This window comes from Bombina bombina, chromosome 4 (assembly GCF_027579735.1).
Source record: "Bombina bombina isolate aBomBom1 chromosome 4, aBomBom1.pri, whole genome shotgun sequence".
NCBI classification, from domain to species: domain Eukaryota; kingdom Metazoa; phylum Chordata; class Amphibia; order Anura; family Bombinatoridae; genus Bombina; species Bombina bombina.
In genome coordinates, this window is record NC_069502.1 from 1,061,191,342 (window position 1) to 1,061,263,430 (window position 72,089).

The 72,089-nt window shown below is 36.4% G+C and overlaps 1 non-coding gene and 1 pseudogene across 1 annotated transcript; one reads left to right on the forward strand and one right to left on the reverse strand.

Annotated features, from left to right (window-relative positions):
• Window positions 1–43,510: 43,510 nt before the first annotated feature.
• Window positions 43,511–43,629, reverse strand: LOC128658306 (5S ribosomal RNA). The gene has a single exon (XR_008402151.1). It is a non-coding gene; the product is annotated as a 5S ribosomal RNA (ribosomal RNA).
• A 3,115-nt stretch (window positions 43,630–46,744) lies between these two features.
• LOC128658344 (uncharacterized) lies at window positions 46,745–46,863 on the forward strand (annotated as a pseudogene).
• Window positions 46,864–72,089: the final 25,226 nt, after the last annotated feature.

Below are 72,089 nucleotides of genomic sequence, written 5' to 3' on the forward strand. Positions count from 1 at the left end.
TATATGGAACTATTTATCTCTGGACCCATATATGTAGACAGAAGTATAAGGCTTCCCAGAGCCTACCGTTATATGTAATACCTAGGTTAGATACATTGGAGCCCCAAGATACACAATTGGTAGTCTTGAGAAAACTAAGAAAAGCCAAAAACATTCTTATGGGAACCAACAGCATAAACTTCAGAATAAAATAGGCGGGTTGTAGCACACATTACCTAACTGAGAGGTATGGCTATAATATATGTATGGTTGTATGGTCCTTAAACACGGTCGGCTAGATTTAGAGTTCTGCGGGCCAAAGGAGTGCGTTAGCTACGCATGCTTTTTTTTCCCCGCACCTTTTAAATACCGCTGGTATTTAGAGTTCACAGAAGGGCTGCGTTAGGCTCCAAAAAAGGGAGCGTATAGCATATTTACCGCCACTTCAACTCTCAATACCAGCGGTGCTTATGGACGCGGCCAGCTTCAAAAACGTGCTCGTGCACGATTCCCCCATAGGAAACAATGGGACAGTTTGAGCTGAAAAAAAACCTAACACCTGCAAAAAAGCAGCGTGTTAATGTTTGTAAATATTTTTTTATTTTTTGTAACTTAGTTCTATTTTTATTTTTTGTACTTTAGTTTATTTCATTGTATTTATTTGTAGGTATTGTATTTAATTAATTTATTGATAGTGTAGTGTTAGGTTTAATTGTAGATAATTTTAGGTATTTTATTTAATTAATTTATTGATAGTGTAGTGTTAGGTTTAATTGTAACTTAGGTTAGGATTTATTTTACAGGTAATTTTGTAAGTATTTTAACTAGGTAGCTATTAAATAGTTATTAACTATTTAATAGCTATTGTACCTGGTTAAAATAATTACAAAGTTGCCTGTAAAATAAATATTAATCCTAAAATAGCTACAATATAATTATAATTTATATTGTAGCTATATTAGGATTTATTTTACAGGTAAGTATTTAGCTTTAGATAGGAATAATTTATTTAATAATAGTTAATTTATTTTGTTAGATTTAAATTATTTTTAAGTTAGGGGGGTGTTAGGGTTAGGGTTAGACTTAGCTTTAGGGGTTAATACATTTATTATAGTAGCGGTGTGGTCCGGTCGGCAGATTAGGGGTTAATAATTGTAGGTAGGTGGAGGCGACATTGGGGGCGGCAGATTAGGGGTTAATAAATATAATATAGGAGTCAGCTGTGTTAGGGGCAGCAGATTAGGGGTACATAGGTATAATGTAGGTTGCGGCGGTGTACGGAGGGGCAGATTAGGGGTTAAAAAAAATATGCAGGTGTCAGCGATAGCGGGGGTGGCAGATTAGGGGTTAATAAATATTATGTAGGTGTCTGCGGTATTAGGGGCAGCAGATTAGGGGTACATAGGGATAACGTAGGTGGCGGCGGTGTACGGAGCAGCAGATTAGGGGTTAAATTTTTTTAATAGAGTGGCGGCGATGTGGGGGGTCTCGGTTTAGGGGTACATAGGTAGTTTATGGTTGTTAGTGTACTTTAGAGCACAGTAGTTTAAAGCTTTATAAACCGGCGTTAGCCCAGAAAGCTCTTAACTACTGACTTTTTTCTGCGGCTTCAGCTACGACTCTAAATACCGGCGTTAGGAAGATCCCATTGAAAAGATAGGATACGCAAATGGCGTAGAGGGATCTGCGGTATGGAAAAGTCGCGGCTGCAAAGTGAGCGTTAGACCCTTTCCTGACTGACTCTAAATACCAGCGGTAGCCCAAAACCAGCGTTAGGAGCCTCTAACGCTGGTTTTGACGGCTACCGCCAAACTCTAAATCTAGCCGGGTATAAATAAAGGGAATAAACATAATATATATAACAGTAGATAAGTCACTGTTGTGCGCAGTGAAGAATAGCAGATTCCATTGGCTATTAGTTAGGACATACATCATAGGAAATGTAAAATAGTTCTCCTGCATAAGTCAATGAACATTTTTCACAAAGGCATCCATAATTTAGCCAAAATATGTATGGCAAAAAGGACCGGGCTAAAAAGTATCCTAGGTCCTAGTGTAAAGTTCTCAGACTAACCCACTCCTGCTCGCCTGGTTTTACAGACACAGTGGTGTTAGATAAACTGGATCTGATAAGTCTTCCCCGGAATCCAAAATAAGGTAGATAAGTACATGAGGGAGCCGTCCGCTCTCCCTGATGCGATCCCAAGAAACAAGATCTCAGCGGTCTCCTGGTTATACTCACACAAGCAGGCATTGACACTTTTACTCCTCTCCTGAATATTAGTGAGGTACCTTCTGTTGATAGTAGCTTGCCTGTCGAGAATGAAAAAGCTACAGTCCTGCATGGGAGTTGGTTTACAGACAGCTCTTATTGTATTTTCCTGCATGGCGCTGGTTTGCAGTAGCTCTATCTGAAATGAACACACTAGCAGTGCACTAACAGGAGGATCTATTGTGGTAGCTCTGGTGTTGAGGCCCCATATTTGCTTGAAACTTGTGTATAGTGGGGGGAAGTTCATCCTTAGTGCAGGGAGCCACATATTCCATGTTATGTGCAATACTCTTTTGTTTTTCCGTACTTGTCTCCCTTTTCGTGGACTCATGGATCCATGAATGATTATCCTCAGTGATAACACAACGCTCTTTTAGCTGAGTGACACTATGCTGCAAGCTGGAGCCTATCTCCCCCACTATAGTGGGCTTAGTAGTCTCTTCCTCTGTACTCTGAGCCCCTGCAATTACCATGAGCCGGTCAAATCTTATTTATATCTGTTGCTTAAATTCATCAAATAGGGCTAGCACCTTTAGATGTAATTTCTCCTCCATTCTCATTTTTCTTTTTGTTGTTTACCCGGATCCCGGGGGGGGGGGGGGTGCTGAGATCACTCTCCCGGGAGGCCGCCAAAGGGTCTCAGTGGTCCGGTCTGGGAAATCCTGGGATCTTCAAAAAATAAATATATGTTCTGATTCAGCACATACAACTGCTACAATGGAAGACACAATATCAGCCTGGATGGATGCACAATATCCAAATTACAGGCGGATTGTGAATCTGCTTTACAGAGCTCTCAGTTTATCGACCATCTTGGGATCCAGCCCGGACACGCCCACTAGTAAAGATTTTTACACAGATTATTCACGAGTGTATAGTCCCAATTTACTGGGGATCCCCAGAACTGTTTTAATTAAGAAAGAAATCCTTGGAAAGCCGATTTTGGGTGTCTGGATTACTCTCCCATAACCAGACAATTATAAAGGCTTTAAAGTTATAGTGCACTTTCTTATTTCTTTCACAATATTTGTATCACTTTTAACAGTTCAGGCCTCTAATTAGTTTCCCCCATAAAAGGATGTGGGTATTTTATAGGCTGTAGGATCAAAGTCCCCTTTACTTCTAGCAAGTGATTTTCTTGTGTCCCATAGAAAGTAATAGAAGCCGATAATCGATAAATTATACCAGGTTTCCAATGAAAGAGCTTACCGTTAATACACTGTCGGAGGCTGTCGATACAATGAGAAATATAACACCCGATCACCTAGATGTAAAGGAGAAAAAAGGAGCTTTTTGAGGCCTGTTTCTCATTGAAATTGCAAATCCTAAAAACATTTATGAGTGTTTCAATGTAGAAATAACATTATATGTGCTACATTTATTGGTCCTATGTATAGGAATATTTTCACCTATGTTTTCATTGAAATATAAATATGTATGTACATAGAAAAATAGATGCACGCATATATCACCTATTCCAAATGCAACATTTGCCCAGGGTTGCTATATATATTCTCAATACATATATAAATACAGGTGGCCCTCGGTTTACGACGGTTCAATTTGCGCCATTTCAGAATAACGCCCTTTTTTTTGCTATTGAAAAGCATTGACTGCTATTGAAAGCATTAGCACATGCATACATTAAAATAGCCAGTAGGTGGAGCTGTCCGCTTGTGTTGCAGCAAACACATGCAAAGAAAAGCAAGCCAGACATGATCAATGGATCAGCTTTCAAATGAACAAGATCTAGCAGCCACTTCCCTTAGATGCAGACTCAATGCAGAGAATTGTTTGCAGAAAAAAGGCAAGTAAAAAACGTTTTTGTTCATTAAACTTAGTTTGATGATAATCCAGTCTGTTGTTTGATTAAACACAGGCAGGCTAATCAGTGTATAAACAGACCTGAGAATGGATCTGTTTTAAAGGAACAAGATCTAGTAGCCACTTCCCTTAGCTGCAGAAAAATGCAACAGTAAAAAAACGTTTTTCTTCATTAAACTTAGTTTGATGATGATACAGTCTGTTGTGTGATTATTTTGTTTTTGTTCATTAAACTTAGATTGATGATGATGATACAGTCTGTGTCTGTGTGATAATTTTATTAGGTGCGGTTTAGCAAATGTTTTTGTTTATTGAACTTAGTTTGATGATGATACAATCTACAGTATATTTTCAGGTTTATAATGCTGTTTACTATTTAAAGTCTTCATTTCAAAGCTTTAAAAATAATGTATTAGGTGTTACTTATGTCAATTTTGAGAGGGGACTGGAACCTAACTCCCTCACATCCCATCGACTTACATTATAAACTGGGTTTCAATTTACAACAATTTCGATTTACAACCATTCCTTCTGGAACCTAACCCCGGCGTAAACTGAGGGCTACCTGTATAATTATAGCTAATAATAATCTTTGCCTACAGGTATATATGTATGATAATGGTATATACATCTTTGACCTATATAAACCATATAATTATATTAGATTTATTTGTATATATATGTATATATGTTCTAACAAAATAATGGAATCAAATAGTTGTGTTATGTCACTTTAAATTAAAGGGATAGTGTTTTCACAATTAAACATTCAGGAATCAGATAAAGCATTAAATTCCAATCAACTTACATATGTACTCATAATCAATGTAATTATCTTTCTTATTTTAATTATGTATTTAAGTTTAGGAAGCATTCCATTTAATGTTCAGCACTTGTGTTGCACTTGCTGCTTGTTGGCTACATTTATTCAACAATTATTAAGTGCTACCCATGTGCAGAATCAAATTGGGTAGATTCCTAAGCTTACATTCCTACAATTTTACAAAATTACAGATGATAATGAAGTTAAATAGATAATAGGAGTACATATTTAAGCATATTAATACTGCATGCTCTGATTCATGAATATAATTTTGAATAGATTATTCCTTTAAGAAATATGTCAAAACTTCTGTAAGGTGTTGTTTTCAGGGGGACTATAGGACATGTATATAGGGATAACTTCAACACAGATGAGACTCACTCATCACAACACAGCGATGCCAACTTGCACGGGGGACTGATAACCTCCTGTCAAATGGATGCTAACTTTTATCTTGCGTGCTTCACCAGACAGGACTACAATACCTGTCCAAACCAGCACAGGACTTTAACCCGCCTGGAGGGGATTATCACAACTGCCCGCAGGTCTGAAAACCTCCGCAAAACCCTGCTTCTACTGCAGGATCCCCCTGTAACTCTTTATCATATATAACCAACACCTATTACAAAAATAAAACCAACTAAATTTAGGTTCAGATTCACATTCACAGAGGGAAAGACAGAGGTGCGTCCTCTCCAATACTCTCCGTCTACCTCCCAGGATCCTCAAACTACTGGTCTATCTGCACAAAGACCCAACCAGACCCCATCTACCCCAAAACAATGCTGCATCTTTTATTTCTCCACCTGCATTGCTAGCACATCCCAATATGTCCAACAGTTCTTTGCTCTGTACACTCCCCACAGTGAAGCATAACATGGGAACAGCACAAATGTCTCTAGGTGGCCTCTGATCACTTTAAGAACAGTCTTTTTCCTCTTAGTGCGCTCCACCTTCCTCAGACACTTTGCTTTAATACAGTTCATTTGCAGTAGGGGTGCTTATCCAGTGTTCTTCCGCAGGTAGATGCTTGAAGTCTGATGGTCTGTTCATGGGGTAGACAAGGTAGCCAGTGGATCCCCATAGCAAGCAGACACTCAAGTCAGAAGGAGTCTAAGAAGGAAACAAAACAGCACAAGATGAGTACACACCCCGATACAATCACAATTATGTCCAAATAAAACTTATTTAATCTTTTTTAAGCATCACAATTCCCTTAGCTTAACTCATCCTATGTCATTTAAAACCAAGAAAACATTGTTGATATATAATACAAACTAAATACATTGATACTTTTACAGAGAATAATTCACAGCTTCTCTATACAATTTAAATGATACTTCATGAATACTAAGCAAGTGAAAACTGCTAGACTTCATCAAGAGGCTTAATGTCTATGCTAAAACTTATGCTAAGGCCTGCCCTGTAACAAAAATGAAAAAAATAAATAAAACAGTCAATAAAAATATTTTCTTTAAAATGAATCTCTTCACACTGTCACTTGGAACTACTAAAAATAAAAGAACCTAGTGTTGTTTTATTCTGCACAGCTACTATCTGTAATGTTTATAATTCTCCAACTATGATCCTAATAGTCAGCAATCTCATCTGATATAAACGCTACTAGTTTACTAATTATTTTATGCAACCTAAATTCTCTCACACTCCTGTATGAGGAAAGCATACAATCATAACATCATTTAACGCTCCAAAATCTTTTAAAGGTAAACACATCTTTATGGTAAGATAATTCCTTTCATTGACAAACCTCTGGAATTACAAAATTCAAATTGCAGATACCATACCAATTATAAAAGGGGACAATACATTTACTTTCATAACACAGCTCCAATAAGAGCCATGGTAGGTAGAAAATATACTATCAATATAACTATGATTATGCTACTCCCTAAACAAATATTCCTTTGTATGATTAATATAAATTTCTATCTGAGACGTGTCCTCACTATATTCCATAGGGTGAAGGGTCTAAAATATTCTGATATATTGCAGCATTTTCTCTAAAATATAAAGGTGAAAACATATTTTCTATACTCAGTGGACCTTTCAATAGGTTACAATACTGTAAGGTTTAGAGTTATGATTATCTAAAGGGATACTTTGTTTAAGTACATAAACTACAATGTGCACTAATACCAATAAGGCATACTTTTCTGTGGACAAGACTATATGACTTCTTATAACTAATATGATCAACAAAAATAACACAAATACAAGAGCATACAAAACAAGAAATATAAGTAAACACGTTAAAACAATACTCCCCTAATTTAATTGGTTGACTCTGTAACAGCGTAACAGGTCCTCAATATCAACCGGCAAGGCACAGTCCAGAGAAGGATAGTCTTAATGTTTTGAAGACACACATCATAGGAAACAGTCATAGATTACCCAGAGTCCAGTTCTGGGGCTGGTACCAGCATGCAAAGCACAGAATGGATCCAAAGATAGTACAGCAACTTTTACTGCAGTATGGTGGTTAAAACATGCTTGACAAAAGGTCTTTTATCTTAATTTTTCGTTCTTTAAAAGGTTTACTTGCATTCAATCTTCAATCTTTTGGAGAGTGCACTATGGAATTTTTATCTGTACAGATTTTACCTAAATATGAAAAACTCAAAAATAATTCAGTTAGTGTCTTTAATCTCTGGATACAGCTTCACAATATAAAAAGAGAGAGAGACTGATATGCTACAGGATATTTTTTCTCTGTGAAGGGGCATAGTGTGCTAAAAGAGTATGCACCCTGAGTGGCACCCTAAAATGAACATGGCACGGAAGTTTTTCCAGCTTTTGTTCTATCTCAGCTGAGTGCATCTCTCTCTCTTTTTATATTTATGCAAATTGCTCTTGGGTCTCCCTAAGAGTAAAAGGGGAAACCAGACGTGGACTCCTTGCACACATGCCCTTAGAGAGATGCAACTGCACCTCACTGACGAGGCCCACAATAGGCGGAAATGATCAGCTGAGGTTGCTTCTCAGGCCTTTGGCTTGGATCAAGTGCAGTTTTCTGTGCTTGGTCTTGGCTGAAAGTTTTGCTGCCTGGAGACCTGCTCCTTCGGCCTGGGGTCCTTTCCCTTTGGGGTTTGGGCTCCTGCTGCTATTGGGGGGGTGGCTACTCCTTAGGCGTAGAGCAACTGGGTAGTAGGGCCGTCCCCTTGGCCTTGTGGCATCGTCCCTGGACTTCAGCCACATGCTGCTTTTCGGGGGGCGCTCTGAAATCCAGCCTAAAGAGGCAATAGGGCAAATATGGCTACCAATGGGCCAAATGTTCCCCATACACTTCGGGTGTTGATTTCTGAGGACTTTTGAGAGAAGATTGGTTTGGCTCATATCCAGCAGGTGGTTGTGGAGGGTGTTTTGAAGATGCCAAGAGCAAGTTTGCATTGTGTTCAGTCATTCCCTTCAAGAGGGATTTTTGATGTGGCTTTTACCGATGAGCATTAGTTACAGATCTGCTATCAATGGACTATTGATATGGCTGCTGCTCCAGAGTTGGTTGGCATGAAATTTGTTGCCTGTGTGCAGAGGGAGAGAAGAATCCCGGTGACAGTACATATGTACAACCCTTGGGTCACTGATGTGGAAATTCTTCTGTTTCTTTGTCGCTACTTTGATGATGTTCAAGGAGGTAGCAAGCTGAAGAATCAGTTTGGGACTTTCAATGGAAAGCGCAGGTTCTGGGTGCGGTTTGTGCCAGATGAATTAGGTATTGATGGAAAGAAACACCCTCCACAGACTTTCGCCATCTGTGGAAATAGAGGTTTCCTATACTATGATGACATGCCTCTTTTTTGCCGTAGATGCAACCTGTTTGGTCACATTGCTGAAAATTGCTCAGGTGCCAGATGTCGAAATTGTGGTGAGGAGGATCATCTTGTTGCCCACTGTGGTAAACGCCGGACCTGTGACCTGTGTGGTTCTTCAAGTCATCTGTGCAGGATGTGTCCTTTGAAGATGTTTCAGGGGTTTGATAGAGTGAAGCCTTCCTATGCTGATGTTGCAAAAAAAACATCTTCAGTTGCAGTTGAGCCATCTGTGAATGAGGAGGAGGTCTCTGATGAGGCATTGAACTCTATATTACCTCTTTTGTATAAGAAATCTGCAGTTGGTGTATGATGTTCCTGTGGTGGTTCCTGTGGCTGAGAAGGTAGAGGATGCCCAATCTCATCTTTGGGAGGTAGATCTTGCTACATCTAATGTGATAGCTGCTTCAGGTGTTCTTGAAGCCCTGTTGCCCAATTCTGTGGATGATACTGTTGCTGTTCCTGGGACAGATCATTTTTCCTTCACTGAGTCATCTTGTGATGCTGCTCCTGATGCTGTTCTTGGTGAAGGGGAGAACATTGATTGGTCTGCTGTTGTGTCCTCTAGTTCTGAGGAGGATATGGACACTGAAGGGAAAAAATCTGCCTCCAAGCAAAAAATAGATGCGGATTCTGATGGATGGGAGAGTCCTGATTTGAATATTCCAGTAGTTAAGGGTGCAGATCCAGATACTACAAGTGATGCTGACTCTTTAATTTCAGAGTTTCCTTCTGTCTCTACTAAAGACGTTCCTTCTGACTCAAGCCAGTGTATAGGTGACTTTTCTAATGCCTCTTCTGTTGGTTATCTAGATAAAAGAGATGTGAACCAACTTGCTGAAGTTACTGGTTATGAGGCTGGCAAGGGGGAGCCTAGGAGGTTTGAACGTCCCAGAGGCAGATTTAAAGAATCTCATTTGAGTCCTAAGAAAAAGAAAGGAAAGAAGAAGTCCTGATGTTATTTCTTTTTTTTGTTTTTCTTTAATTTATTTTTGTGATGTTTCTGACCATTTCTTCCATTAATGTCAGGTGTATGACAACTATAGCAAGGAGAGCTGCAATTTTTAAATTATTAACTGTATGTTCTGCTAATATTTTTTGTTTGCAGGAATGTGGTCTCTCTGAGCATCCTAAATGTGCTGACTGGGAATATGGTCCTAAAGTATGGTCTTGTTCTTCTGATAGGAATGGGGGGGGGAGTTTTGTTTAAGGGGTTTAGTTTTTCTATCCTTAATGTAGTTCATATTGTCCCAGGTCGGGTACTTTTGGTTAGTTTTAGTTTTTGTGGGACTGTTTTTCGTTTGTTTAATGTATATGCTTCTCCTAAATAGGGTAGAACGTTTGCTTACTTTTGAAACTTTAAAGTTTTTTCTGCCAGGTCGAGAGCCAACTTTTTTGGTTGGGGATTTTAATTGTATTATTAAGAATGGGGACAGAGAGGATGGGAGTGATTGTAGGGTGGATAGCTTAGGGAAGTTTTTACTTGATTTGCTTAAATCTTTCGGTTTGAAGGATGCCTTCGGGTCTGTTTCTTTTTCAGGGGAGGGTTTTACTTTCTTTAGTGATAGTGGTGGGATAAAATCTCGAATTGATTTTTGTTTTTTATCTAAATTTTTATGTGTTGATGATTTTTCTTTAAAGCGGATGCCCTTTACGGATCATGCCCTTTTGATGTGTAAGGTGAATTGTGATTTGAAGATCAAGTATGGTAAGGGTGTTTGGAAACTGAATGTGGATTTGATAGAAGATGAGAAGTTTAAGCGTCAGTTTGTTTGGATGTATGAAAGGTGGTGTGAAAGAAAATGTGATTTTAGTAATGTGCTTATGTGGTGGGAATGGTTGAAGGTGGAAATAAAGAGGTTTTTTTATTAAGAAAGGCTGTGAGAAAGCTAGAATGGAAAGGGAGTTGTATGATAAATGGTATCTGAGGTTGTTGTATTTGTATGAATTGAGAAATTGTGGTATTGATGCACATGAGGAAATTGCTGAAGCAAGAAAGATAATTAAAAAGTGTATGCATGAAAAAGGAAATAAAATTGTTTTTATGGCAAGATTGGAGAAAATGGAAAAGGATGAGTCTTGTAGTAAATATTTTTTTAAGAAAGCTTTTGAAGGAAAGACTGGTTTTGTTAGTGTTTTTGATAAGGTTGAGTGTGAATTTAATGGTACGGATGGTGTTTCATGAGTTTTACAGTGAGCTGTATAAAGAAAAATCAAGAGATGTTTTATTGGAAAATGAGTTGTTGGAAAACATTGAGGTTAAGTTGGAAAAATATGATAATGATTTGTTAGAAAGGGATCTAAGTTTGGATGAGATTGCAGAGGTTGTTAGGAGTTTTAAGAATGGGAAGGTACCTGGTTGTGATGGTTTGCCTGTTGAATTTTATACTTGTTTTTGGAATTTGATTGGGGTTGATATGTTGGATGTTTGTAAGTTTGTTTTTAGAATGAATGTTTTGCCTGTTTCAATGAGGAAAGGTTTGATTGTTTTGTTATTTAAAAAGGGTGATAAGAGAGATTTGAGGAATTGGAGGCCGATTACGTTGTTGAATGTTGACTATAAGGTTATTGCAAAGGTGCTGGCAAATAGAATGCGTGGAGTGATTGGTAAGGTTGTGGGTGAAGAGCAAGTGTGTGCTGTTCCTGGGTGTCAGATTTCGGAAAGTTTGTTGTTACTACGTGATGTACTGTGGTATGTGAGGGAGAGGATGAGGTCTGTTGCTGTTGCTATTGTGGATTTTGAAAAAGCTTATGATAGGGTAGTGCATGATTTTATGTTTCCTGTTTTAGAATGTTTAGGTTTTTCTGGTAAGATTTTTGGATGGTTTAAATGTTTGTATAGTGATATTGTAAGTCAAGTCCAGGTTAATGGTTTTTTGACTGAGGAATTTTGTATTAAATCTGGAGTGCGTCAAGGATGTCCTTTGTCTCCTGTGTTATTTGTATGTGTCATTGAGCCATTTTTAACTAGTTTGAGGAAGGATAAATTAGTTAGAGGTGTGAGTGTTCCTGGTAGTAATGGAAGGTGTTTAAAAGTAATTGGGTATATGGATGATGTGAGTGTGGTATGTGAGACTCAGGCTGGTTTGAGGAGGGTGAAAACTTTAGTTGGATGTTTTTGTATGGCAAGTGGTTTCAGAGTTAATTGGAATAAGTGTAAAGTTAAAGTTTTTGGTAATGATAGGGAGATTGATTCCTGTGAATGGCCTGTGACTGAAGGTGCAATTGAGGTGTTGGGTGTGAAATTTGATGTGGATTTGAAAGGCTTGGAAAGTTGGGAGAATGTTTTTGATAAAGTGAGTAGAAAACTTCAGTTTTGGTCTTTAAGGACTTTATCTTTGGAAGGAAAAATGTTAGTTATTAAATCAGTTTTGATCCCTATTATGTTATATTTGGCGTTAGTTTTTCCGCCACCTGAGAGGATTTTTCAGAGAATTTTGAGAGTGTTGTTTTCTTTTTTCTGGAGTTCTGGTATGGAGCGTTTGAAAAGAGATGTTGTTGTTAAGAGTAAGAATGTTGGTGGTAAGGGTTTTCCAAATGTGGAGAGATTTTTGGCTGTGAAATATGTTAGTAGGTGTGTAGTTCTGAGTGGTAAGGATAGCATGGCTGGTTGTATGGTAAAGTATGCTTGTGGAAATGTTTTAAGACAACATGGTTTATTTGAGATTGATAGAAAGAAACCGGTATGTTTTGCTGTTCCGTGGTTTTATGTAAGGGTGGAATGTTGGATTAAAAAATATGGTTTGGAGAATGTTAGTAGGGAGATGTGGTGTGCAAACAGAATGGTGTTGAAAATGTTGGAGAAGAAGGAAGGTCTTGAGTTGATTGGGGGTTTGAATGAAAATGAATGTGTGTTGGTATGGAAAAATGTGTGTAATAAGTATTTGATGAATAGGCAGAAAGATATTAGTTGGATGAGTGTGCATAAGTGTTTGGCAACAAGGGATTTTCAGAGAATGCGTCGTTTAGTGGCTTCAGAAGTGTGTCCTAGAGATGGTTGTTTTCAAAGCGAGAGTGTTATTCATTTGTTTTGGAATTGTGAGTATGCTAGGGATGTTTGGAGAAGTTTGAAAAGGATGATTAATGGTTTGACTGGAGTGCAGTTTTTTTAATTTTAATATGATGATGTATGGTTTGTGTGGAAGTGGTGTGGAAAAGGAGAAAGCAAGATTGATATGGTTGTTGGCATGTTGTGTGAAGGAGGTGTTGTGGGATGAGCGTAATATTTTGATTTTTAAGAAAGAGGTAGTTACTGTAGGTAATTGTGTGGGTATGATCCGTGGGAAGTTGTTTTTGTATTTTTCTTTTGATAGGAGGCAATATGGGGAATTAGATTCTGAAGGCATCTGGAAGACAAAGAAGTGGAAGGATTGGATTATTTAGGTTTTTTTTTTTTTTTGTTTTTTCTCCAGTTTGTTTTTCTCTGTATTTGAAATATGTTTAATTTTATTTTGTGTGATTATTTAAGTTTAATGTTTGCATTTTAATTTTTTTCTGATGACAAAAATTTGGGTCAATATTTCAATTTTGTGACAAGAGATATTTTGTTTGCATTTGTTATTATGATTTTATTTTGTATATATGCATATATGATTATTTTCTAATAAAAGAATTACGAAACAATCGTCTGGGGTTGTTGTTTCTCTTGTTCAGAGAAGAATTGCCTGGTATTTCGGTGCTGCACTGTCATTCGGCAGGGTCAGACTGATATGCTACAGGATATTTTTTCTCTGTGAAGGGGCATAGTGTGCTAAAAGAGTATGCACCCTGAGTGGCACCCTAAAATGAACATGGCACAGAAGTTTTTCCAGCTTTTGTTCTGTCTCAGCTGAGTGCATCTCTCTCTCTTTTTCTATTTATGCAAATTGCTCTTGGGTCTCCCTAAGAGTAAAAGGGGAAACCAGACATGGACTCCTTGCACACATGTCCTTAGAGAGATGTGACTGCACCTCACTGACGAGGCCCACAAAAGGGTGAAACGATCGTCTGGGGTTGTTGTTTCTCTTGTTCAGAGAAGAATTGCCTGGTATTTCGGTGCTGGACTGTCATTCGGCAGGGTCAGACTGATATGCTACAGGATATTTTTTCTCTGTGAAGGGGCATAGTGTGCTAAAAGAGTATGCACCCTGAGTGGAACCCTAAAATGAACATGGCACGGACGTTTTTCCAGCTTTTGTTCTGTCTCAGCTGAGTGCATCTCTCTCTCTTTTTCTTTTTATGCAAATTGCTCTTGGGTCTCCCTAAGAGTAAAAGGGGAAACCAGACGTGGACTCCTTGCACACATGCCCTTAGAGAGATGCGACTGCACCTCACTGACGAGGCCCACAAAAGGCCGAAACGATCGTCTGGGGTTGTTGTTTATCTTGTTCAGAGAAGAATTGCCTGGTATTTCGCTGCTGGACTGTCATTCGGCAGGGTCAGACTGATATGCTACAGGATATTTTTTCTCTGTGAAGGGGCATAGTGTGCTAAAAGAGTATGCACCCTGGGTGGCACCCTAAAATGAACATGGCACGGAAGTTTTTCCAGCTTTTGTTCTGTCTCAGCTGAGTGCATCTCTCTCTCTTTTTATATTTATGCAAATTGCTCTTGGGTCTCCCTAAGAGTAAAAGGGGAAACCAGACGTGGACTCCTTGCACACATGCCCTTAGAGAGATGCGACTGCACCTCACTGACGAGGCCCACAAAAGGCCGAAACGATCATCTGGGGTTGTTGTTTCTCTTGTTCAGAGAAGAATTGCCTGGTATTTCGGTGCTGGACTGTCATTCGGCAGGGTCAGACTGATATGCTACAGGATATTTTTTCTCTGTGAAGGGGCATAGTGTGCTAAAAGAGTATGCACCCTGAGTGGCACCCTAAAATGAAGATGGCACTGAAGTTTTTCCAGCTTTTGTTCTGTCTCAGCTGAGTGCATCTCTCTCTCTTTTTATATTTATACAGCTTCACAATCTCATCCTGCAAATACAAATATTGTGTTAAGAACAAAATAGAAAAATAAAAACATTTTAGGTTCACTTTCTTACTTAAAATAATAATCACTCAAATCACATAAAGATACTCATCAATACTCATCAATATTTCCCCCTTGTTTGCGTGAAACATCCCATGTGGCACACAAACACAATATAACACGAAACTAAAAGACAAATCATGCACTCCACTCATGCATGCAGAATATTATTCTTAATAGCTAGCAAAATCAAATACACCTCACTATTCAATATGCCATTCATACAGCACGCTTCCACATGCAGTCACGAAAGAGAAAAACATAACAATCCCTTAGAAAACATTTACAACGACTTGTCCATTCCACAAATCAAAACATTAACAGCTGACACAAACTTTAAACAACCACAATTAACCTGAAATTCAACACATATACTTACATTCACTGAAACACAGCACTCGCAAAACACTACAAATAATTAAAATCCTATAACAACCATCTATACCCTGGTTCTGCAAAGTCTACCATGCACAATACTATGAGATCATACTAATAAGGCAATCACTGCAGATGATCACCAAACTCCAGTTGCATATTTACAAATAAAATCCTGAACCATAAATTTACAAAGGAACACACAAACACCTAAGTACCCTCTTTTGGGAAAGATCAGATAATAATGGCACAGCCACTATTCTATATGCACAAATAATTTGTGAAAAGCTCTGGTATCCAGTCTATACTTTTATATAACCAAAATTTTAATAAATACACAATTATTTGATTCAACTTTGTTTTATAATTTGATATTCACCATTTTGCAGCTCTCTAGCCAAATATAACAACTGCATATAACAAAAAATAAGCTTTCTACAAAAGAATAATAATAATAATAATAATTTACACTAATAGATTAAAAAGGATATGCTTGTCTCTGTGTTCAGCCTTATATGTATTTTATACATTTTTTCTATTAAAGTTTTTCCATTTTATAATATTTTTTTGCGCTCGTTTGGTTATTGCAGTGCCTGCCACTTGCCCTCCTGTTCAGATTAAAAAGAATAGTTTGTCTAAAAAAATCCCCTTTAACTTGTTCCCAATGATCCATTGGCCTTACTTATAATAAAAAATGTATACTGACATTCATTAAATAGCCTAAGCAAACACAGCCAGCATAAAAAACACACTCACAGTGGAGTGCAGGCTAGTTAAAGGGACATTTTACCCAAATTTTAAAAAAAATATCTTTAATTGAAACTGCTGACCGTTAAATATACTAGTGTTAGGCTTACAGTAAACCTCATTGTCTCTCTCTGTAAATATTTCTTTAAAATCTCATATTTTATATCAGTTTGCCTGTATCCCTTTAAATATTTTCTCTCCTTCTTTTTCCCTTCTTTTTTCGCTAGTCTCACAGATCGCAACACCGAGATTGCAGGCAATTTATCAGTTCAGAAATAAATGGGTTGGGGGATTGCAGAGTCTAATATTAATTCTCAGGTATCTCTTGTATATTTATATAAATGACTCAACCTTTGAGTTATCGTGAAGAGATATCTGATGCAGTAAACTGGTTAAAGCAAACATACAACAACTAGTTAAACTAATTGTAATAGAGGATACAATCCAGTTTAAAAAAGAAAACCAGTGCTGCAATGGTATAATACTAATTAGCTCTGCTGGAGCAAAGGTGTACACAAGTTAAAAGTGTTCCATTTCATTCATACTATTAAACTTTATTAAATCAACAAGGAACTCACACACATTCAGTGACAGGGCTGAGAAATTAAAAACACTTAAACTCAGTTGACTGCGCTGTCGCAATTAAGTATAGAGAAAATTATTCAAAGTATCCACCAGTCCTCAGTCTGAAATATAATAAAAATAGACTAAGCCCTTACAATCCAAGGGCTAATTATTATTACCATTACACTATTAAAGACAAGAGGCTGGGAAGGATATAGTTAAGTTAATGAGGCATATTTTTGTCAACAAGAGTAAGCTAGTTAAAAAACGAGCAGGAGTGACTGAGCTGCCCCTGTCGGACCCCTGACGCGCGTTTCACAAACGCTTCCTCAGAGGGGGTGCGGGCCGCTGTTACTTGCCGTGATTTATGCCGACTTTAGACCCACCTACTAAACACTATTGGTCTCAGTAGTAGGCGTTGTCCACCTGTGATAGGATGCGTCTACTGTCAATCATTAATATACGCAACAATGACACAGTATAATAAGTGGTTAAAAATCCTTATAACATCGATCATGACTTACTATATGCATATATATTGTAAATGACTCATGTAACATGTTTATTAAATAATCATATGCAGTGTATACAAATAAATAAGTTTGAGATCGGTCATCGCTAGTCTGTTTACATATTTTTGCGATCAGCCAATGATTTATCCAGGATATCACACACCTAGTTGCTCCAACCATTCTATAGCCACGGATTGGTCTCTAATACAATGAGTCAGCAATAGGTATACACCCACTTGTTGACGAACACTATGAGATACGTCGGCCATTAATCTCTAACTGACGACCGATTGATCCAATAACAGGCTGATACCTTCTCTCGTTAGAACCAATGACATACAGAAGGATGATCCAGTCTAATTCAGACGCAACACACCCACTATGCGTAAATGATAGATGCAATGATTGACAGTAGACGCATCCTATCACAACGCCTACTACTGAGACCAATAGTGTTTAGTAGGTGGGTCTAAAGTCGGCATAAATCACGGCAAGTAACAGCGGCCCGCACCCCCTCTGAGGAAGCGCTTGTGAAACGCGTGTCAGGGGTCCGACAGGGGCAGCTCAGTCACTCCTGCTCGTTTTTAACTAGCTTACTCTTGTTGACAAAAATATGCCTCATTAACTTAACTATATCCTTCCAAGCCTCTGGTCTTTAATAGTGTAATGGTAATAATAATTAGCCCTCGGATTGTAAGGGCTTAGCCTATTTTTATTATATTTCAGACTGAGGACTGGTGGATACTTTGAATAATTTTCTCTATACTTAATTGCGAGAGCGCAGTCAACTGAGTTTAAGTGTTTTTAATTTCTCAGCCCTGTCACTGAATGTGTGTGAGTTCCTTGTTGATTTAATAAAGTTTAATAGTATGAATGAAATGAAACACTTTTAACTTGTGTACACCTTTGCTCCAGCAGAGCTAATTAGTATTATACCATTGCAGCACTGGTTTTCTTTTTTAAACTGGATTGTATCCTCTATTACAATTAGTTTAACTAGTTGTTGTAAATTTATCAGTTCAGTTTGTATTACAGAGAGAATTAAGTTACACTGCGTAAATTAATGCTATCTAAACGGCAGATTTAAAAAGAATAATACAAGGAAAGGTCTCAAAAAATATATTTTGCAAACTGCTTATACAGTGCTATTGCTGCTCATGAACTCCTTTCACATGAGTGAACTGGTCCTTTAAGTAATAAAATGACAATTTTCCATTGCTTTGTCTAAGCCCTGAGCTCCGGTTTTACAGACAAATATAAGATAAGGAACACAATAAAATATACTTATTATCCAAAATTCAACCCATTGCAATTTACTTCATATATACAAATAAACTTGCAAATGCAATTTCTCCTACATTTTATACTATTCAGCTTGTATCACAAGTCATTAAAAATACATTAAATATCAAAAATATGTAACAGTGTACTGTCCCTTTAAGGACTAACCATTTATCATCTAAATTACATATGTATACCCTAGCAATGATTTAGTAAACTCGTATTATTTACCACAAAAATTCTACTTCTGTACTGTATCATGACCTGCATATTTAAATGAGAGCCATCACCGCAATAATACCCATTTCTATTAAACTGCATTAATTTACTTGCAACAGAAACGGACCCAAATACTTTAGATACATTTTAATGACATGCAGCTTATAACCATATACACCGTGCACAAATCTTGCAAATATAACATACTTGAATCAACCTGTTAATCCTTTTCATGTACCAGAACATGACCAAAGGTCACTCAATCATCCGCACATTTACAAATCCCTTAATTAGTTCACTTGCAAAAACAATATATTGATATGCGCAACAGGTGGACAGTTTTTTTTATTTTTTTATTTGCATACAACAAATATCACACAAATATCACTTAAAACTAAAAACTGCTATTAAATAACACACATAATTAAAAACATGCTTATGACTTTAAAATAAAGCTATAACAATCAAACTTCAAATACCTCATTAAATCTGATTTCTTAGCTAAGAAACTAGCTTAAATAATTACCATACAGAAAGGAAAATACACCAAGGTAATTTTTACAGTGATACACACACACACACACACGCTCATCTCATCTCACATACCAGAAATTCACTCCCTTTTTTTCTTTCCTTCTCAGGAAAACATATATTTCATAACATACCAAAGACATATAAAAATACAATAAGATTAACTTTCCACCAAATTTAAAATGTATTTGAAAGTGTCCGAATCTGCAAAGAATGGCCATTTCCCAACAGACTGAGACAATTTTCAAACAGGATAATACATCCGCTCTTTTTTTTTCTTTTTTTAAGCAAATCTTTTACACGTAATATCAGACACAGTGAAAGCCGACAGACCATCCAACAGTCATTACACATCAAAATATACAAAATCTCCTTTTCATTACTGCAAACATGCATACAACGGAGCTTCTGTAACAGTTTATTTTTTGCTGACTCTACACAGCTGTGCTCACTGACAGTTTTTATCATCCCCCTCCCTTTCTGGAGTGGATATCTCTCTGCTTCTGTTAACCCCTTTGTAGACATCTTTTTAATATGCATTATTATTCATATTTTGCTATGAGCAGAACCCATTTTTACATGCACAATAAGAGCAGCAATGCTAAAATGCACAGTCACTTAATATTCTCTAAGCACAGCACAGCGCATCAATCAAATAGCAATTAAAAGCATGCAAGCAAAATCAGAGCATCAAATATCAGTTCAAATCCAGTGATAGGTAACAAAAACTTTACTATAGGACATGTATACAGGGATAACTTCAATACAGATGAGACTCACTCATCACAACACAGCGATGCCAACTTGCACGGGGGACTGATAACCTCCCGTCAAATGGATGCTAACTTTTATCTTGCGCGCTTCACCAGACAGGACTACAATACCTGTCCAAACCAGCACAGGACTTTAACCCGCCTGGAGGGGATTATCACAACTGCTGGCAGGTCTGAAAACCTCAGCAAAACCCTGCTTCTACTGCAGGATCCCCTGTAACTCTTTATCATATATAACCAACACCTATTTAAAAAATAAAACCAACTAAATTTAGGTTCAGATTCACAGAGGGAGAGTAGAGTAAAAAACACTCATCTACTTACTCAGTGCGAATCCCACGAGCTGACACCATAAACTGTAAGGTGTTGTTTTCAGGGGGGGAGCGTGTCAGTTCAGGACTGGACCTCAGGCACACTGTACCAACTGGAGATGAATAGATTATTAAATAAGGACGTACAGAGAACAGTAATTCAGACCATGCAGCAATGATCTAAAACTATTCTGTTTATTAAAAGACACACAACATGTCTTATAGCCAACAATTACAGCATACAGGGTTAACTTGATGACACGTTATGACCGCGTCATTTTACACAGTGTTTGTCAGGAAAAATACTAGCTCATAAACAATATTTCTATAGTCATAATAAGGAGTGCATCTAGGATGAAGACAAGGTTATTTGAGCATCTTATAGAGATAGTACCCTCCAGGCGTTGCGCCAAGAACATCTGCAAGGTTAACTAGCTTTGCAGAGAATAATAACAAACATGTATTTCTCACTACAGAATAAACCACTATAATAAAGGTTATTCAGACAAGATGGATGCCAAAGAGAAAATGGCGGCCAAGAACAAGATGGCGCTACTCATGCTAACAATAATTCCTAACATCCTCATTTTAAAGAGACAAATACAGATATAATATAATCCTTAAAATAAGCATACATTATCAATACATACAATCCCCTGAGATTGCACACTTGAATGGCATGGTTACCTGATAGAAAATAATATAGAAAAATAAGTCAAAGGAAATATTTTTTTTTATCATGAAGATGAGTTTTATTATTAAAGATTTACCCTCATTCATATGTAATTTTCAATGTGAAAATCATTAAACATATTTATTCAATACAAAAATAACACAAATTAAATATAATATATAGTATAATGTGGCATAGTACTAAACTTTAAAACAATATATGTAATATCATGTCTGCTAAAGCAGAGAATACATTTGCAATATTTAGAATATTAACCAAAATATATAAGTGCAAAATATTACATACTTCACGAGATTTGAAGTATTGTCTTTAACATGGAGTTTTTGAAACAATTTAAAAGTGCATTGTGCATTGGTCTGTGTCTGTTCATATGATGTCAATTAAAAAGTATTAATCATCTCTATATCATGGCAATCACATATATGTTGTGCATACATCAGTGCTTAAAGGGACACTGAACCCCAATGATATATTTTGTGATATAGATAGAGCATGCAATTTTAAGCAACTTTCTAATTTACTCCTATTATCATATTTTCTTCATTATCTTGATATCTTTATTTGAAAAGCAAGAATGTAAGTTTAGATGCCGGCCCATTTTTTGTGAACAACCTGGGTTGTTCTTGCTGATTGGTGGAATAATTTATCCTACCAATAAACAAGTGTTGTCCAGGTTCTAAACCAAAAAATTGCTTATATGCCTTATTTTTCAAATAAAGATAGCAAGAGAAAGAAGAAAAAATTATAATAGGAGTAAATAAGGAAGTTGCTTAAAATTGCATGCTCTATCTGAATCATGATATAAACATTTTGGGTTCAGTGTCCCTTTAAATAACATAGAGATGCATTTCTCTAATTAGTATAAATATTTAATAATATTCTTGACAAAAAGGAGTGCATTAGTCATGATTGGTATAGGTTTCAGATATTACATTCCACACATGACTATAAGCATGAATGCAAGGTATTTGGCCATATCAACAAGAAGGAGTATTTAATTTTCAACTCTTTTACAACTGGATAACCCTTAGCTTCATCTGAAGGAGCAAACAACATATGCTTCTGGAATATTAATCATAATATTTACACATGCATGATGACTAATGTTAGATAGCATATACTGTATTGATTTCAGACATGTATGCTCAAGTATAAAGATTATAGAGATGCATTTCTCTAATTAGTCTAAATATTTAATAATATTCTTGACAAAAAAGAGTGCATTAGTCATGATAGGTATACGTTTCAGATATTACATTCCACACATGACTATAAGCTTGAATGCAAGGTATTTGGCCATATCAACAATAAGGAGTATTTACTTTTCAACTTTTCTACAACTAGATAACCTTTATTAGCTTAATTTGAAGGAGCACACAACATATGTTTCTGGAATATTAATCATAACATTTTCACATGACACGTTGACTACTGTTAGATAGCATATACAGGGAGTGCAGAATTATTAGGCAAGTTGTATTTTTGAGGATTAATTTTATTATTGAACAACAACCATGTTCTCAATGAAACCAAAAAACTCATTAAAGGGACATTATACACTCATTTTTTCTTTGCATAAATGTTTTGTAGATGATCTATTTATATAGCCCATAAAGATTTTTTTTTTAAATTAATGTATAGTTTTGCTTATTTTTAAATAACATTGCTCTGATTTTCAGACTCCTAACCAAGCCCCAAAGTTTTATGTGAATACGCTCAGCTACCTACTCCAGCTTGCTCCTGTTTGTGTAAAGGGTCTTTCATATGCAAAAGAAGGGGGAGTGGGGGAGTGTCTTATTTGCCACTTGCAGTGGGCTTTCCAGCTACCTTTTCAACAGAGCCAAACTGACAGCTTCTAAGTAAGTTTTTAAACAGTTTTATACTGGATTTTTATATCAGTATCTGTGCATATTATTCTTTATAGTAGTGTCTATTACATGCAGTTATATGAAAATGAGTGTATACTGTCCCTTTAATATCAAAGCTGAATAGTTTTGGAAGTAGTTTTTAGTTTGTTTTTAGTTATAGCTATTTTAGGGGGATATCTGTGTGTGCAGGTGACTATTACTGTGCATAATTATTAGGCAACTTAACAAAAAACAAATATATACCCATTTCAATTATTTATTTTTACCAGTGAAACCAATATAACATCTCAACATTCACAAATATACATTTCTGACATTCAAAAACAAAACAAAAACAAATCAGTGACCAATATAGCCACCTTTCTTTGCAAGGACACTCAAAAGCCTGCCATCCATGGATTCTGTCAGTGTTTTGATCTGTTCACCATCAACATTGCGTGCAGCAGCAACCACAGCCTCCCAGACACTGTTCAGAGAGGTGTACTGTTTTCCCTCCTTGTAAATCTCATATTTGATGATGGACCACAGGTTCGCAATGGGGTTCAGATCAGGTGAACAAGGAGGCCATGTCATTAGATTTTCTTCTTTTTTACCCTTTCTTGCCAGCCACGCTGTGCAGTACTTGGACGCGTGTGATGGAGCATTGTCCTGCATGAAAATCATGTTTTTCTTGAAGGATGCAGACTTCTTCCTGTACCACTGCTTGAAGAAGGTGTCTTCCAGAAACTGGCAGTAGGACTGGGAGTTGAGTTTGACTCCATCCTCAACCCGAAAAGGCCCCACAAGCTCATCTTTGATGATACCAGCCCAAACCAGTACTCCACCTCCACCTTGCTGGCGTCTGAGTCGGACTGGAGCTCTCTGCCCTTTACCAATCCAGCCACGGGCCCATCCATCTGGCCCATCAAGACTCACTCTCATTTCATCAGTCCATAAAACCTTAGAAAAATCAGTCTTGAGATATTTCTTGGCCCAGTCTTGACGTTTCAGCTTGTGTGTCTTGTTCAGTGGTGGTCGTCTTTCAGCCTTTCTTACCTTGGCCATGTCTCTGAGTATTGCACACCTTGTGCTTTTGGGCACTCCAGTGATGTTGCAGCTCTGAAATATGGCCAAACTGGTGGCAAGTGGCATCTTGGCAGCTGCACGCTTGACTTTTCTCAGTTCATGGGCAGTTATTTTGCGCCTTGGTTTTTCCACACGCTTCTTGCGACCCTGTTGACTATTTTGAATGAAACGCTTGATTGTTCGATGATCACGCTTCAGAAGCTTTGCAATTTTAAGAGTGCTGCAACCCTCTGCAAGATATCTCACTATTTTTTACTTTTCTGAGCCTGTCAAGTCCTTCTTTTGACCCATTTTGCCAAAGGAAAGGAAGTTGCCTAATAATTATGTACACCTGATATAGGGTGTTGATGTCATTAGACCACACCCCTTCTCATTACAGAGATGCACATCACCTAATATGCTTAATTGGTAGTAGACTTTCGAGCCTATACAGCTTGGAGTAAGACAACATGCATAAAGAGGATGATGTGGTCAAAATACTCATTTGCCTAATAATTCTGCACTCCCTGTACTGTATTGATATTCTTAAATGGCAAAATATTCTCGAAAGAAGTATACATACATTTATTAACAATGTACACCTGCATATTAATTGAAATCATGTGAAATAAAAATGAATAAAGCTATTAATTGTTCACAAATATACAGCTATTAGAATAATATTGAAATATATTTTCAAATTTGGATTAGAAAAATATATGCATATTTATGAGATGGAAATCACACTTAAAAAGTGGTTTAGTGCAAAAATTAGATATGATATATCTTGGGGAAAAAATAATAATATTACTTATTACTTGCAGAGGGATTTGGACTTTGGAGGAGAGGTACTAGGGGAGGGAGTGTAGCGACTTGTGTGACGCCCACCAGCTGAATGTGAGGCTAATAGATGGGATTCAGGGTCCTGCAGGAAGATGATGGAGAATGCAAGCGAGGATGGAGTTTGCGGCCTATCCGTGAGCCTCTCCACTGCCTCTGCCAGGTGGACGAGTGAGGCATTATGCACGTCCATTTGGCTATGTATCCTCCGGAAAGCCTGCTGCTGCTGGAGCCTGGACAGCCTAAGCTCTCTATGTATCATCTTCATTAGATCCTCCTGCTGGGACTGTGCTGGACCCTGTTGTAGACTTGGTGTCTCAGGAACCAATTGTTGGGTGGTTTCAGGGGTGTCTCTCCGTATTGGTGACAAGGAGGTTGTCTGTAATGGCACTGTTGGCAAAACTTTGGTGGGTGCAGTGGGTGGTGATGTGGATTCCTGGTGTGCCATAGGAGTGGGAGGCATATAGTACAGATGATGCAGATCTGTATGCTGCTGTGGTGGGTGCATAATCTGCTGCAGAGGATGATGTTGTGGGGGAGCATCATCTGCTGTGGTGGGGGCATCATCTGCTGCGGTGGGTGCATAATCTGCTATGATGGGTCCATAATCTGCTGCGGTGGGTGCTGCTGTGTGGGGTGTGCTATTTCTTGCTGCGGAGTATGCATGAACTGCCAGTGTTGAGGAGGATGAGTCTGCTGGGGTTTAGAACCCATAACATGATATGTTGTCTCTGAGGTAGATGGAGAAGGGCCTGATACATCCTCCATCTCATATTCCCTGGAATGCTGCGTATCACCTTCTAGGAGGCTGATATAGGAAGTAGTGTCACCATAGACATCCTCATCCTCCTCAGTGAATGTATGAACATCCTGCTGTGGTGTTGGTTCAGCTTCATACTACTCCTGTTCGTATCCTACAAATAAATATATTTATACATTATCTATCTAATAGAATATATTACTTTGTAGCATAACAATACAAACAATTATATTCCATATTTTTGTGTATATATCTACATACATACACGCACACACCCACACACATACATACACACACATACACACATACATACACACATATATACATACATATAGTGTGTTACTACACAAGAACAATGGCACCACTAGGGCTTTTTCCCTATTGTAGTTTATTAGTAAACTTTATGTTTATTGTTTGTTAAAGTCATAAATATATAGGGAATGGTGCTAATGCATAAATATTATAATTACTGAAAACTAAGAAGAATCTTAACACAGAGGTGTAGATATCATCTGTCATTAACAATGTTCCTTTAAGACACAGTCTATAAAGATTCATCAGTTATGGTCATATATGCTTGGATTTCATACCAAACACACTATATGTATGTTTACTGAAAACTAAGAAGAATCTTAACACAGAGGTGTAGATATCTTCTGGCAGTATGCACTTGTAAGCACTCTTAGCCTAGACTATAAGGCAGTTTCTGGTTAGAACAAAATAAAATATAACTTTTATTATTTATTTACTTAAAATAAGGGTAACACACACACGTTAAAATCGACACTAGCACTGATATGTTGTCTAACTCTATTTGTACAATATAGGGAGGACTGTGTAATTCCGCCTCGGGTGATTGAATATACATCCTCTATATGATATTATTTCTGCTATACTGAAATGGTATATCCAAGTAGTGTATATATGTAACCTCTTAGGTGAATGGTCCCCTATATAGGGTTGTTTGGATATCCAAATTATACTGTAAAGTGTTTGAAAACGCCAGTAGTTCTTCTACTCAGTCCCTATGTAGTATATGCAAATATTTGACTGCACTAGGGTCTGGTTTAGTACCACCTGTTTTATATGCTAATTGCTGCTATTAGTAACACTATCGTTGGTGAATCACAAGTCTTAAGTAATGCTGAGATATAATCCAACAGTATCTTGATAGATTTATATTGTTTATGTATACTAGAATTGTGGACTGTTAGTTTCCAGCGTTACAGTGTTGCTACATATTATCTGTATAGTGCTATATATCAGACCTGTTTAATCCCCGTCTAGGTATAGTGCATAATATATCAATAAAGAAAGTATATCACTTTGTACTTTCACTGATCAATACGGCTGAATTCAGGTTTTCCTCTATTTGACTACCCCTCTGTATATTTTTAGTAATCTTTAGAATACTGTGCTATCTATTCTCACAGATGTGTTCACTTCATATACCTATGTGGGTAGTTAAGATTTAACTCCTTTGTATTGGTTCATTCTATATTGTATGCACCCAACTGCACATTATCTTTGTTGAAAAACAACACTGATATTTTGTTGCCGCTATGATTTACAGATATATTCTGTTTCTTTGCGAAACACACTACTTTAGTGGTTACTAAAGTCTCCGTTTGTTATAGATTTCAGTTTTATCCCAGTCTTGCTCTGTAATGATTTTCTATATAACTGTTGAGAGCAGCATGTATTTCATCATATTTTTACATATAATAGGCGGATGTCAGTATAATAAATATATACACAAACTACGGCTAAGTCTGGCACAACCCAGACTATTCAACGTATTTAACTAAGTATAGCAGATAATTAATAACGGTTTAGAGTAACATTTCTAGTGCTAGGCATGTTAAAATTGAGCGCCCAAACACTCAAAGTAACTCCTGACCAGTTTCGTCCCTCCGGGCTTTGTCAAAGGCGGCGAGCCGCAGATTGTTTGGGGGTATATGCCGGTTTAACCGGAAGTCCCGCCTTGTTTAGTTTCTGTTTGATTTTCGATTGGACCATATTGGGTGATTGACAGCTTAAGGTCTCAATCCTTGGATACTAATGTGATGTATACCTGGTGCTGCGATTTACGTGAGTTGTCAATTCTTTTGACAGCTCTCTTGAACTTGACTACCTATGCTTCTGTTAATAGACCACTATTATAGGTGTATATTTTCTATGTTGATATAAACCTTATGTTTTTATGAGAGGTGTTGTTATAACATCATTGCCGAGTTATATATTCGATCTTTGTATTTGCATCATCATTGTGAGTTCAATAACATCGGTAGTTAGTCATTTGTGTAAGTTCTTATTCTTGTCATTCTATATCAATTATAGTGTTAAAAAAAGGGGGAAAAAGGGTGACAAAAAACACAGCCCAAATAAAACCTTATATTGTGTACGGTGCAAAAACTTGTGCTTATTTCAGTACTCATTTACCATTATAAGTCAATGGACTATTTCTATCTTGTGTATTTCCAGGTTATCTAATGACACCTGTGGTGCTAAGGATTCCTTAATAATTCTGCTAGTGGTAGTGATACATTTTTTGTTAATCTACAAATACCTTATTGTGAATTTTATTGTGATCTCTGATTCTCTTCCTATCTTATTTACCGTGTTGGTTTCACTTATCATTATTAGGAGGCTGTAATTATTTGCCTAATTCAGCCTGTGACGTCTATAGAGTGCATCCATTGCTTGTGTTACCTATTTTTTGTTTTATTTATGCTTTTATTATTTTTTTTATATATTTTTTGTTTTTTGTTATTTTAGAAAATATGAAGTGAGGGAAAAAAGGGGAAGGGAGTGAAGGGGATTAAAAATTTACACAAATTAATTTATTATTTCAAATAAATTTGTTAATAAACGATCTTGTTGTTGCTTCTTCTTTTGATACTTATGTATCCGACTTTATGGTTTTTCTTTTCTACCTCTAGGTACTATATATGGCTTATATATCAACATAGGTTCTTATGTGTGTGATCTTTATAGAAAGATATAATAGTTATTTTGTTCGTTCAATCCATGTGGTTGGACCGTATTGAGCAGATAGATCCACCGGCTTTCAGCTTTCAATAAAGCTGTTTCTAGGTTTCCTCCTCTCATTCCTAGACTCACTTTTTCTATACCCCAGCATTGTAAATCTTCAGACCAGAGGCACAGCCATGGGCACCACCTGTGCCCCCACCTATGCCAATCTGTTTTTAGGCTGGTGGGAGAAAGAATATGTATTCACAGAGCACAACCAAAGATATACAGACTGTATCCCTCTGTGGATTCGTTTCATAGATGACATCCTTTTTATTTGGGAAGGCATACACAGTGATCTATTAAATTTCTTAAAAGATCTGAACCAAAATAACCTGAACATTAAACTGACACATGAGGAAAGTCTTACTACAATTAACTTCTTGGACATAACAATCAATAAACATAGTGATGGTAATGTAACTACTGATCTATTCAGGAAACCCACTGCAGCAAATAGTGTACTACATAGTACCAGTGCACATGCCCCAGGCACAATGAAAAGCTTGCCTATAGGAGAATTCTTAAGACTACATAGAAATTGTTCAGATGAACAGATATTCAACAAGAGGGCAAAAGAATTGGAGGAGAGACTGTGGAAGAGAGGGTACAGTAAAAGAAGTACCAAAAAAGCCAAATATAGAGCTTTACACACTCCAAGACAAAATCTTCTTTTCAAGAAATACAAGAATAGTCCAAATATACCTAGACTGATTATGACATACAACAGCCAAACTCCACAAATTCTAAATATCATACAGAAACACTGGAATATCTTGATGATGGATCCAACATTAAAGACTATCTTAGGAGACAGACCCTCAGTTGGATATAGAAGAACAAAAAATGTCAAAGACCTTGTAACCAGTAGTCACTTTCAAAAGAAGAAAACCAGAACAGCATTTCAACCGGGAGCATATAAATGTGGCAACTGCAGCACTTGCAAATATATGCGCAACACAGATACCATCACAGATAGGTTCGGTAAAAAACATAACATAAAAAGATACATAAGCTGCAACACCGAAAGTGTAATTTATGTACTTAACTGCACATGCAATTTGTACTATGTAGGAATGACCTCCAGGAAACTACATGTGAGATTAATGGAACATTTAAGGAATATTAAAAATGCAGCCAAAGATAAGGAAGAGATGAAATCCATAACTAGTGTAGCTGCACATTTCTTGAATTTCCATAATTCCAATCAAAAAGATTTACAATGCTGGGGTATAGAAAAAGTGAGTCTAGGAATGAGAGGAGGAAACCTAGAAACAGCTTTATTGGAAGCTGAAAGCCGGTGGATCTATCTGCTCAATACGGTCCAACCACATGGATTGAACGAACAAAATAACTATTATATCTTTCTATAAAGATCACACACATAAGAACCTATGTTGATATATAAGCCATATATAGTACCTAGAGGTAGAAAAGAAAAACCATAAAGTCGGATACATAAGTATCAAAAGAAGAAGCAACAACAACATCTTTTATTAACAAATTTATTTGAAATAATAAATTAATTTGTGTAAATTTTTAATCCCCTTCACTCCCTTCCCCTTTTTTCCCTCACTTCATATTTTCTAAAATAACAAAAAACAAAAAATATATAAAAAAATAATAAAAGCATAAGTAAAACAAAAAATAGGTAACACAAGCGATGGATGCACTCTATAGACGTCACAGGCTGAATTAGGCAAATAATTACAGCCTCCTAATAATGATAAGTGAAACCAACACGGTAAATAAGATAGGAAGAGAATCAGAGATCACAATAAAATTCACAATAAGGTATTTGTAGATTAACAAAAAATGTATCACTACCACTAGCAGAATTATTAAGGAATCCTTAGCACCACAGGTGTCATTAGATAACCTGGAAATACACAAGATAGAAATAGTCCATTGACTTATAATGGTTAATGAGTACTGAAATAAGCACAAGTTTTTGCACCGTACACAATATAAGGTTTTATTTGGGGTGTGTTTTTTGTCACCCTTTTTCCCCCTTTTTTTAACACTATAATTGATATAGAATGACAAGAATAAGAACTTACACAAATGACTAACTACCGATGTTATTGAACTCACAAAGATGATGCAAATACAAAGATCGAATATATAACTCGGCAATGATGTTATAACAACACCTCTCATAAAAACATACGGTTTATATCAACATAGAAAATATACACCTATAATAGTGGTCTATTAACAGAAGCATAGGTAGTCAAGTTCAAGAGAGCTGTCAAAAGAATTGACAACTCACGTAAATCGCAGCACCAGGTATACATCACATTAGTATCCAAGGATTGAGACCTTAAGCTGTCAATCACCCAATATGGTCCAATCGAAAATCAAACAGAAACTAAACAAGGCGGGACTTCCGGTTAAACCGGCATATACCCCCAAACAATCGGCGGCTCGCCGCCTTTGACAAAGCCCGGAGGGACGAAACTAGTCAGGAGTTACTTTGAGTGTTTGGGCGCTCAATTTTAACATGCCTAGCACTAGAAATGTTACTCTAAACCGTTATTAATTATCTGCTATACTTAGTTAAATACGTTGAATAGTCTGGGTTGTGCCAGACTTAGCCGTAGTTTGTGTATATATTTATTATACTGACATCCGCCTATTATATGTAAAAATATGATGAAATACATGCTGCTCTCAACAGTTATATAGAAAATCATTACAGAGCAAGACTGGGATAAAACTGAAATCTATAACAAACGGAGACTTTAGTAACCACTAAAGTAGTGTGTTTCGCAAAGAAACAGAATATATCTGTAAATCATAGCGGCAACAAAATATCAGTGTTGTTTTTCAACAAAGATAATGTGCAATTGGGTGCATACAATATAGAATGAACCAATACAAAGGAGTTAAATCTTAACTACCCACATAGGTATATGAAGTGAACACATCTGTGAGAATAGATAGCACAGTATTCTAAAGATTACTAAAAATATACAGAGGGGTAGTCAAATAGAGGAAAACCTGAATTCAGCCGTATTGATCAGTGAAAGTACAAAGTGATATACTTTCTTTATTGATATATTATGCACTATACCTAGACGGGGATTAAACAGGTCTGATATATAGCACTATACAGATAATATGTAGCAACACTGTAACGCTGGAAACTAACAGTCCACAATTCTAGTATACATAAACAATATAAATCTATCAAGATACTGTTGGATTATATCTCAGCATTACTTAAGACTTGTGATTCACCAACGATAGTGTTACTAATAGCAGCAATTAGCATATAAAACAGGTGGTACTAAACCAGACCCTAGTGCAGTCAAATATTTGCATATACTACATAGGGACTGAGTAGAAGAACTACTGGCGTTTTCAAACACTTTACAGTATAATTTGGATATCCAAACAACCCTATATAGGGGACCATTCACCTAAGAGGTTACATATATACACTACTTGGATATACCATTTCAGTATAGCAGAAATAATATCATATAGAGGACGTATATTCAATTACCCGAGGCGGAATTACACAGTCCTCCCTATATTGTACAAATAGAGTTAGACAACATATCAGTGCTAGTGTCGATTTTAACGTGTGTGTGTTACCCTTATTTTAAGTAAATAAATAATAAAAGTTATATTTTATTTTGTTCTAACCAGAAACTGCCTTATAGTCTAGGCTAAGAGTGCTTACAAGTGCATACTGCCAGAAGATATCTACACCTCTGTGTTAAGATTCTTCTTAGTTTTCAGTAAACATACATATAGTGTGTTTGGTATGAAATCCAAGCATATATGACCATAACTGATGAATCTTTATAGACTGTGTCTTAAAGGAACATTGTTAATGACAGATTTATATGAAATGTTTGATATTATTGGATATTATATTATCAATATCCTTGCTTGTCGGAGCAGATATATTATACAGATTGCGTGATGAACATATTAAATACAACCAAATTTGACATTTGTAGCTAAAAGCAGATGAATATTTATGATTGAAAACATATATACATCATATATTTGGTTATATTTAATATAGAATATTCACCTTCATACCTCTTCAGGTGGCACAGAGGTGTCAATTGTCCCCTTACATCCTAGGATAGCTTCACCTGAGATGACGTTGGACAGTACTTCCCACCATGACTTCAGGTGAATCCGCTTACTAGGACCACCACCTGTCCCACGTGTGTATTTGGCCTGCTGTGCCATCTTTGCCTTTGTTTCCCTCCTGCAGTCATGATATCAGTGTTTTATGCTGGCAGTAGAACAATTACGTCCTAAGCAGCTTACTGCCACTCATATCTCCTCCCACAACTTATTCCTGACACTCGCCCTCAGGTTAGGTTTCTCCAGCTGAGGTGCGCTATCCAAGTAGGCCTCAACAAGAGCCTCCTTCTCCTCCTCGGAGTACCTCTCCTCTCTTAGCCTTCCCTTCACACCTGAAGAGCCAGCAGACACAGACTCTCCCTACTGTGACTGGACCAGCCCTCTCTCCCTCCTCTGTCCCTACAGGATGTGACAGGCTACCACCAGCCCCACCCCCACTTGCCACAGTCTGTCCCACTCTCCCTTTTCTTTGGGTGCCTAGTTGAGGCTGACTACTCCTCACTCCACCCACCTCCACTCCTCTTCCACCCTCTCTCCTTCCCTCCTCTGCCAGGGTTTGAGGAAGGACAAATCCTCCACCCAAACCTTGACTACTAGACCTGCCCATACTACTCCCTACTCCCCCTCCCTCTATCCCCCCTCTCCACTGCCCTCCCCCTAGCCACCCCCTCCCAACTCCACTAGGCCTATCCATCCCTTTCTCCTTCCTCCCTAACTCTAACCTAACACTAAAGTCCTTAGCTTACCTACCTACACTAATTCAGCTAACTAAACCCTAAATTAAATATCCACAAAATGAACTACCTAACCTATTTAGATGCTAATTATGTCTAATCTATATCTCTGCAAATAAAAATAAAAAGGTGTGGGTGAAATCAAACAAAGGGATGTAAAAGAAAAAAGGGATGGGCTAAATAATCAAATGAAAAATAAATATGAGATTAAAAAAAAAATAGCGCTAAATAAAAAAGGATGTAAATGAAATAAGGGATGGGCTAAATAATCAAAAGAAAAAGAAAAAAAATATATATATGTGATTATAAAAAAAATAGATAAAAATAATATGGGATGTAAATCAAAAAAGGGATGCAAAATGGATAAATGAATAAAAGGAAAATAAAGTTATGTAGTAGTAAAGGGAAGGGTAGGTAAAGGGGAGAAGGGGATTGGGATAGGGGGTTAATGAAAGGGGTACAAAATGAATATGGGGATATGGGGGGGTTAATGAAATGAAAAATACATGTGAATATGTTTGTATCAAATAAAAGTGTGTGTGTGTTTATAAACTAATGTGTGTTAATTAACTAATGTATGGATGTGTGTGTGTGTTTCTAATATATAATATGAGCCTACACATATATGAATTATTAAAAAAAATCTCCAACTCTAAACTAACAATAACTAAGCAAACCACCAAACTCCTACCAGCGGAACTAGCTCCTGTGTCTTTCTCTCTAGAGGCGATCACAGGTAAAGTGCACAGGCGCAAACCTTTATTCTTGAAGACAGAGGTCAGGTTACCTTGGCAATGAACTTTTTATGATGAGATTTTCGTTGAATCCGACATCGGTTGGCAGCGCAAACTTACGTACAGTTGAAAAGAGCGGCTGTGCGCAACACACTATCCTTTTCAATGGAAACCTGGTACTAAAATGGAGCCGTAATTTAATTTTAGCTGTCGTCCGCTTTGGTAGCTTACAGTTCTATCTTTAACGGCTAAATTGAAGCAAGCTCGGTGTCGGTTAAAGGAAGAGTGCTTCACTCAATGGATAATATTATAATTTCTTCCCCTTCACCCCACAGATCCCCACACATCAATACTGGCTACAAGGAGAGTACTCACTCAGCGTGTGATGTCATCTTTCCTTCCCTTTCACCATGCGAATCACCGAACACCGCTGTCACTCTGGGGGTTAATCAAATCCTGTTTCACCACGGAACGCTTAAATTTCAGCGTCCTATGTGGCCACTTTGCAGCCGTTAATTATTTCTTGAAAAAATCCCACTTCCAATGCTTATTACTTGGGGTAAGCTGGTCTTCTTATTGTGCTAGTAGTACCAAACACATCACGGTTGAATGTAGGTGGCTGCAACCACAGCAATGCCAAGCTACGCGTGTTTCACCCTCTTTGGCTAAGGGCTTCTTCCAGCAGTCATTGTAATGATGTCATTGAGAAGGTGTCTTTTTATTTGTAGTTGTAACTCCTCCTATTACTTCACATAGTTTTCAAATGTTTAGCCAGGTGAAATATTTTTTAAGCGATTGCTTAGCTTTCTTAACTTTTGTAGAAAACAAGTTATTTTCTGGACATTATGCAGAAAAAATTATCATTTAATTACCTTCAATTACTTAGAGAAGTGTATACAAATATAAATCTTTACAATACTTTCTACAAAATAATTTGATAAAGGGGAAAAGAGTTAAAGAGACATAAAGACAGAACAAGAAATTCATATACAAACTGCATTTGAAGCCAGGAAACATACTCCCCTGAGTTCTGTCCACTGAGCAATCACAAATCATCAGATTAAACATTCTCTCCATACAGGATAAAAAAATATCACAAAGTTATATAGACTGTAATTAAAGGGCCAGATTACAAGTGGAGTGGTATTTAATGCTCCTGTTCGAGCTCTATCTCCGCTAGAAGTACGTTTTTTGCTAAGCATCAGGTATCGCTCGTATTACAAGTTGAACGTAAACTGTTTTCACTTGCGTGCTAATAAGATACTAACCAGATGCATGTAAAAAGTCAAATGTAAATAACATATTCAATGGAGCGAACACCTTACTCGTGCATAAGCACAATTGCAAAACCTGAAGTGTGCTAACCCAACATTAAAATATAAATATTTCACATTACAATGTTCTTCACATAGAAGAATATGTTCTTTTAATTCATAAATACATATTTCTACATATATCTATACCTATATATACAGTATATATATATATATATATATATATATAAATGATTATATATAGGCATAGATATATACAGATACATATATGAATATCTAATTAAAAATATGTGTAACTGTACTTTTTAATGTATTTTTTATGTGTTTTGTGACACTTTTTTGTTTTGCGAAACAGTTGACCAGAGCTCTGAGGATACGGTAATTATTCTAGAGTAAATTGTGATTGCGCTCACTCTTTCATGTTTACTTTCAACTTGTAATATGAGCGGTAAACCCGACGCACTCAAACACCCCTGATAATTCCTTTTCTCTTGCGCGTAACTGGTAACGCACTACTCGTAATCTGGCCCTTAATTTGTTTATAGTCTGGAACCTTTTCAGTGTCCACTGAGTGTAAGGATTACTAGTGGTCACAATACAAACTCAAGAAAAAAAAGGCACAGGGCTGAAGGTAGAAGCAACTCTAAAAGAAAAGCCAGTGTTAGGTTCATAAACAACATGAAATCAAAGAGTAGGCTAAACAGCATAGTCAGTAACAAGGCTCAAACACAGGATTTAAACACAATCAACAGGAACACCAGGTAACTGCTACAGAGAGACAGAATAACCAATTGAAAGAAACTGCAGGCTTATAAAGGGTGCTATTTAGGCAAATAGTTCCATCTGTACAAGCAAGTACCGGAACCAGATGAACACAATACCACAGTGCAAAAAGTATCCATAGCAGGCAAATAATATAAATAGCACAATAGGTAAAGCAGCAACCAGCAAACATTAAGGGTCAGAATACAAGTGGAGTGGTACTTTGTGCTTCCTCTAGAGAGCTAATTGCGCTAGAAGTAAACTTTTGGCGCTTGTCGGGTTGCGCTGGTATTATAAGTTGAAAGTAAAAAGTTATTGCGCTTGCGCTAACCCAGTGAGCACAAAAAGCTTAATTCTAGCACAAGACTATTGCATAAAATATAACCTATCCCCCAATAGGAGTCAATGGAGAAAAAGAAGTTTAGAAAAACACTGACTCACGCGCTAACCTAATCACATGTTCTCAGGTGCTCATGTGTCAAATGTATAGTTTAAAAGCAATAGTAATTCAATCTGACAAAGTTGCGTCTTTAAGAAGTGTAAAAATGATATGTATGTATCTATCGACCGGTTCTGGTTGGCACGGCTTTTAGCCGTTTGCGAGTTTTTACTTGTCTTGATGAAGGCTTCTGCGTAAGCCGAAATGTCGACTTAAAGGGCCATAATACCAAAACGTTTAAACACTTGAAAGTGATGCAGCATAGCTGTAAAAAGCTGACTAGAAAATATCTCCTGAACATCTCTATGTAAAAAAGAAAGATATTTTACCTCAAAAGTTCCTCAGTAGCCACCTCCCATTGTAAAGGATTTCTAAGCAGCATTTTAGTGTGTCTGTCCTGGGACATCTTAGAGGATGAGCATCGTGAACTCTCATATTATTTCACCAATCAGGTAAAGGAAGTTTACTATGAAATCTCATGAGAGTTAAGTCAAATCTCATGAGATCACAGTAAGAGTTCATGACCTCAGCACTGCTGATGCTGATTGGCTGCTGTTCATTTCTTCATTTATTTTTTTTATTTTTACCTGCAGCTGGGAGCAGCTGAGTATAACTTTTTACACAGAACTTACTCTGCTGAGCTGAGGAGATTGTGAGGTAAAATATAAGATAGAGATAGAGAGGTAAAATAGAGATGCTCAGGTGATATTTTCCTGTCAGCTTTTTACAGTTATACTGCATCAGTTTCAAGTGATTTAGCATATGAGTATTATGTCCCTTTAACAAAGTTGTAACTAACAAGAATGAATAAATAACTTTTTTGCTGATATGAAAATTTCACAAACCCTGAGAGTGCCCTTCATCTTCCTATACTGTTTTATATATATACATATATAGTACATTGTGTATGCTGTATATGCTTTAAATATATATATATATATTTAAATAAATGTATTATAGTCTTGCAATAGCTAATGTTTTAAGATATTTGTTGCAAAGCATTACCTTTTCAGTTTATTAATGAACATATGTTCTTTTTTTACATTTACTATTTATCAAAGTAGCAACAGATTTAAATGCTGTTCTTCCATTTATTAAGGCAAGAATATTAATATTTTATAAAGCATTGTACTGTTCTTTTCTCTTTCTAAACCATCTGTTTGGCTTCATATTCCAATTCATAGTGTTAGTCTTCATCAAAAATTACTTCTTGAAACATACAGTACATACCGTATTAGATAACAATGACTAAGATAATACATTATTCATAGACCAGAAAATGTCACAACAAATGAATGATTTCATGTATAGACAAAGTAATTAAATAGATTTTTTCAAAGTGAAAATTTTCCATTGTCACATTTAAGTAAAACGTAAGTGCTGTTCTTATAACTTTCTTTTATATATAATAGCTATTTATGTATTATATATTAGCAAATGGTTTACTCTGTACAGTGCAGATGGAGTATTACTATTTTTCTCAAAAAAACATCACTATAATTAAAGTAAATTTGTTAACTGGACATAAAAAACATGATACAGATAGAGCATGTCATTTTTTAACACTTTTAAATTAACATTCATTATCAAATTTACTCTTTGTATCATTTTTTGAAAAGTTTATGTATATATCCTCAGCAGCAACAATGCACTACTGGGAGCTGGCTGGTGACAGATGCCTACACACATCTGTCTGGGAGGTCTTCTGACTCATGCAGTAGCCTATTAACACCTCTTAAGGTTACAGGAAAGCTCTATTCATGCACTGCATTGTTTACTCTGCAAGGAAAATACTAATTTGCATGTGTGACATTCACCTATTGTCATCACAATATGTCCTCAACATATGAATGCCATTGTATCTTGGCAGGATGAACATACTTATTTAGTCACTTCAGAAACCTAACATCAACAAATGTTTTTTTTTTTTATATTTTATTTTTAATATATGATTGCAAGTTTCACTCGAACAGTCTTGATTGTCACTAACAGCACTGTAGCAATTAATATTGGGTATTTACAGGATATCGCTTAGTTGCAAGCTAGGTGCAAGATTCACAGTTAAATATCATTGGATGCTATGTGCATAGATATCATGTTGATTAATTCATATATATATATATATATATATATATATATATATATATATATATATATATATATATGATAAGATAAAATAAAAAATAATGCTTTTCTTTGTTTTTCAGAATCTGGAATGAAAGTGAGATTTCAAATGCGACTGATACATACTAAAAAATCTGTCCTATGAATATTTGTCATAAACATAAGTCCATGCACTCAGATTTTTTAAAGAAATATGGAATATACTGTATTTATATTAAAATGAAATGTAATCTTGTACAGCTGGATCTGCAGATGCAAAACTGCTTCCACAATCTTTTACATGTGATCTGGGACCCATGTGGGAAGAGAGATACAGATGCCACTGAAATGGAGGAGGAGGAAGAACCGGCTGCACGGAATGCAGAAGATTTGAATACACCTGTTACTCACATTTACAGCACTGTCTACCCCACAGCATTTGAGAGGCTCTCAGATGTGCTTGAGATAGCTTCGGTTTCTGCCGCTAGGCGGACGATCTTGGAGGAGCCGGAGATTGCAATGGGGATGTACAGTGACAGACCTTCCCCCCATACATCAGCAACTCGCTGAGCATAACCCAACTGCCATACTCAACCTATTTACGGATACTGTGAGTATCGTTGCCACCATATAAAAAGGGACCCACTTTCTGGACAGACACTCTCAGCGACTTAGTGAAGTCCCAGAACTTTATCACCACAGCCCTGTACCAACGGACTGGAGTGTCACAGCAAAAGCAGACAAGATTTTGGGACACTTGCTGTCATTCCCCCTCAGTTTCATAGCTGATCGGGTGGGTTGAAAAGCTAAATTTATTGATGTGGTTTGTCTCCCTCTTTCTCCCTTCGATGCTATCTCCTCCTTTTAAAAACTTTATCTTGTACATGCTCTTCTGTTAACATGTTGACATGGATTTAGAAAACATCTTCTGCTAGTTACTTACTACCACATGCCAGCTTTGTGTTAGAATATACAGGTTTGCCTGCAACCATATATCTCATTCCTTTCATGAGTACATCTTATAACTCATTGAGATAGCTTATGCATACCTTGTGTGAACTATACGGTTCCTGTTTTTAGAAATAGTATATTATACTACTCCCCTTAGCTTATATCCTAATACTTAAGGCTCTATCTTACTAAATGTAAGGGACACACTAGCTATGTATAGTTGACTCATGACTAACCATTCCCTACTGCTTCACATTGTGGAAGGGTAGCGCTCACCACACTGCACATGAGGCCTAGACTTTACACTTCAAAACTTAACATCTATATCTAAATATATTTATTTAATTCTACTGGGCTCCTCCAAACCTACAGATACCTCCTCTTTCTTGATTTGCAAGAAACAGGATCTCCTATATACCTTGCTATACAGTTTACTGTTTAATTATTTCTGGCATTGTATTGTTTAACCTAACAGATACGTGGTTGGAAAATACATTACCAGACAGTTAAAGTCACAAGCCAAATTTATAGGCTCATAGAGTATTATAGCTAATTTAAGTAGCTCAGGACTGGCTACACAATTTTATTGTCTATTTAGCAGATCACCCCTATCTATTAGATGCATCTAGGTCTTACACAAAATAAAACAACATAGAGAACATGAGTGAACATCACTAGCCCTATAACTTTTCCCTCACGAATACAGATCTTTTCATAACGGACTATGACTGGTTGGGAAGAATTAATAATTAGTGATGTCGCGAATAGTTCGCGGTGAACATAGCATGTTCGCGTTCGCTGCGGACGGCGAACATATGCGATGTTCGATCCGCCCCCTACTCGTCATCATTGAGTAAACTTTGACCCTGTACCTCACAGTCAGAAGACACATTACAGCCAATCAGCTGCAGACCCTCCCTCCCAGACCCTCCCACCTCCTGGACAGCATCCATTTTAGATTCATTTGGAAGCTGCATTCTTAGTGAGAGGAGGGACAGTGTAGCTGCTGTTGATTTAATAGGGAAATTGATAACTAGGCTAGTGTATTCAGTGTCCACTACAGTCCTGAAGGACTCATCTGATCTCTGTTGTAAGGACAGAACCCCATAAAGCCCTTTTTAGGGCTAGAACATCAGTCTGCTTTTTTTTTTTTTCCTGTGTAATCTAATTGCAGTTGCCTGCCTGCCAGCGTGTGTGTCAGGCTCACAGCGCATACTGTGCCCACTTGCCCAGTGCCACCACTCATATCTGGTGTAACAGTAGTGTACATTTAAAAAAAAAAACAACACTTTTTTGACTGTGAAATAATAGCAGACAGCTGCCAGTACCCAAGATGGCCACCAATAAGGCAGATGGGGAGGGTTAGAGAGTTGTTTTGGGGGGATCAGGGAGGTTGGGGGCTAATGGGGGATGCTACACCACAGCATATGTAAATATGCTTAAAAAAATAAAAAAAAATTAAATACCTTTTATTTTAGTACTGGCAGACTTTCTGCCAGTACTTAAGATGGCGGGGAAAATTGTGGGGTGGGGGAGGGAAGGGAGCTGTTTGGGAGGGATCAGGGGGTCTGATGTGTCAGGTGGGAGGCTGATCTCTACACTAAAGTTAAAATTAACCCTGCAAGCTCCCTACAAACTACCTAATTAACCCCTTCACTGCTAATACACGTGTGATGCGCAGCAGCATTTAGCGGCCTTCTAATTACCAGAAAGCAATGCCAAAGTCATATATGTCTGCTATTTATGAACAAAGGGGATCCCAGAGAAGCATTTACAACCATTTGTGCGATAATTGCACAAGCTGTTTTTAAATAATTTCAGTGAGAAACCTAAAATAGCGAAAAATTTTAAGTTTTTTTTAAATTTGATCGCATTTGGCGGTGAAATGGTGGCATGAAATATACCAAAATGGGCCTAGATCAATACTTTGGGTTGTCTACTACACTTCACTTAAGCTAAAATTAACTCTACAAGCTGCCTACATGCTCCCTAATTAACCCCTTCACTGCTGGGCATAAAACACGTGTGTTGCGCAGTGGCATTTAGCAGCCTTCTAATTACCAAAAAGCAACGCCAAAGCCATATAAGTCTGCTATTTATGAATATTGATAGTGGAGTACACCTAGCGCCTACTAAATAAGACCTCTGGCTTTGATAATTTGACACCTAGTTGTCAAAATGGAAAGATGAAACTAATAAGGTATACCAAAGCGCCAACTATACGAAGGCTGGGTCTGGACCTAATGCAATATTATCAAACGATTACAATAAACAATTTATTGAGTACACAAATAAGTTAAAAACATGGATCCATGTATAAACAATCAAATTTATACAACAATAATAGCTAAATGAATAGTTAAAACAAATAGTTATGTAACGGATATAGCATTTAAAATTGTGCAAACATTGCTCTTAAAAATATTCATAAAAAATTCCAAATTTAGTATAAGGCTCACAACAGAAATTCAACTTTGTGTTTACCATATACACATACACAGATTTGTACAGAAATAATAGCTAAATGAATAGTTAAAACAAATAGTTAAATAGCAGATATGGCATTTAAAATTGTGCAAACAATGCTCTTAAAAAATATTCCTAAAAAATTCCAAATTAAGTATAAGGCTCACAACAGAAATTCAACTTTGTGTTTACCACATACACATAATAGGTGAAATATATTAGTCAGTTATATAATATTATATAACCAATAATGTTCTCGATTCTATGCAATACTAAATATTGCCAATAGTGACTAATGTGTAGGGCTCTGAGTAAGACCTTTAACTGTGTGTTTACCACATACGCATTGTCAAGTAAAAAATATTGTGACAGCAATAAGCCAATGTAAAGAATGTGTATCAAAAAAGTTGTGTGCAAAAATTAGTGTACAAAAGATATTAATGGTCAAAAAATAGGTTGATCTTCAAAAAACGTGAATTAAGAACAAAGATTGTGAAAAATGAAAAACCAAAAATTTACAAAAACATTGTGGTGTGTTTCAATAGTAACTTATATAAATGTAAATAATAGTCCAAAAAATAGTCCAACAGTGAAAACTTAATAGAAAAAATAATCCAACAATAAATTATAATAAGTAGTGTGTCTCTTTAAGAAAAAACAATAATCCTTAAAGTGTTGTGAATCCTAACAGCAATAGTTATGGTGATTTTCCAAGTGTTTTATACTGAATAGCAGTGTCAGTACTTGCTAGCCTTTTCCAACCCAAAATTCTATCTTCTTGGCAAATATTTTGTTATTAAAAAAAAAAAAAAAAAATAGGTTGATCTTCAAAAAACGTGAATTAAGAACAAAGATTGTGAAAAATGAAAAACCAAAAATTTACAAAAACATTGTGGTGTGTTCCAATAGTAACTTATATAAATGTAAATAATAGTCCAAAAAATAGTCCAACTGTGTAAACTTAATAGAAAAAATAATCCAACAATAAATTATAATAAGTAGTGTGTCTCTTTAAGAAAAAACAATAATCCTTAAAGTGTTGTGAATCCTAACAGCAATAGTTATGGTGATTTTCCAAGTATTTTATACTGAATAGCAGTGTCAGTGCTTGCTAGCCGTTTTCCAACCCAAAATTCAATCTTCTTGGCAAATATTTTGTTATAATCCCTGGATGATCCTTCTGTAAAAGAAAGATATGATGGTGTAGATTGTTTTTAGATCAATAGAAAATGAAATTGTGCTTACCATTCGACGCGTTTCGGTCACAAAGAGACCTTTATCAAGACTGGTTTTATGGTGTTAGTAGTGGTCTTTTTATGCCAGACTGATTGCTGGCCATAAAATTGTGGAACAAGGAGTGTTTGTTAAGCACTTCCTGTTTTACTGACCTTAAATGTGTGTTTAAAATAAACAGTTTATAGATTAAAAATTTGTGATTAAAAAATCCATTATAATACATTTAGATGGTATCCTTATTTTGTCAAGCTCTGTCTGCATTTGATCATTTTTATTCAGAGAAAATACAAAAATTCCTATGTTAGAATACAGTGTTCCAGATTTGGAAAAATATATATATTAAACCCAGCCTTTTTAGTTATGACTTCATACCTATTATTTAAAAAAAAAAAAAAATGAAAAAAAAAAATTTCCTACCGCACCTGGTGTTCCCAGGTGGTCTCCCATCCAGGTACTGACCAGGCCTGGCCCTGCTTAACTTCCAAGATCAGATGGGATCAGGTGCATTCAAGGCAGTGTGGCTGTAGACATTTCTGTATTAGCCCTATTTCTCATCATAATCTGATCAGAAAGAGAGTTTACTGTCATCTCCAAGCCGTTTTTCAGCTGTTTCTATTGGGTATAATCTCAGTAGGGGCTTGGTTTCTATTGGATGGGGCAGGGGTGTGTATAATAGGCTCAATTTCATTGTATAGTAGTTGGAATGTTGTTAAAACATTCCCTTATCTGTCATAATAAAGCCATTTTAGCGTATATGTTAAGGTGTCATTTTTAGATGTCATTTCTAGATGCCAATTTTTACATATGCTTGCTAATCTAAGAGAATAAAAAGCGGAAACAAGACATATTCTATATAAAGGATGGACTTGCTAGTTTCATCTTTTACTTATTACACAATCTATGCTGATTATATATCCCTTACAATATTCCTAATGGTGTTATATTGTTGTCTTCTATATACTGGATTTTGCTATAGTGCTATGTCTGTGCTGAGGTGTGAATTATTATCCAGAATAAAGAGAATTTTTTTTTTTTTTTATACAAACAAGGTGAAACCTCAATAGGTTTTAAGTGGAACAGAAACGTATGGGAACCAGATGGTGGTGTAGAAATATTAAACAACCTTTATTTGTTTAACATAAATATCCAATCGAGTGGGAAAGTGACCTCTATACTAGTAGTGTCTTATCTGGAGAGATATTAGCCCTGATTAATGCGTTATATAATCATAGAAAAACTATCAGATAAACTATCCTCAAATCTTTTTTCAAATTTAGAATAGACACCTATCATTACAAACTCAATGGTGTGTGGCATATAGCGTACCCTAGTGACGAGTGTAAAGCATCTGTGGGTTAACCTAGTTCACCCAAAACCTTTTTCTTTTTAAATTATAATTTATAATTATATTTGTTCCTGTTTATGTACTATATATCCAGAGTTTTATGTCTGAGTTTATATATATGAATGATTGAATTGCTGTCTTCTTTAAATATGAACATCAAATATGTTTTAGGTACTAACCTTGTGAAAATCTATCTAAATCACAAAGTTTATAGAGGGGTATGTAGCTAGCAGTGCTAGAGTATTAGGAATAGAGCCATAATGCAACCAGAAGATGCCCATATATGGGTATACGTTTAAAATTTGTCATATATGCAGAGAGAGGTGGATATAGCAGGAGGTATTCATACACAGTTAGGGGAATTTAGTTTTTTTAGAAGATCGTTAATTATGATACTTGCTATCATGTTTCACAACCCGTGTATTCATAAAAGCAAACACAGTATTATACTGTTCTTCACCAAAAGAGGCACTTCTCATGGGATTAGTAAAATTAAACATATTCCCATAGTTTCTCTGGGTTGCTTTTGAGATTTTTCCTTTATATCTCATTATAGTTAGTTTAGTTAAGGTTTAAAAGGTGAGATAGATCCTCTTTGTTGTTTAACCCTCTGGGATATAAGCAGTCTAAATAAAATATCCATTTGGATTCTGCCGTTAGTAACTTCTTTTCGTAATTGCCTCCTCTCCAGTTCTTAGTTACTTTTTGAATCCCCATATATTCAAGTGTATTAATATTCCCTTGATGTTTCATAGAGAAATGTTTATACAGTGGGGTATCCATATTGCGTTTTTCAATTTGCAGGATATGCTCACGTATCCTATCTCGCAATGGCCTGGATGTCTGTCCTATGTATTGGAGGCCACATGGACATTGGAGTAAATAGACCACTCCCTTATCTTGGCAACGGATCAGGTTTCCAATTTTGTATTTTTCTCTGGTATTGTTGGAGTGAAATTCATCCGTTTTTACTCCACATTTGCATGCTTTGCAAGTGTTACAGGGGAAGAAGCCCTTAACCTTTTTCCCAAAGACGTCTTGCTTTTATGAATACACGGGTTGTGAAACATGATAGCAAGTATCATAATCAACGATCTTCTAAAAAACTAAATTCCCCTAACTGTGTATGAATACCTCCTGCTATATCCACCTCTCTCTGCATATATGACACATTTTAAACGTATACCCATATATGGGCATCTTCTGGTTGCATTATGGCTCTATTCCTAATACTCTAGCACTGCTAGCTACATACCCCTCTATAAACTTTGTGATTTAGATAGATTTTCACAAGGTTAGTACCTAAAACATATTTGATGTTCATATTTAAAGAAGACAGCAATTCAATAATTCATATATATATAAACTCAGACATAAAACTCTGGATATATAGTACATAAACAGGAACAAATATAATTATAAATTATAATTTAAAAAGAAAAAGGTTTTGGGTGAACTAGGTTAACCCACAGATGCTTTACACTCGTCACTAGGGTACGCTATATGCCACACACCATTGAGTTTGTAATGATAGGTGTCTATTCTAAATTTGAAAAAAGATTTCAGGATAGTTTATCTGATAGTTTTTCTATGATTATATAACGCATTAATCAGGGCTAATATCCCTCCAGATAAGACACTACTACTACAGAGGTCACTTTCCCACTCGATTGGATATTTATGTTAAACAAATAAAGGTTGTTTAATATTTATACACCACCATCTGGTTCCCATACGTTTCTGTTCCACTTAAAACCTATTGAGGTTTCACCTTGTTTGTATAAAAAAAAAAAAAAAAAAAAAAATTCTCTTTATTCTGGATAATAATTCACACCTCAGCACAGACATAGCACTATAGCAAAATCCAGTATATAGAAGACAACAATATAACACCATTAGGAATATTGTAAGGGATATATAATCAGCATAGATTGTGTAATAAGTAAAAGATGAAACTAGCAAGTCCATCCTTTATATAGAATATGTCTTGTTTCCGCTTTTTATTCTCTTAGATTAGCAAGCATATGTAAAAATTGGCATCTAGAAATGACATCTAAAAATGACACCTTAACATATACGCTAAAATGGCTTTATAATGACAGATAAGGGAATGTTTTAACAACATTCCAACTACTATCCAATGAAATTGAGCCTATTATACACACCCCTGCCCCATCCAATAGAAACCAAGCCCCTACTGAGATTATACCCAATAGAAACAGCTGAAAAACGGCTTGGAGATGACAGTAAACTCTCTTTCTGATCAGATCATGATGAGAAATAGGGCTAATACAGAAATGTCTACAGCCACACTGCCTTGAATGCACCTGATCCTGTCTGATCTTGGAAGTTAAGCAGGGCCAGGCCTGGTCAGTACCTGGATGGGAGACCACCTGGGAACACCAGGTGCAGTAGGAATTTTTTTATTTAAATAATAGGTATGAAGTCATAACTAAAAAGGCTGGGTTTGTATATATATTTTTCCAAATCTGGAACACTGTATTCTAACATAGGAATTTTTGTATTTTCTCTGAATAAAAATGATCAAATGCAGACAGAGCTTGACAAAATAAGGATACCTTCTAAATGTATTATAATGTATTTTTTAATCACAAATTTTTAAACTATAAACTGTATATTTTAAACACACATTTAAGGTCAGTAAAACAGGAAGTGCTTAACAAACACTTCCTGTTCCACAATTTTATGGCCAGCAATCAGTCTGGTATAAAAAGACCACTACTAACACCATAAAACCAGTCTTGATAAAGGTCTCTTTGTGACCGAAACGCGTCAACTGGTAAGCACAATTTCATTTTCTATTGATCTAAAAACAATCTACACCATCATATCTTTCTTTTACAGAAGGATCATCCAGGGATTATAACAAAATATTTGCCAAGAAGATAGAATTTTGGGTTGGAAAAGGCTAGCAAGTACTGACACTGCTATTCAGTATAAAACACTTGGAAAATCACCATAAATATTGCTGTTAGGATTCACAACACTTTAAGGATTATTGTTTTTTGTTAAAGAGACACACTACTTATTATAATTTATTGTTGGATTATTTTTTCTATTAAGTTTTCACTGTTGGACTATTTTTTGGACTATTATTTACATTTATATAAGTTACTATTGGAACACACCACAATGTTTTTGTAAATTTTTGGTTTTTCATAATCTTTGTTCTTAATTCACGTTTTTTGAAGATCAACCTATTTTTTGACCATTAATATCTTTTGTACACTAATTTTTGCACACAACTTTTTTGATACACATTCTTTACATTGGCTTATTGCTGTCACAATATTTTTTACTTGACAATGCGTATGTGGTAAACACACAGTTAAAGGTCTTACTCAGAGCCCTACACATTAGTCACTATTGGCAATATTTAGTATTGCATAGAATCGAGAACATTATTGGTTAGATAATATTATATAACTGACTAATATATTTCACCTATTATGTGTATGTGGTAAACACAAAGTTGAATTTCTGTTGTGAGCCTTATACTTAATTTGGAATTTTTTAGGAATATTTTTTAAGAGCATTGTTTGCACAATTTTAAATGCCATATCTGCTATTTAACTATTTGTTTTAACTATTCATTTAGCTATTATTGCTGTACAAATCTGTGTATGTGTATATGGTAAACACAAAGTTGAATTTCTGTTGTGAGCCTTATACTAAATTTGGAATTTTTTATGAATATTTTTAAGAGCAATGTTTGCACAATTTTAAATGCTATATCCGTTACATAACTATTTGTTTTAACTATTCATTTAGCTATTATTGTTGTATAAATTTGATTGTTTATACATGGATCTATGTTTTTAACTTATTTGTGTACTCAATAAATTGTTTATTAAAAAGTACAAGAAGACAGAGGGGCGCCTCATGTGTGGTATAATCAGATGGTATGATACAGAACAAACAGAATGGAGCCAAATGAGTACTCACATACTATTGAAGCACACCTATGTGCTGGTAGAGACAAGCTGCAATTTCAGATAGGTGTGACAGCTCACCCTCCAGGCAAAACTGTGTAGCTGGTGAGAGATTAAAAAACAAACAAAGAAAGCACTACATGTGCAGACCATTCAAAGAATAACCGGCAATATCTCTTAGATGATACAGATGGGTACTCACATACTCCTGTAGCACACTTATGTGCTGGTAGAGGCAGGCTGTAACTTTATGACAGGTGTAGCAGCTCACCCTAGATGTAGATTCTTGGTTGTGCAGGGGTGTAGGTCCCAGTGAGCAATCAGCAAAGGCAGAAGGTAGGAAAAGAACTCCACTCAGAGTACATTTAAAATAAAATGTAGCTATTTATTAAAAACAAAGATAAAAAAACAACACAGCAGTTGTTTATGATGAGTGGATAAAAGGGTATACAGTGGCACCCCTCAAATGCAACGCGTTTCTCGGTTAGAACCGTTTCATCAGGCATATATTTATTCAACATCCTACCTCTGCCTTAAATAACAAACTAACAGTTATCCACCTCCTTACAAAGGGGTGTGTTTCCTTATTGATATCTAACACCTGTCTGATGACATCAGATCTTCTAATTGCAACAGTTTTTCACATAGAGTAAAAACCACATTATACACATGTAAAGTATTTTAGCAATAGTATCCTATACTAAACAATAATTAGACAATCCAATAGAACACTGTGGCCTAGATTTAGAGTTCGGCGTTATCCGTAAAAACCAGCGTTAGAGGCTCCTAACGCAGGTTTCTTACGCACTCCGGTATTTAGAGTTTATTTACCGCCACTCAAAATACACCTAACGCTCACCTTTCTACCGCCACCTCAGACCCAGTAGTAAACATATACCGCCAAAAAAAACATCCACGAATCACAAAACAAATATTACACAAAGTACACTTACACTCATACAAACACAACACTATCTTTATTTTTCTTATTTTTTTTTTTTTTCCTTAAAATACAAAGGATTAAAGTTGCGAGATCTCGGGTGTTTGAAAAAAATCCACACAAATCCATTTTCCCATTGACTTACATGGACATACGGGAAAAGACCCTCATATACCTACATCTAACGAATAACATTATCACAAACATACACTCATCGATGCATACAAACAATATACACCACATGACATACACAAAATATTTATTTATTACAAAAAGAACACGATTTATTTACTTTTTCACACAAGATCATGACGTCACTCACTTTACGAGGAAAACCAGTCTTAGAAAAAAAAAATTGAAATCTTTGGAGCCTCCATTGACTTCTATTGGGAAGACGTGCTCGTGCACGCGAAACCCTCATTTCCCTAACGCACGCAAATAGCGTAGACTGAAAAACTCCAAATACCAGCGCTAGAAAAGACATGATTTCATGCGTTAGACCTAGCGATGATAAATAGATCAAGAAATGACTATTTCCCTATGGTGGACTTATGTTTTTTAATATTAAATATTCACCACACCATAAATATTTTTAACACTTTTAGATTACATCAACTACAAATCCCCATCACTAGTAACACATTATTATTTCAATAAAATTACATTTACAATTAAAATAAAATTCAATACACATTTCTGGATTCACAAACACTACACAATGGGAAACATCTCTCATTTACCTTTATTATTGCATTTCAGTTATTCAACTCATATGCTTGCAGCAACTGCATATCTACATAGGCTTAACACATAATCACTCATGGATGCACATACATTACGTTTAACATTCACTCATACATGTGCATTCAAATGATGGGGGAAAAACACATTACATTCTCTCTAGGAATCACAAAACACAACATATGGATTTTACTGTACTTTTAACATCATGATTCCATCACCAGAAACCATTAGGAATTACGTACAACACGAACATCATTACACCAGATTACAGATGTCACTTTATGGGAAGGAACAACAATGCCAGACCGCTATATAGAAGTCAGCATATGTGGGACACAATCACAATATATACGTACTACATGTACATAACACGCATCACCCATCACGCAACCACAAAGCACACATTTAGATTTTATTCAGCACACAATAACAATGTAGCACAATACAACAACACAATGAGGATTTCAGAACTACATAGGCAGGTTAATAATATCATGACGTCATTACAAGATTCAACCATACACATCACAGATTCACCACTGTACCGCCCCTTTAGGAACTTTAACACTCAATACTACAATACAACATATACGTAAACCACACTTTTGAACAGCATTATTATGGAGATTTCAATGGGACAATTAAGAAATATTGCCAGATCGCAAATCAATTATATATATAATACTACAGATGGCAGCCGGAAGTTATTCAGTATTCGTGCAATTTTTATGGGACGCATACAATATTGTCAGATATAAAATCACTTATATATACAATACTACAGATGACATCCGGAAGTTATTCAGTATTAGTGGCATTTGAATGGGACGCATACAATATTGACAGCTCGGCAATCACTTATATATACAATACTACAGATGGCAGACGGGAAGTTCGGAATTATTATTGCGATTTGAAAGGGACGCATACAATATTGACAGCTCGGCAATCACTTATATATACAATACTACAGATGGCAGACGGGAAGTTCGGAATTATTATTGCGATTTTAAAGGGACGCATACAATATTGACAGCTCGGCAATCACTTATATATACAATACTACAGATGACAGCCGGAAGTTATTCAGTATTAGTGCGATTTGAATTGGACGCATACAATATTGACATCTCGGCAATCACTTATATATACAATACTACAAATGACAGCCGGAAGTTCTTCAGTATTAGTGCGATTTGAAAGGGACGCATACAATATTGACAGCTCGGCAATCACTTATATATACAATACTACAGATGGCAGACGGGAAGTTCGGAATTATTATTGCGATTTGAAAGGGAAGCATACAATATTGACAGCTCGGCAATCACTTATATATCCAATACTACAGATGGCAGCCGGAAGTTATTCAGTATTAGTGCCATTTTAATGGGACGCATACAATATTGACAGCTCGGAAATCACTTATATATACAATACTACAGATGGCAGATGTTACTTTATCGTTTACAAACAATATTGCATCAACATTGATCGATCACATTCGATGCACATTATACACAACTATGCACTTTCATTCATGTTAGCCTGGACGTGTGCTTGTTACTATAAGATCGCGTTTAAGAAATATTGATTACGCATATGATCAAACATTACAAACATGCACTGTATGTGTGATATTTGACACTTTCACATTGAGAATCATTGTTTGAAACTAACATTTCAGCAAACAACAAATAAACGCCCACTGTGAAAGCATTCGCGCCGCTCACATACAAACAAGTGAATACAATTAGCAATCATTACAAACTCACTACCATTGGACTAATTGTACTATAAATCCCCCAAACAACATGGCCAATGCATCACTTGTGATCCACATCAGATCAAGTGCTTACCTTGTTACGCTGTTTTGAAAGATGGATGACGATGACATGGTAGACGCTGCTGGTGGTGCTATTGGCGAACTAGCTGTTGGTCGAATCAGGCAGCCTCGGCGGCTCAGACCGAGACGAAGGGGTCGTCTGGTTCGAGGTCCTCGTGTCTACAGGGTGAGACCCACCTTGGAAAACATGAGTGACTTTGACGTTTTTGATAAGTATCGGCTCAATCGCGAACAGCTCATTGGCCTTTACGAGCTTCTTAAACCTCATTTGGAGCCACGTATACAAATAAGGACTGCTGTTCCCCCCATGAGTAAGATGCTAAGCTGTCTATACGTCCTGGCCTCCGGGAGTTTTCAATCCGGAGAACTGTACATGCATGGCCTGGCTCAAGGTACATTCTCTGGGGTGTTTGATAACTTTCTGAACGCCATGGTACGTATCAGTAAGCAATACATAGGATTCCCACAGAATGATGGTGATTGGAGGCGCCTGAAGCGGGAATTCTTTGATATTGCTCAATTGCCCAATGTCTTGGGAGCCATTGATTGTACCCACATTGCGCTGCGTGCTCCAATTGATGACTTGCCCTTCAGAAATCGCAAACATTTTCATAGCCTCAACGTGCAGTATGTTTGTGACGCACGGATGAGGATTATGCATGTGTATGCGAATTTTGGAGGGGCTTGTCATGATGCCCGCATCCTCTCTCTGTCGTCCCTGTGGAGACAGTTTGAGGAAAGACAAATGCCCCCTGGTTATCTCGTTGGTGAGTATTTGTGCTCAACATGGTTAATTATTTTGACAATTGCCCCTGTATTTTTTAACTGTTAGCGTCATGTTCAGCTATAGGATTAAATTTAACCATTTGTTATTTACCGACGCTAATGTCTAGTTTTATTGAAAAGCAGATATGTAGCATGTCTTACCTTAAGTGTTCATATAGAGAATGCAATGTAACCATGTAGTTAGCATTTTACACAAGGTTTGGTTTTGGAGAAATACGCATATGTAGCATGTCTTAGATGAAATGGCAAGATATTATCTCATGCAATTTAACCCTGTCATTGTCTTTTTCCGCTAATGTCTAGTTTTATTGAAATGCAGATATGTAGCATGTCTTACCTTAAGTGTTCAGATAGAGAATGCAATGTAACCATGTAGTTAGCATTTTACACAAGGTTTGGTTTTGGAGAAATACGCATATGTAGCATGTCTTAGATGAAAAGGCAAGATATTATCTCATGCAATTTAACCCTGTCATTGTCTTTTTCCGCTAATGTCTAGTTTTATTGAAATGCAGATATGTAGCATGTCTTACCTTAAGTGTTCAGATAGAGAATGCAATGTAACCATGTAGTTAGCATTTTACACAAGGTTTGGTTTAGGAGAAATACGCATATGTAGCATGTCTTAGATGAAAAGGCAAGATATTATCTCATGCAATTTAACCCTGTCATTGTCTTTTTCTGCTAATGTCTAGTTTTATTCAAATGCAGATATGTAGCATGTCTTACCTTAAGTGTTCAGATAGAGAATGCAATGTAACCATGTAGTTAGCATTTTACACAAGGTTTGGTTTAGGAGAAATACGCATATGTAGCATGTCTTAGATGAAAAGGCAAGATATTATCTCATGCAATTTAACCCTGTCATTGTCTTTTTCTGCTAATGTCTAGTTTTATTCAAATGCAGATATGTAGCATGTCTTACCTTAAGTGTTCAGATAGAGAATGCAATGTAACCATGTAGTTAGCATTTTACACAAGGTTTGGTTTAGGAGAAATACGCATATGTAGCATGTCTTAGATGAAATGGCAAGATACAGATTTATATATAAATTTATTTATTTTTTTTTATGTTTCTGACAACTTTTAATATGGATTATGGTTTTTAAAAAATATATTTATACAACAATATACTAGTTTAAGTATTCTGTTTGAATTATGTTCTGTTCTAAATTTATAGGTGATTCTGGGTACATGAGCCGGCCTTGGCTCATTACCCCCTTGCGTAGCCCAACTGATGTGTCTGAGGAGCGCTACAATAGGGCTCATAAGAGAACCAGGGCGGTGGTTGAAAGGATGTTCGGGCTCCTGAAGATGAGATTCAGGTGCCTGGACCGTTCTGGAGGAGCACTCCAGTACAACCCAAAGAAGGTGGCTAAGATCGTTGTAGCCTGTAGCGTCCTGCATAATATTGCACAGCGGGCTGGGATGCTGCAGGCCGTCCCGGTGGACAGAGACCTCCTCAGAGATGAGGAGGATGATCCTGTTCTAGAGGGGGAATTCCAGGACGAGGGACTTGATGTCAGAGCAGACGTCATCAACCGCCACTTTAGACGGTAAATAATAGAAGTTACACTGGAGTATTTTCAATAGATGTGAACTCTAGGGAAATGACAAGTAGAGAATTGTGCAAACATGTTAGTATTGATCAAATGTTAGAATAATCTTTATTTCTCATAATATAGGTGATGCTCTGGGCATTGGGTCCTATAGCGAGTCTTTGCCACCTGGTTTTTAAAGAGGACATCAGATGGTAAGTAGAAATGTATGGACTGTTGCTGGCATGATTTGTACACAAATACATCATATGGCATACATTTTAAAAAATATAACTTTGTTTACACATTACTTAAAATGTACATAATCAGAAAGGGATACTCTAGAATGACTATGGTTCAATGTCACACAGAGGTTTGTTCTGCTCAATATGACTCATCTTCACACTTGATAGAAAATAACACAGGTTCATACACAGGCTTAGTAAGCTAGTGATAGATATTTATTATGAAATGGGGGGTGGGAGAGGGGTACAGAACTGATTCACACACTTGTATGAAATCTTTATATATAATTTCTTACATTAGGGAGATGACTTAATCTAAAGACTGAAAGGGAACAATTTGAAGCCTGACAGTGAAGATTTCCAAGACTGACAGTGGGGAAAAAGCCAAGATTGAAATTGAAGTATACCAATGGGATCATGTCTGGCATTATATTTCAATTCTGCTGACCTTGAAAACCATACAAATACATGTTCACATGGTAAGTGCAAACTATTTGATAGAATAAGGCTGTGGAGACATCCTATTGGAGACACTTAGATGATTTTCTATTTTGTAGATGGTATTTCCCAGTCCTCTATTTAATGAACTGATGAATAATACACCTATTGAAGATCAACTGTTTACCCCTGAATTGACTTTCAAAGACCATGCATTGTCCAGGTTGGTGTACCAATGCATGCTAGTGAAGACTGTAGAATATTAGTAGCTTACATACATTAGTCATATTTAGTTCTTAATTAGATATTTAGGGATCACAATCAGACACTTAGATGATTGTACTTTTTTAGATGGTATTTCCCAGTCCTCTATTTAATGAACTGATGAATAAGACACCTATTGAAGATCAACTGTTTACCCCTGAATTGACTTTCAAAGACCATGCATTGTCCAGGTTGGTGTACCAATGCATGCTAGTGAAGACTGTAGAATATTAGTAGCTTACATACATTAGTCATATTTAGTTCTTAATTAGATATTTAGGGATCACAATCAGACACTTAGATGATTGTACTTTTTTAGATGGTATTTCCCAGTCCTCTATTTAATGAACTGATGAATAAGACACCTATTGAAGATCAACTGTTTACCCCTGAATTGACTTTCAAAGACCATGCATTGTCCAGGTTGGTGTACCAATGCATGCTAGTGAAGACTGTAGAATATTAGTAGCTTACATACATTAGTCATATTTAGTTCTTAATGAGATATTTAGGGATCACAATCAGAAAAAGGAATACATATTATAGTTGATATAGAGGTATTTGAATGGACATGAAATATTACATTTATGTTCATCATACATATATTGTTTACATGTGATATACATTATTATGTATAATTTTAATTTTTGATATTTAAATATAATTTTTAATCAACAATATAATGGTGTATGTATTTCATTAATTTAAAATCAATGTAATGATTATCTTTAAAAAATGTTGATCAAAGTTAGAGCATAGACACCATATGATTTTAAATGTATTTTATGAATATTTTACAACGTGTGTATTAACTTTGTTCCATTTTTATTATTTGTCATTTCAGATTGGCATCTGATGACTTCCTGGAATATTTAATTATTTTCAATTAAATATATGTTTATTTTTAACAGATTCTAATATATATCAATATAATCTGTAAATAAATAAAACTTGGACTCCCATGACTGGTAGTTGGCTATTTGACAAGCACATGCATAAGAGAAAATAATGCATTAATAGTAGAAAATAAAAATCTTCAGAGAATATTAAAATATATCTTTTAACATTAATTGGGGAGTCAGATTCTTCAATGCTTTTATATTGAAAAAGTATATATTAAAAATATTTAGGATATGTATTAATATTATGATTGTTTTAACATTTAATAAGGTGAAGTGGTTCAATTACATGAAAGTGACAGTGTTGTTGAATGTAAAAAGAATTGTATAAGATCATGTATCTTCCTTAGGTATCTCAAAACATTATTAGAAAATATTTTACAATTATTACATTTATAAATGGTAGGTCATTTAACTTGATATTTTTAAAAAATTAGTTATTGGATGCCAGGTTAATCTATGTAATTTTCTAGTGGAGTCATTTAACTATACTTAGTAATATTATGTATTTATTACAATCTTACCTCTTGGGTTAGACATCAAATATCTATATAGAATGTAATTTCCCCTTTAGTTTATTTTGTCAATGTTAAATCAAAATACAATATGTTTGGGTCCTTAAAGGGGTCATTCAAAATGTATATTTTGTATACATTGTTACAAATATCATACAAGAATTTAAACATATTTAGAATGTACTATAGAATTACATTCAGTCTTTAAATATACTTGTTAAAATAAAAATAAATGCACATATCTTAGTCAATGATATAAGGCATCTATATGCAAACAACAATCAGCATCAAAATAGCCTATGTAGAGATGTATTTAATCCACGAATATATATAATTACAATATAATGATTGAATAACAAAACATATTAAGTTGGTCAAATATAAGATTATTATACAAAATGCATACATAACATATAGCTTAATGTCCCTCTACGCTGAAGGCTAAAAAAGACCTCATTTAATAAATATATTTCAGTCAGTGTGTAAAACAATCTAGAAGTTAATCTAAATTTGCTTTACTCATATGTTAGACTCATTTAGCAAAAGGAAGGTGCCTAGGTTTATGATATATTAAGCATTATTGTGAAATGTTTATTTAAAGGGACATGAACTCAAAATATACTTAAAGGTAGCCATTTAAAAAAACAATGATTTATACATTCTGAATGAGTATTCTATTTTAATCAACTTTAAAACTTGTCTCATATTATGAATGCTCATTGTGATGTTGCTATCATTACTTTAGAAATAAGGCAGTAAATATTTAATTTATTTGCTTCAGTACTCTGGACAGAACTTGATTGTTTGGAATAATTGATGCAACAATCGTCAAGGACAACCCAGGTTTTTATTAAACAATTGTCCGTAATATAAAATATCATTATTGATTTGCAAAGAAACATAACAAGATAACTTAACATTTGATAATCGTATTAAATAATAAAGTTGATTAACATTTCATGCTCAATCACCAATGGTAAATTTGTTTGGACAGTGTCCCTTTAAGAGATTTAAAGAGTGTATTTACTTCTCTTCCTATCTTGACATACTTTGCTTGAAAAGCATATCGAGATCGGCTCAGTAGATGAAGATTGGTGGATGCACAGAGATGCCTTATGTGATTGTCTCAACCATGTGCATTTAAATTTCTTCTGTTGAGGATATATAAATACTAAGAGAAAATGATTTACAGTTTAAAGTCTAAACAATCTTCTATCTCTACAGATCATTTGATACAATTGTTTGTTTGTAATGTCTCTTTAAAACTAAAGACGCCATTGCACAATAACATATATGAGCACTTCAGAGAAATACAAGCTCGAGGTTTATTTGCGAATAACAAAGCTGTAGTTTAACATTTATAAACAGATTATCCAAGTTACTGACATTCTAACCGGAATTTTAACATTAATAAATATTGCGTGGGAAACGCATCTTCAAACACCAGATTAGCATATTTAAACATTAGTGTAATGTCACGCAATAGCACACAATCAATGTGCATTATAAATACATTTAATAGAGCAATGTCAATACTTCACAATAAATTTATTTAAAGAACAATAAAGACATACAATATTAAATGTGTATTTGTATTAAAGAAACAGACCGTTATTAAACCGAGAAATGTCTACAACATTAATAATGTGACAGGATTAGATTTTAAAGAGTATTTAATCATTAATATTTCACGGATCCCGGATATTAAATCTGCGTCACACATATCCGCATGACAGGCCCATGAGTTACAAATAAGTCTACATGAAAAATGAAGTTACAGCACCACCAAGCGGTATGTGTAAGGAAGTTACTAAGATATGAAACATTAAGGAACGGCCAATCAGAGTTCATCACACAAACACAACTTGAGTCAGGATGGTCTCACAGACATTATAACAATATTTCAAACTTTTATCCAATCAGATGTACAGATAAATTGTCCCATGGTGCATCTCATGTTTACTTCACCATATAAAAGTCCATTACACGTTGCCATCTTTGTCAGTTCTCTAATGCCTGCAGGCAGTTTATATTATTATAATATATTTATTGGACAACCCAGCAGGCATGTCAGTTCCCAGGTTCACCAAGGAGGAGAGCGCTGCACTGGTCCACGCCGTCAAGGACTTTTATCCCCAGCTGTTTGGGAACAAGAGGAGCTCGACAGATGCGCCTGTTAAGAAGGCCCTCTGGGAGTCTATCACCAATGCGGTTAGATTGGTGTGTGACGTCCAGAGGACCCAGGATCAGATCATGAGGAGATTCGGAGATATGAGGTTGCGTTTATCGAAAAAAGTCAACCTCATAAGGGACTGGGTACAAGCCCATAAAAGAGGGGGCCAAAGAAAGGCCCCGCGGAAACTGTACCTACTCCCTTATGAGGTGACTTTATGCGAGCTCCTCAATCTCCGGGTCCCCAAAAGATTTAGATCCTCGCCATCCTCGGCCTCCTCTTCTTCCCTCCCAGCTGCGGGATCTGAAAGTCCTGACGCGGGGGACAGGGCAGATGCTTCTCCGTCCGGTGGCCTGGGAGGAGCCGATAGAGAATCTGAACCAGGTAATTATCCAACTTCATATAATATTTATAATTTTAAAAATCAAAAATGTGTATTTAGTCAGATACTAAACCTATACAGATCTCACAACATACACTACATATGATGTTTAGATATCTGATTTTAGATTATTGACACATGAAATAGGAATGATGTTTCTTGCGCTCTACAGAATATGCGTCACAGAGCGGAAATGTAATTTCGCATCCACGTTAACATGGGTTTGCGGAAAGTGGCATTGCTTTATACATGTTGTTCAAATGACGGATGCGTAATTCCGCTTGGAATCATTGCGCAATGATCGCGAAAATGGCATTTCTCATCCACGTTAACATGGGTTTGCGGAAAGTGGCATTGCTTTATACATGTTGTTCAAATGACGGATGCGTAATTCCGCTTGGAATCATTGCGCAATGATCGCGAAAATGGCATTTCTCATCCACGTTAACATGGGTTTGCGGAAAGTGGCATTGCTTTATACATGTTGTTAAAAATTAAATGGAAATTCTTAGATTAGTGAAGAATACAGTATTCTTATTTTAAATATTATATCTAATAAAAAACGAATAATACTAATAAATTATAACATATGGCCATCAATTGATGATTATGTAATAACAAGCAGATATTCTTAAAGATACAGTAAACAACACAACTGATTGAAAATAAGAGTCCAGGATATATTTATCATTAATTTAATTGCGGAAACTATTAACTCATGGGACTACCAAAGGATTAATATTTTTCTATTGATTTGTTATTAATGTAAATATTTTAAACATGGCATGATTAGTATTAATGATATGCAATCCTCATTTAATATATTACAGATATGGATGTGGCTGCTGGATCCTCAAGCCAGGGCTTGTCACAGTATGGTATGTCTCATTTTAATTGACATTTGTCTTAGAAACATGGAATGAACATTACATACTAAATACACATTGTTCAATATTTATATGTAATGTCTATTTAATAGATGAAAATTATATAATTATTCGGATATCCTTAAATAACATATTTGATTTTAATTGCATGCTCAATACCATTCATTACATCAACATATGGAGTAGATAATTCATTAACAAACAACAACATTGTGGAATCTATTTAATTTTAGATTAAAGGGATACTGAGCTACAATTATTAATATTGTCTTTCACATACAGTATGCAATATTAATAAACATAAAATATAATACTATCATCATATGTGACATATTCTATTGCTAAATGTAGTTTAAAATAAAGAAAGTACGTTTATGTGCATCTAAATATTTGTTGACCAACCTGGGTTTATATTGATGATTGGTGGATACCTTCAACAAACAATATTTATTGAATCCAATATTCCTTATCTGCCTTTAAGATTAATATCGAACAACATTCTAATTATAATAGGAGTCAATGTTAAATCATTTTTTACAGTTTGAACATAGAAATCAATTATTTAAATTAATCATGTCAGTGTCCCTTTAAGACAAAATAGATTCATTCATCTTTACATTATTTTTATTAAAAACTATTGATATATAAATCTAATTATCTGTTGGAGTTACTTTATAGATATCTGCATACTCTAACAGCACCATGATTACATATTTGTAATAATCAAGTTTGTTATGTATTGTGATAAATATGTGTTGTGTCCTAAACAAGATTACTGTACATTGAAAAAATGGGTCGATGTGACACATGTTTGTTTAGATTTGTCAACAGATGCTCCTCAATATGTGGTTTGTGTGTATTCTTGTAACTTCTTAAGGACATATGACGGAATTATTCCGTCATAAAACAATTGAGCTAAGTGAAAGCTGTGTCCTTAAAGGGTTAAGAACATTGATCATTGGGTATATTTAGATATGCAATAGCAGCATCTGAGATGAATTTGATGTCTAATGTAGTCTGACATTAAACATATGTTCAATACAGATATGTTTACAGAATCCCCTTGATTCAATCAAGCATTTTCTGGTGTAATGACTGCTCTATTCTTCACATTTTAAAGTTGATTAATGTTAAAATTCTAGACAGATGTGATTTAGTGATATCCAAAATGTGTTTAATAATATATATCTATATCATTCATAGAGAGAGTTGGTGTGGGAAGCCCACAGGAATCCAGCAGTGACATAGAGCCGCCTTTGCGGTCTCCTGGTAAGTCCATTGACTCATTTATATGTAATTGAAGGTGTATTGCTAATCAATATTATGATCATGATTCCGATGAAGCATAACATTATAAAAAATCATAGAATTTATCTTCTGATTATATATTTATTTTTTATATTGAGCGATTAATAATTTCTACTTTATTAGTCTACACATTTGTTATTCATAAGATGTCTAACATATGTTTTTTTCAATTTGTTTTTTTGACAACAGTCATCAAGTGATACACACATGAGAAATCTTAAATGTTCTATGTACTATGCTTTTATGAATTTAACATTAAGACAAACAATACATTAATATTCTGATTTATTGACAATAACAAATCTATTGTCATTTGTATGCTCCATCAAAATGATGTAAATCATAACTTTGTGTGTGTATATCTTTAATGCAACATTGATGTGCGTATTTGAGCAACAGTAACATATGTTATAATATCTGATCTTAAGGTGTACACAACATGTTATGTTTTACAGAGATTGATGTCACATGTGGGATGGAGGAGGAAGAGGCTGCCTTGGAGTCTGATGGTATGTGAAATATATCTATCATGTTTCCAACATGTTTCTTTTTTTGAAATCATTTTATTGAAGACATTCAAAGTCTACAGCTTTTTCCCTTTAAAAAGGAATATTATTTGTCTGTTCAAATACACTACTGCCCCCTTTCTATATCAGGCAGCATGCAAATCTGCTTGTATATATTTTTTTAAGAATATATAATTCATGCCATCATTATGTCACATGCATATTCCATGCCAAAACACAATAATAAGTTTCACATTGTACAGACAGTCATTGAGATTCATCTGAGTGCCTATATAGATACCATATCCTCATTTCAGAATAGTTTACAGATTCAAACACACTTCGAAGTATATTGAAAACATAATCAATTTGAAATGCGTTGATTTGATGTCAGGATGTATGAGATGTTAATATATTTCTTTTACATTTTCAGATGGATCCACCACTTCTGGTCATCTGGATTCCGCCCCTGCCCAGTCACAGACCCCTCCCCGTGCACACACCCCTGACCATGGCCACACCTCTGCACACACCCAGAGCCCTTCCCATCACCAAACTCATGACCATGCCCCGACCACTGCCAGCCCTTCCCATATTTCATATCCTGTCCCTCCCAAAAAACGCCCATACACCCCCCTTCGCCGCTCTCCCCGTATTCTGGCCCGTACAGCTGCCCAGACCCAAACTCCCCACTCCCCAGCTGTACGGCCTACCCTGGAGCAGCAGCTCACCACTCCCCAAGCCATTCCCATCCCTCCCCAAGCCAATCCCATCCCTCCCCCCTGTTTAAACCTTCATTGTCCTGGGTGTCAGATTGTCCTTCCCAGGCACAGCTGTAAGTATCATTCTAAATACACTTTATAAGATACTTAAAGGTACAGTGAAGTTAAATTGGTTAAATTGTGATTCAAATCCAGCATGCAATGTTAAGCCAATGTATAATAGAATACTCTTATGAATTATTCGTCATTCTCTTGATATATTTATGGAAAACAACTTATTCCTATAATTAGTTTAAACAATAAAATAAATGTGGCCATCATGTCTTTATTGTTGGATGAATGTATCCATCAACCAGCATGCACAAACAAAGTTCATCAACAAATATTGGCTTCCATAAAAACCAACATTCTTGCATTCAAAATATAGCTTGACAATGAAAACATATAATGAATATGTGTAATTTCTAAAGATTTGTCATGTCATGCTCTATCTGAATCAGTCCATTAAATATTTAGGTTCAGTGTCCCTTTAATTGGATATCACTACATATACCAAACACCACTACTTGGATCCAAAATTTTATGTCCAAATGTGGATACATTATCTCTTGTCTAACCCAGTGGGAATGTAATTTCTTCTGGTTGCTATGTTTACACAGCTTGTCCTCAATGCCAAAATGTTTAAGGATAGGTGTGCCTACCACAGTCTAAATTGAATTTTTAAATTGCTGATGTAAGTACAATGTAAATCCTTTAACAAGATTTGATACACTCAAGCTGTATAAGTGGATCATCTAAAACCAATTAAAGGGGACAACATGTTTGAGTAACATGAGCCTTTAATGATTTCTGTCTGTCTGAATAACCTAATTCATGTGTAAAGAATATATGAAAAATAATTTATGTAAATAATTATTTGTCTTTATGATGACAATGTATGTATTAAAATCTTTTATTCTGTTGTGTAATTATCCTTAATATTTAATTTTATTTTATTTTAGGCTGTGACTCAGCATGGCTCATGCTAGAAGGGATAGCAAGAGTAGAGCAGGCCGTGTTGAGGAACGCAGCTGTCCTGAGAGGGATGAACGACACCATGCAGGCCCAGCTCCGGGTTCAGGACTTGACTCTGCGTGAAATTATGCAATTACGTTCAAGGCCTGAATCTGGAGCTGGACATGCACAGGACAATGAAGAGGATGACCAGTAAGTGGAGGATCTGGATATGCTCCATGGTGGCAGATAATAATCCTCCGTCCACATGTTGAATTTGTATTTATATTGTTGCCATTTGGCCTTTTTATCAGTTTATTGTTGTGCCTGTTGCACTCTTTTACCTTGTCATGTGTCTCCAATGGGGCTATGCTGGCCCTTGGCAACTCTCTTCATGGACTGTGATGCACTGTGTTACCTTGCCATGTGTCTCCAATGGGGCTATGCTGGCCCTTGGCAACTCTCTTCATGGACTGTGATGCACTGTGTTACCTTGCCATGTGTCTCCAATGGGGCTATGCTGGCCCTTGGCAACTCTCTTCATGGACTGTGATGCACTGTGTTACCTTGTCATGTGTTTCCAATGGGGCTATGCTGGCCCTTGGCAACTCTCTTCATGGACTGTGATGCACTGTGTTACCTTGCCATGTGTCTCCAATGGGGCTATGCTGGCCCTTGGCAACTCTCTTCATGGACTGTGATGCACTGTGTTACCTTGTCATATGTCTCCAATGGGGCTATGCTGGCCCTTGGCAACTCTCTTCATGGACTGTGATGCACTGTGTTACCTTGTCATATGTCTCCAATGGGGCTATGCTGGCCCTTGGCAACTCTCTTCATGGACTGTGATGCACTGTGTTACCTTGTCATATGTCTCCAATGGGGCTATGCTGGCCCTTGGCAACTCTCTTCATGGACTGTGATGCACTGTGTTACCTTGCCATGTGTCTCCAATGGGGCTATGCTGGCCCTTGGCAACTCTCTTCATGGACTGTGATGCACTGTGTTACCTTGTCATGTGTTTCCAATGGGGCTATGCTGGCCCTTGTCAACTCTCTTCATGGACTGTGATGCACTGTGTTACCTTGCCATGTGTCTCCAATGGGGCTATGCTGGCCCTTGGCAACTCTCTTCATGGACTGTGATGCACTGTGTTACCTTGTCATGTGTCTCCAATGGGGCTATGCTGGCCCTTGGCAACTCTCTTCATGGACTGTGATGCACTGTGTTACCTTGTCATGTGTTTCCAATGGGGCTATGCTGGCCCTTGGCAACTCTCTTCATGGACTGTGATGCACTGTGTTACCTTGCCATGTGTCTCCAATGGGGCTATGCTGGCCCTTGGCAACTCTCTTCATGGACTGTGATGCACTGTGTTACCTTGCCATGTGTCTCCAATGGGGCTATGCTGGCCCTTGGCAACTCTCTTCATGGACTGTGATGCACTGTGTTACCTTGTCATGTGTTTCCAATGGGGCTATGCTGGCCCTTGGCAACTCTCTTCATGGACTGTGATGCACTGTGTTACCTTGCCATGTGTCTCCAATGGGGCTATGCTGGCCCTTGGCAACTCTCTTCATGGACTGTGATGCACTGTGTTACCTTGTCATGTGTCTCCAATGGGGCTATGCTGGCCCTTGGCAACTCTCTTCATGGACTGTGATGCACTGTGTTACCTTGTCATGTGTTTCCAATGGGGCTATGCTGGCCCTTGGCAACTCTCTTCATGGACTGTGATGCACTGTGTTACCTTGCCATGTGTCTCCAATGGGGCTATGCTGGCCCTTGGCAACTCTCTTCATGGACTGTGATGCACTGTGTTACCTTGTCATATGGCTCATATATTCCTTATTTTTACAAGATTATTTATAAACGTTGTGTATGTTTTCTTACATACTAATAAAATACATTTTATTTCACAAATCTTTGTCCTCATTCTTCCTGTTATTTTTTGAAAGCTCTAGTTTATGTTGTTTATCCTTAAAGGGACCTAACAAATATATTTGTTATAATGAAATCATATATGTAAGACAATAGTAAATGACTTTAAGATTAACATCTCCAATGTAATCTTATTATTTGTGTTTATATTATTTTCTCTTAGCTCTATCATTGCCTGATTATGATTAGCAGAGTAATTTCTTTATATATGTATATATATTTTTGTATTTGTGTATATATGTATATTTAAATGTTCAGATCCATGTGTGTATTTATAAACTCTGCATGAATTGATGCACCTTTACCAAATGATCTGAGTATTGATACAATGATATAATCCCTGTAAAGTGTTCATTTTATTTAAATAGTATTGACTATGTGTATGCTCTTTTTAAAAACAAAATAATGTCCCTTTAAGTGATGTTGATCACTATTGTAAATGAATGTATTTCCATTTGTAAAGCGTTTTTGTCCTTTTTACAAGAACAAGGACATATAGTTTTATTAATAAACAATCTTATTGTAATGTTGACAGCACCTGTATTTCATTTTCAAATCTATATTATTGTCAAAGTGTAACCAAATCAATCTCTGTGTGTAATGCAAATAATGTAGATGATGAATATTAGTTAACTAATATGTTAACAAAATACATCTCCTCCCATATATGGCTATAGGTAGGCTGACAATAATTAAACTTGAATAAATGACACGTTTAATCAATACATGTATAACTATTGTTATTCAACAACAATCCAAACATATCTTAAAACATCAATGGCATATGTATTTCTCATGTGTATCTTTTAAATGTTAAAGATATACACCATAGCTATAGTTCAAGGGACAGTCAAGTCCGAAAAGATGATTCATGATTTGGTGACATTCCTAGATAGCAATCTACACACATACTAGTTCCTAAAATATAAATACGTTTCTTAGTGATATGCCAAGATGTCACTGAGTCCTTGTATTGTCTGCGGTTTTTCAGCGATCTCGGATGCGCCATGTTGCTTAAGACGTCACCTGCCAGGCTGTCCAATGATTCCTTGTATTGACTGACGTTCTTACGTGATCAGGAATATGCCTTTTATTGGATTGCGTTTTGACGCGATCAAGGATGCGCCTTTTTTTTTTGGGCGTTCTTACGTGATCAATAATGTGCCTTTCATTGGATGGCGTTCTTACGTGATCAAGGAAGCGCCATGTTAAGACGGCACATGTAAAGGTAAAAAAACGTGTGATTGGATTGCGTAGTCCCGCAATATTTGTGCACGTTAAAAACGTTTGTGACTGCATGCAATTTTAAAAAGCTTGCGAATATGTATTATTTGCATCATGTTACATTGTTGACCCGTAGCTGATAAAGACCAACACATTCTCTTTTGCTGGATGTCTGGTTGAATCAACGAACGAAAGCAAAATGTTTTCATGCATAGGATATTTTTAGGCAAGCGCAAATCTCTACAGTCCATGTTTAATATGTTTGTCAACAATGTTCCTTTTTCGGAAAAATTACTGTTGTGTTTAATGTTGAACATATCTAATTAATAAATATGCGCTATTGTGTTTGAATATGCATTTATCATATGCTAAATATATGATGCCGACTTCTTCTAAATGTAATTTCGTTGTATATTTTATGAAAGGTTCATTAGACACTCACATTATAAATAAAAATATTTGATTTTGTCTCTAGTTAGATAGTCCATTGTTTAACCAATCGGTTTATTTTGTCTTGTGTTGTAAGAAAATGTAAGTAATTTTCTTACTCCTCGCAAAGCCAATGAGTTTCATGTGAGTACCATCTCCAGCTTTGTCCAGTTTGTGTAAAGGGTCTTTTCATATGTTAATGATGGGGTATTGTGTTGTTTTACGGTTGTAATGGTGGTTCATCTATATTTTCAATATAGCTAACCCTATTTTATTTGCAAGTGTTTGAAGCTTTTTAATATTGATATCAGTATATGTTAATCTTGTTGTTTGTAGTAGTGTCTATTACATACAGTTATGTAAAAAATATAGGATACTGTCCCTTGAATGCAAATATTGTTTTTTGTATCATGTATGAGATCCACATAGTTTAATCTTCAAATATATTTTTGTTAGCATATTTCCCCCCACTCCTAAAAGGACTTTAAACCATATTCATTGTTAAAATAAAAATATTTACAATAAAATATTAACACAATAATGTCTCTTAAAGAAAATAGACTTTATTTAACACGTCAATATAAATGTGATTTTAAAATTTATTTTTTGACAAAGTACATGTAGATATACCAACAAGCTTAAAATATGTGTTAGCATATGTAATGTTGTTAAAGGGACAGTTTAGAAAAAAAATTTTTTTTAAATTATTCGAAAAGTCAATTCTGTAATATCAAGGATATCAAATGTTTCTCAACAATTGAACATTTGTCTGGGTTTATTTAAATTTGCTATCTAAACCTATGAGGTTGGTGTGCTCATTTCTTAAATCTTGAAGAGTGCTTGTAATCATTATACAATTTGAGCACTAGAGGGCATTTGGATAGCATTTGTATATGTAAAACCTTGTGCTCATACAGCATATTATTGACCATGTATTGATCATTGATATCTAAAATGTTGTTATGTCAGAACAACAAATAAGTGGTCATTTTTCATAGTCATAGATACAAGGGTAAGCACATAAGTCACACATGTATTTCTCCATGTTTTGTTGTTTCAAACTTTATAATGCGTAATACAGTGTTTTCTTTGTAATCAATAATTTTCTGACTGTCCCTTTAAGCTGTGTTATTGGCATTCAAACAGTAATATGCCATCATGGATAATTGTTATGGTAATTTAGTTAGCGATTCGGGAAACAGTTTGGACATCACATCACAGAAACCAATCAATATCATGAACAAGGATAGGTATGTGATGATGTGGTTTTCACACACTTATAACCCACACTCTGCAAAGAATCTTCCTCCATGGACCCGGTCCCATAGAAGTCGATTATATACAGAGTGTGGTCCACAAGTGTATGAAAACCACATCATCACATACCTATCCATTACACAAAAAAAATATTTGAAGATGGAAAAAAATACTTACTTCCTCTTCCTTCCCCTCTTCCCACGGGGCTGAGGCTCTGGGAGAGGCAACTGCCGACTCCGAAGAGTCCTCCTTGGAGCTGTTGTGGGAGGAGTGGAAGGAAGAGTACTGGGACGACCAAGGTGAGGAGTAGATGGCTGAGGAGGAGGAGAAGATGGATGAGGAGGAGAAGATGGCTGAGGAGGAGGAGGAGTAGATGGCTGAGGAGGAGGAGGAGTAGATGGCTGAGGAGGAGGATGAGATGGGCCGGCAGGAGGAGATGGCCCAGCAGCAAGAGGCCCAGCAACAAGAGGCCCAGCAACAGGAGGTAGACCAGCATGCGCCTCCCGGAAAAATGTGAACATTTCCTGATGAAGATTAAACATTCTTGTTTGTCCTTCTTGTATTCTATTCAGTATACTGATTATTTCATTTTGGCCTTGAATTATTTGATTCTGCCCATCAAGTATTCTGCGTCGTCCTTCTATGTTTTCTATCCGGGAGGTACGCATCTGGTCTATGTACTCCAGTAGAACCCGCACCTCCGCTATTTCTTCTTGTTGTGCCTGTTGAACCCGTGCACGGCGGAGTGCGGGTCTTTGAGGGACCTCGGGTTCCGCGGGTTCCGCGGGTTCAGCGGGATCCTCCTGTGCTTCCGGGGCCTCTTCATCATCTCCCGTGCGCTGTTCGTCACGGGGGGCCTCTTCCCTCCGAAGTGGGAATTCCTCACCACCACTCTCATCCCGGGGAGATGCAGGAGGCTGTGCTGCCTCGTCCCCAGACTCTGTATATAAATAAAAAAAAATATATATATATATATATATTAGCATATTTGCAAATCAAGGTTTAAATGACTTAGCTTACGATACAATTACAAATGCAGAATCATTAATCCACTTTGAAATCTAACAAACAATCAATACGATTTCCGCTTTTTCTAAACCGTGTTTGTGATATCTGGTCAATGTGAATGTTTTTGCGTTTGTTTTCAGTCTGTTTAAATGCACACCTAACCTATAGCCTAGATACTGATGTAACCGCAAAGTAATAGAATGCGTGTAAACAGCGTAATAGCATTAATCTGATCCTTAACACATGAAACCCAATGTTTTATCTTTCATGATTTAGAAGCATACATTTAGTATCAACTTTCGAATGTACTTTTCTTATCTAATTAGCTTCATTCTCTGGATATTCTTTGCTGAAAAGCATATCTAAATATGCTTATAAGATGCTGATTGTTAGCTGAATATAGCTGCCTCCTGTGATTGTTTCACCGTGTGCATGGCTATTTCTTCATTAAAATATATCTCAAGAATGAATCAAATTAGGTAATATAAGTACATTTGAATGTTTTGTCAAATTGTATTCGCTACCTCAATCATGAAAGTAAATGTTTGCGTATAGTGTCCATTGAAATACATTCGTATGTGAAATTATTGTTCAATGAGCTTACCGTCAGATGAGAGTGGCAGGTTCCCGGTATCGATTCCTCCGATACCGACTACTTCCACCTCGGAGATGCTGGGCCGCAACATTTCCTCCCATCTGCAGTACTCCATTTCAAGGGCAGGGCCGCCACCGGTCCCTGCGGCATGTCGGGCCTCCAGGCTTAACTTTTTTTTAAGTTCAAGTTTACAGTCCCGGTACCGATGTTTGATAGAATCCATATCCCGGTTCCGGCCACCCACTGCATTGACTGCATTCCTAATCTCGTTCCAGAGCCTCCTCTTGTCAGTCGGGGTAGTCTTCTGGTGCTGCAGCATCCTATGCCTGGCCATATAGGCCTCTACGAGGGCCTCCTTCTCCTCCATCGTAAACCTCGCCTCCCTAGTCGCCTTGGCCTTCCCCTGTGACGATGCCCTCTGTTTCCCGGACTGTGAAGCCCTACTCTGACCGCCACTGGGCCCAGCCACTTGGTCATCTTGAACCAAGTGGCTGGGTCCACCCACCGCTTCCACCCCCGCTTCCTGCCCCCCTTCCTGCCCTGTTCCTCTCCCCCTCCCTCTACTCCCCCCTCTACCTGTCCCCTGCCTGGCCTCCATCTCCTCCCTAAACTAAACCCCAAATAATCAAACAAAAAGTGAGTGTGATGAAATGAAAGGGGGTCAAAATAAAGAACTAAAAAGACAAAAAAGGTGCTTAAAGTGTGAGGGATGTAAAAAAAACAAAGAGGGTAAGGAGTATTTAAATAAACGAAAAGAATAAGACTAAAAGGAGGATATGTAAACTAAATGTAACTAGGGGATGGGTATGGGATGGGTATGGGGTATGGGATAAGAGTAAATGGGATGAAAGGGAATGGGACTACAAGGAATGGGGTATGGAGTGTAGTATGAGGGGGTAGGGGGTATGGAGTGTATGTAGTGTTATTGATAAGTGTATGTATGTATTGAATGTGTTTGCGTGTAAATGTGTTAAGTGTACAGATAAATCACTCGCTCGCTAACTCACACTACTTCTAATTCTCAATAACAAACACTCCCACTAACGCTCACTAACTACCATTAACTGACGCTCACACTAACAACTATCACTAATAACTCCCACTAACTCACTCACGCTCCCACTAACAGACTCTCTCCCACTCCCACTAACTCCCACTAACTCACTCACTCTCTCACGCTAACACTACCAACTGACTCTCTCACGCTAACACTACCAACTGACTCTCTCACGCTAACACTACCAACTGACTCTCTCACGCTAACACTAACTCACTCTCAAAAATTCTCAAACTCTCTATTCTTAAACCTCCAATCTCCAAAGACCCACCAGCAACACAGTCAAAGAAGCCATGCTTGTGTGGTGCTTATATACCCTGTGTAAATGTTTAATGATGTCCCAATTTCCATTGTAATTAGTGTTCAGGTGTGCTTTATTAGCAATTAATATTATTGCAATGTGTATTAGGTGTGTGAATTTGCGCATGCTCATTTAGAGTTGGTATTTGTGGAATGTGTAGAATGCGATGATGTCATAGTGTTCGTTTTCGCTTTCATTGTCCAAAAGTATTCTTTTTAAATGTGAATTTGCGATGGTGTGTTCTTCGTGAAGTGTTGTATATGTATGTTTTTCATAATATATAATGATATTGAATGCGATTTTGTTTCTAGTGTATGTATATATTTTTTAATCCTTGTTGTTATTGTGCGATTTTCCGCATCTTAAAGTATATGCGTATTCCCCGTATAAATAGTATTAAAACTTCCCCCGCTTGTGAATGTGTAATGCTTGTGTGCTTTGTTGATTGATTGTTGTTGTGACATTTGCGGCGTGTTATTGTTGTGCATGATGTGGTATGCGTCATATGACCGAGCTGTGCGTATTCTCGCGAGATCGAGTGTTAGGTGAAAAAAGGCAATTTATTTGCTTTCCCATTGATCTCTATGGGAGACTGTCTAACGCGGGCAGGATTACGCGTGTGACATACACGCGTTAGGAGCATCGTTAGATGGTCTTATATTAACTCTAAATACCGGAGTCAAACAATGACGT